The sequence below is a fragment of the Homalodisca vitripennis genome, chromosome 3 (genome assembly GCF_021130785.1).
Source record: "Homalodisca vitripennis isolate AUS2020 chromosome 3, UT_GWSS_2.1, whole genome shotgun sequence".
Classification (NCBI taxonomy): Eukaryota; Metazoa; Arthropoda; class Insecta; order Hemiptera; family Cicadellidae; genus Homalodisca; species Homalodisca vitripennis.
Genome location: NC_060209.1, coordinates 10951548 through 11023636, shown reverse-complemented (window position 1 = coordinate 11023636; position 72089 = coordinate 10951548). Strand labels below are relative to the sequence as shown.

Genomic DNA, 72089 nt, shown 5'->3' with positions numbered 1-72089 from the left:
GGAGAGGCAGTTAGATCGGAGTCGGCTTGGATTCAAAATCATGCCAAGCTTCATGGTCATTATTTGATTTAAGGTAGAGACATTTAGCAAAGGATATTTATACAAGTAGAATAATGTAGACGCCTAGTAGATAGCATACAGAGCTGTGTCTCAACGGAAATTGTCTGCAGCGCCACATTGCAGCCAGGATACAGTTGAGGTTGATTCAGGCGGAACACGGAAGTGATTGATACGGGCTTTTATTTTATTCCCTTGATACTTACTGTACGTTCTCCAGCTTAAACATTACTTTGTTTAAAATGTTTAAATAATCATGGCGTTTAGGTATGCTGCGTTCATGTTTGTCTTTATTTATTAATTATCTTCACTATTCTTTATTTTCAATTGTAAAAAATATTTTTCTATTGATATTGAAGGATTATTAAATTTTTATGACGCTTTACATAATTTCCTTGTCAGTTATTTGACTACCTTTGAATTTAATTCAAGAATTAAAGTTATATTTACGTACTCATTTTACACGCTATATTCGCCAAGATATGTTAGAATGTGCACCTGCTAAAACACGGATACGCAGGAATATCGTATGAATACGTATCGAATACGTATGAAGATGGAGGTATATTTATAAAAATAATTCAAAGCAATTATGAAACATTTTATTAAGTGTCCTACTCATTTCCTTAAAAAAGAAAAAAGTTTTATAACAATGTCCAAGTTACGGTTGTACTATGTCCCTCACAGTAAAAAGCTATGGACAAACACGTATAACACAATAACTTAAATGCAGTGTTTAGAAGACTAATATCTACTGTTTTCTGAGTTTACAGAAAACATAATAGAGAGTTAAATTTGTATAAGGGCTAAAAAATTCAATTAAAAAAGATAATTTATATATCTAACCATCACCTTATATTAAATATCTTCACTTAAGTCGTACATGACTTGCAAATGAGGGTGCACGCGCTTATTTATGAAGATGGAGGTCACTATGAAAACCCACTTGTAGTTAGTCATCATAAATAATTACTTTTAACAGTAATGTAAGTAGATTTCTTGTTTAAAACAAAATGTTTCTGAAATCGCAACACGTTTCTAACATTAAGTTGAAAAAATATTGCACTCGAGATAAAATCTTTTATTTTTAAATTTTAAAACGTCTTATAGAATTATTACAAACTTTTTTCTGACACTTCCAGAGCTCCTATTTTGATATTTACAATTTCACACAATTCAATTTAATTGAATGAACTAAAAACTTGCTGTTTCACGTGAAAACTTACGCAATTTTACAACACGTGGTTTTTAGCAGTCAGGGCCAGCTGTGGATTATTGATGGCCTGGCCAGCTGCAATTGCTAACTTTGATCATTTGTGAATTACATGTTTCGGCACAAAAATCTCTTGATAAGAAATGGGTATTTCTTTTATGATACAATCTTAAATATTATACTTGTTCTAATACAATGAAGTCAAGAATGTACATTAAGGCTTTTACCAAACACGTATGTTAGTACAAAAATATCTTAAAAGGAAATAGAGTACTGATGTTCTTATAATAGTCGTTACAATAAAATACGACTAAAAATAATCAAACGTAAAACTATTTCTTCCTAGTTACCCTAGTAATATATATTCTTATCAATTTGAAAATATGTCAAATAATAGCTCTTAGTAGATTTCCTATTTAAGATTATATTTTCATTTGCAAAGTAAAAAAATATAATTGAAACAGTTAAAACCTTTGACTGATTATGAATTTTGAAATATAATATGTGATGGAGAGCGAATGTCTAGTGTTAATGGTGGAGCATAGTGCCAATTTAAATGTATAAATGCACAATTAGATTTTTTTATCGAAACATTTTACACGAAGAACAAAGTTAAAAGATTAAACAGAGAAACGAATTGCTAACCGAATCAGTTTTGGTGGGGTTTCTAGTGGGAGGGTAATGGAAAATGGTAATTTAGAAACATAAGTGTCTTCAGCTCACATGCATATTTTTGTAATAACAACATAACGTTGGAGAGAAAATCGTTTTTAGACATGAAACATGAAAATCTGACAAGAAATACTGACATGTTGATGCAAGTACTAAACAAAGTTTACGTTTATGGTACCATTAACCACATCATACCTTTTTATATTATGTGAATAACATATTATATGAAAAATGTCAAAATATTTGGAATTAGACTTAAAAATATATATTTTTTACATATTTATATTTACATCAGTTTATCATTTTAGTTTATAATAATACTAATCAATAGCCTTTATAAACTTCTACCGTCAAAATTTTTTTAGTGTAATATTATAATATAATGTGAGTTTTGTCTTGATTTTAGAGTTGTTTTTCCGATTGTGACTTTTATCTTAAATGGTTTTTTTTAAATAAAAATAAAAATAAACACAACACATATATACAGAAAGATAGTAAACAAAGCATGTGAATTTTAAAATGTTTTTTGATCCGAATAAAAAATACTTCGATAGAGTTTGTTAACATATTTTATACAGGGTTTCTTCTAAGGTTGTAAAATAAAATAAAAACTAATATCTGTTTTTTAACTGTCTAGCTTTGTCAATAACTTGGAGAGAAGAACAAAAGAGACGTAATTTATTTCATAATTTAAATAACTACCTGTACCACATGTTTTGTCTATAAAAACAGCACTGTTTTAAGTTGTAAGAACTGTTCAATTTGTAAATTTAATTATGACTTTCTACTATACTATATATTAACGCTATCAATATATTGTTCTGTGCACATATTCCTCTACATTTATTGTAATTCTTACGAACCGACATATTATGGCTTTCTTAATGTTAGTTGATTATAACAAAAAGTTCAAAAGTTTCACGCTTGAAGATTATTACATGGTTGGTTTTATATATGTTACGTGTTTTGTATCAATTCATCTTATGTAACTAATTTAGCAATAGCTGTACATAAAGGAACTCTCACAATTCGCCGAATTATTTCGATTTATTTTAGGAGCAACGCGTTCTTTGTCTTTTAGAATAAAAAGCACTGCTGTTGTCTAGAGCATTTTTTATTACTGAAGTAAGAATAGCGATTTAGTCTATAAATATTACAATCTACTGCAGGAACTTACTCTAACCCATTACACGGCATCTGTTATTCAGTGCAAGGTAATTATGTAAGTGGAGTTTGCAATCGACAAAGTACCTAAATATTTATCTACAAATGTTTACAAAAAATTATGTACATACTATGGAAGTTTAAAATACTTGTTATTGTGAAAATCTAGTAATTTTTCACACAAGTTTAAGTATTATTAAAATAGCTAATATAGCGATGAAAACTTTTTAATACGGTGTCATTTTAGCCTTTTTTTAACTATATTGGGAAGTGAGCCCACTCTTTGTAAGACAATGATGGAGAGAAAGTGTCCAAACCACAGCTAAAAGAGGATATTGCGGGCAGTTTGTTACAATTTTTCCGAGCTTGTCTCCCACTGTTGTAGTGTTGCGTGTAAGACAACATTAACAGGAAGTAAAGACCATATGAAATAAATTTTATTAAAATACTATCTTATTTTAATAAAAAAAAATTAAATTTTTTCTTTAAGGTTCTAACCAAATTATTCAATATTTTCGGTGTAACACGGAGCGTATTAAACAATAAACATGTACTTCTGAAAATAATTTAATCGTATAGCAAAAAACTTATTATTAATTGTTTTATTAAATTATTTTAAGATACTACACATTTAGACAGTTTTATATTAATAAAATAAAAATGTATAGGTATTCGTTCTTGGTAATGTGAGAAGAATGTTTTGTTGAGGAAATCGAGTTAAAACTCGCCAGTGGCTGCCTTGTGGAGATAAGAAGTTCCCGAGTCCGGTTGCTGATACAACCTCGATAAACTCGCTACAAACTGTGCTCCAGTTTGTTACTAACCTGCAGTTTAAATTACAGTTTTAAAACACATGGTAATATTCAAAATAACCACTGAACTTCAATTATAGTTACATAAGCACAGAGTGTAGCAAAATATGTAACTTTTGGTTGTGGAAGAATGCCTGGTGTGTTAAACATGTAAAGTTATTATCAATAGGGTTGAAAATAAACGAAAGTCTAAAAGTTTTCCGGCACAAATTAAAAAACTGCTATTCAGCAGATGATAAACGACATAATACCCTACTAATATGTATCACCACACTTTATAATTTGGCAAAAAATATTTATTTAAAATTAGGTACATGATTATAAAATCTTTATCTGAATATTACAATTTAATAATGCAATGCAATACTTCTGTACCCGTACTTAAATCCTCTGAACATTCAACTTAATGAGATATACAAATTGAGATATAAAAATCTATGTGGTTACTCTCACCTCTGGCTAATGTGTAAGGCAAAATATATTTTTCATTTATATTTGGATATCCATGAATATAACATCACCAACCACAAGTACGTAGGATGACTGTTGCAGTTGGTGGAGCTATTATTCGGCTAACTTAGACAGGAAAACGTGTAGCTCCCTGTCCACTTTGACTGGAGAGTCTGGAACAAAACTGGCCTTCCTTATTCAAATGTGACATGACAGATTGGCTGCTAATTTTTTAAATAATTAGATCATTGTTGCTATCTGATCATCTAACTGTTTATGCGTTTAAGAATCTTAAAATGTACGCGTTTTATGAGAAACACGTGTAACATCTCTTCTGATAATACCAAAGACTATTTCCTGGAAATGCACACTGGAGGTTTTTGTGAGTTGGGTTTGCACCGCCCTGCTCCAGTTCTTCCACAAGAACAGTTAACGATGTTTACACTATGTCTCCAATGTTCAGTGTGTCTACACTCCTCACCATCTTCCCACCATTCTTTTGTTGTCTCACAATCACATCCTGTTGATAGGTGCTGGTATATCGTCACGAACTGATAGCCCCATAGGTAAATATCTGCAACCTTAGTCTATACGAGCTGTTGGCCTTTGGAGCATCAAGGGTTTCTCGTGATTCTTTTTTAGTAGAGTGTTATAAAAAATGTAAATTTCTAATAATAAGAGAATTCACAGTATTTTACTTTGTAAAATTGTCCATGATATTAAAAAAAATGTCTTCACAAAATAATACATTGAATTAGTAAAGTAAAAGATCTCTGCTGGTATCAAATTACACAGCATACATATCCATAACATAATGATGGCTCAGCAGGTATAAATTATCTGTATTCACAGTGGAAGACTGGGTGGTTCTCCTCAGAGCAGCTTCTAAAATAAATGCTGCAATGGCTGCTGGAGAACAAAGAAATATATACAAATAGACAATAAACTAATTAAATATCAGCAAAGCTTTCAATGGTACTAACGTGTATTAACTTTTGTTTAACGTGTGTTTATTGTTTTTTTACTGGAAAGCTAAATTTCGCAATTTAAAACCTATAAATAGGTAAGAAGATTTTTACTTGACGAATTTGTTTAAAATGTTTGCAGACTAATGTATGAGAGCTAGATGTATTAGTGCAGATTACAATGTGGGCTGCAGATAAATCTTTTGTGAAGGATACATATTATTTGTTGGCATTAGCCATCCACAAACCTGAGCTGGATATTGCCATTGTTGCCGGACCCTAGATTTGGTAAATATAATGACATAAAAGTTCAGATTGTAGGTCTACTAATGGCATATTCCTAGAAGATTAAGTAGTACATTAAAACTTAATCACACACCGTTTGAGACCTATAACCTTGCATGATGGATTAGCTATAAGAAGCTTCTTTCATCTCTGTAAGAGCTTCTGAATCTTTCTTTTCCCTATCATTCACTATAAAAGATAAATTAAATATACCATTCCACCTAAAATAGCGAAAGAAGATTTGTTTCAACTTTCAGTAGAGATTACAAGAATTTATATTGCTCATAATCTATCGTTATACTAGGCTATTTAACCATTACCTTATAGATTTTCCGTATCCTTGAGTCCCAGAAAATTAGGCGATTCTCCTGAAATATGTGTACTAGCATTTTTTCCGTTATTATGTGCTTTATAACAAAAATAAAACTTAAAAAGTTCAAATAAATTGATTCTAAGTTTGAGATGTTGATATTTAATAAAAAAGTAAAGAGCCAGTAGACTTTACCCACTCAGTTTGAAGGGCTTGTGACCATCAGCACGAGCAGAATCTCAGTGCAGGTATGCGCTGACAAATGTTATCGTTCTCATCAGATGATTGCAATAATTTAAGAACGTGTTTGATTCTTAGCAAAGCGACCTGTCAAAATGTAAGTGTTTTTCAGGATGAACAGTTATTTGTAGATAGTGAGGTTCTAATAACTTCTAACAGGATTTAGTTAGCGCCCTGGATCAGATTCAACAATGTGAAAATACGCAGAACGGTTAAGATGTTCTATGTTGGGAAACCCATCGAAAATCTTAGCTTTTTTGATAGGAACACTCAGAAAAATGTGTTGACAATAAGAAACAGGATTACTGCTGCACTTTTGAAAGCCAAGTTCAGGAATGAAAAATATTCAATGCCTAGACGTGTTTAAATGGTAATAAGCAATAATGCTATCCTAGATATTTGTGACGGTAAAGAGAAACGTTCACTAGCTAACAAACTTGACAAGTGGTTTCCAACGAGTGAGTTTGTAGCAATGACATCTTATATTAATGTGTGGTTATTATCTAACATTCTGAGGAAGTTTAATACAAATGTATAGTATGTTAAGCATGCGATGTATATCACATTTAACGTAAATACAGCGAAACGTTAGTTTTATATTAGAAGCACTTTGAACGTAACTAAGCAATAATGTTTTAGTTACAAAGTAACTTACTTAAAAAAATAATAATACACTACTATATAATCAAATAAAAGGTTACTGATAACATCCCCATGGGATATCGCGCCTACTTTTTTCATTATATTCGTCTAAAGGTAAATGTATAATTATCAGAAATTAATAAATACCAATGAAAAATTATTCTATTTCTTTGTATAGCATTACACAACGGCGGTAACTATATTTACATTGCATTACAACTCAGGCACAGAAGAGCGGTTTACTGAGTGTACATCTGTTCTCTAAGTGTTATATTTCACTCAGAAAGTCCACAAGTTTCAGTTTAACTTGGTGAAGGAGTTAGAATTATTTATTATATCATGAACTTTAATGCATATCAAATCGCCAAGCTCTATGTTCTGGTAATTTGAAATTGATTTAAAACACTATGATATTCTTAATTGTTTTTTTTTTATTTATTTTGTTGCCAATAAATCTTATAATTCATTGATATACTCGGAAAGATGGGTATTGACAAATAAAACTTATTTTAAGCATTAGGATATGGAATTATTTCAGTCAGTCACTGTCATTGATCCAAGGGAAATTATAATACGAGATCATTCAGCTAGGAATTCGTTTGATCTAAGCAGTAGACTTGACCTGTTCAAGCTCAAGAGTCGCCGGTCTTGTGTATCGAGAGGGATTTGAGCGCGCCTCTCGTGATATTTACAGTACGGTCTCAATTGTACTTCATGAATATCCATCGTTTAGAGTTGTTTGATGAAACATATGCCTCTAAACTTCAAGGTCAAGAGTCACCGGTCTTGTGTATCGAGAGGGATTTGAGGGCGCCTCTCGTGATATTTACTGTGCGGTCTCAATTGTACTTCATGAATATCCATCGTTTAGAGTTGTTTGATGAAACATATGCCTCTAAACTTCAAGGTCAAGAGTCACCGGTCTTGTGTATCGAGAGGGATTTGAGGGCGCCTCTCGTAATATTTACTGTACGGTCTCAATGGTACTTCATGAATATCCTATGTTTAGGGTTGTTTGATGAAACATATGCCTCTAAACTTCAAGGTCAAGAGTCACCGGTCTTGTGTATCGAGAGGGATTTGAGAGCGACTCTCGTGATATTTACTGTACGGTCTCAATGGTACTTCATGAATATTCACCGTTTAAAACTTGTTTGATGAAACATATGATTATAAAGTTCAAGGTCAAGAATCACCGGTCTTGCGTATCGAGAGGAGTTTGAGCGCGCCTCTCGTAATATTTACTGTACGTTCTCAATGGTACTTCATGAATATCCATCGTTTAGAGTTGTTTAATGAAATATATACCTCAAGTTCAAGGTCAAGGGTCACCGGTCTTGTGTATCGAGAGGGATTTGAGCGCGCCTCCCGTGATATTTACTGTACGGTCTCAATGGTACTTCATGAATATTCAACGTTTAGAGTTGTTTGATGAAACATATGCCTCTAAACTTCAAGGTCAAGAGTCACCGGTCTTGTGTATCGAGAGGGATTGGAGGGCGCCTCTCGTAATATTTACTGTACGGTCTCAATGGTACTTCATGAATATCCTACGTTTAGAGTTGTTTGATGAAACATATGCCTCTAAACTTCAAGGTCAAGAGTCACCGGTCTTGTGTATCGAGAGAGATTTAAGGGCGCCTCTCGTAATATTTACTGTACGGTCTCAATGGTACTTCATGAATATTCACCGTTTAGACTTGTTTGATTAAATATATGCCTCTAAAGTCAAAGTTGTATGAATGGATTTTAATGATGAACACTTACACAAAAATCAATGATCATATTATTACATTCCAATTTGTTTTCCGCACAACCCGTACATTCCGTAAAATGTACATTGAAATATACTTACTACGGACTTAACAGATGTTGTCTTTGAAACGGTATATCAGATTTTTCAACGGTATAGCTTAGCGATATTGAATATTTTATGTGGGCCATACTGACGTTCCATCATACACGACAGGTAACGCAACCAAAGCCGGGGATAACCTATAATTTTTAACTAGGAAATTTAGTTTTAACTTAAAAAGCTAAATGAGGTTCATTAATGTAAACTATGTTCCCTAAACCCTATGGTTGACCCATTCTAAGCGAGAAATCCAATCCACTTTCCATTAAAAACTTAAAAGCTTGAAAGAAGTTGAATTTCCCAAGGGATAGCAACAGTGCTCACTCAAACAATCGTTGCTACTCAGTGAGTGTCGTCAAATATTTAACATCATTCATAATTTCTTGTCTTTAAAACTGTGACTAAAGATTGCATCAAAATTGTTTAAAAGCATATATTTATGTTTGTACACTAACTTTTCTTTAATTATATATAAATAAATATGAATGAATATAACTATGATCAAACTTTAAGAATCTATGCTTATTTTAAAATTGATTAAATACTATCTATTGTATTATTTTAACGCTAAGCAATGTCCAGAAGCTTAAGTACGCATATAGCATGCTTAAACAAAGTTTAGAGATGAAGACAGACTACTGTTCTAAACAATCACAGTTTGTTCAGTAAAACAATCTGTTATTTTTCATATTTTAGAATATGCAATAGTGAATATTCATAATAATTTGCACTGTATTTTAAGTTATGATATAGTTTATTACATAATATAGCTTATTGCATAGAAAACCCGTTACGTTAACACAGAATTTGCCTGCTAACAAACTATTATGTGTAATTCAACAATATTTATAATTTAACTTTAGTATTAAAGATATAAGTTTATGGCAGCCACGTTAACCTATCTTTATACACTATACACTGAGAAAAGGTAGCGTAATAACTGCCTGGGAAATAGCTCGTGACAGAAGGAATAACAACAGCTACTGGTGGACACCGATGAAATAACACTGTTATTAATCTTCATCTATGGTGGAATATATTAAGAGCCACTTTCTTTCTACTATTACGAGTGTATGTGTCAATAAAAAATAAAGATAATAAAGAGTCTTATTTTTAAATTTTTCGGATTTATATAAAAAAATATAAAAATCAGAGGACAAGAAGAAAAAAACGAAAAGAAAATATGTAAGAGAGCTAGAGAAATTCCTAGCCCTAAATAGAAATGACACTCAGATATGCTTTGTAATTATGTAAGTGACAACTGGACTGTGTGATACCTATGTGACACAGATATTGAGATTTATATATATCAGATATTGAATTAAGATGGTCTTTAAAGTCAATTGTGAGACAAACTAAACTTTAACATCATCATATCATGTAACTATTGAATAGTCTTAGAATAAGATTTGATAGGTAAAGTTGAAAGTTGAAAAGAAAGAAACGAGTTGTTAAATAGATCATTAAGGATGACTATTATGAAAAATATATAATTTGAACCCTGATCCTTGATATAATCATTTAATAATAATAATAAAAATACAATACTTATCTTATATGGTTAAGATAAACATTTGATATATTTGTTTAGGTTAAAAAATTTGACATTTTAATTGCAAAAGTGTAATTGGTGTAAAACATTATGTTTTCTTGTAAAAAATAACTATCGGATCACTGATCTTTATAATGAATACTGAAAAAACGTTTTTGTACCTGCTGTTTAAGTACCTGAATATATTATCAGAAATATGTTTTGCGCTATATGCTTTTTTATGAATGTTTTCATGTAAATTTTATCTTATTACTCATGTTGTAAATCAAGTTTTGATTTCTTATAGGTTAAAATTAAAAATCAATCTAAATCATCTCTGTTTCAACAGACATTGTCTGGCAGCACGTCATTGAAGCTATAACACACAGTCGACGATGTTTCCGGCGGAAATGTGAATTGATTAATAGGTGCTCCCATTCTATTTCCCTTTATATTAACTTTACCCTTCTTAAACAATGGGTATTTTATAGTCCTGATCAAAGAAAAATGTTGATTTAGAGAAATTTTTTCCTATTCAAAATAGATAAATTTCATATTTTTACTAGTTTTCAAATGCTAACATTGTTTTTAGATAAATCGCATTCATAAAATTATAAATTTCATACAACTATTCCAAGCGGGTTATGCTACCATTTACCTAGTTCCGGCATTAGTAAGTAAACTCAATTTTGAATTATCTAGCGTTAGGTTTTGCGCTAGAAGCTATAAAACCTGTGGAAGCTATAAAAGATATGTTCAAGTTGTCAGAAAAATAAACCCGTCTGTATGGCTGCTGAGATACATTGAAAAAGAAATATTGTTTCTGGTTGGTACCCAGCCTAAAACCCACCTATTTCCTTTCAGAAATAATAACAGCATTCCAATCTGAAATTAAAATAAGTATATCCAAAAAACGAGGCCAGAGTTACAATTACGATTTAAAAAAATGTATAAAAAATTCACAACGATCTTTGAGACTTCTGAAGTTCAATGCAGAAATTACTTTATGGATTTTTTCAGATATTTGTGGCTGAAAAACATTTAATCTAGGAGTCTCTCATTGATATCGCGTCGAAACGTCGTTTTTATTTTGTGTATAAAACCAGTTATCGGATGGCTGACATACTTATTTCTATGAGACAGCAACTGTTGCCGAAGTAAAACAATACGGACTGTAAATTGTGGAAGTGGTCGCCGTTTAACGATAAACTACCGAGCGTTTCTTCAGACGGAGCGATGTATTATAAGACTCCAGCTGGTGATACCGGATCTCTCTATATCTCTAACTTCTTTCTCACTCTCTTAATTAGTCAATATGTTATAAGGTTATTTTTGACGATGGAAGGGTTGTGAAGGAAACAGGATTTTCCCGGACATTTGCCATCGTTCAGTGAAACAATAAATCAGTAACACTACGTTTCAAGATCTGCAATCTGATCTCTTCTTCAGGTAAATAACTAACCTAATACATAATATTACAAACTGGGTTAAAATAAACAAATCTTACCAAAGCGTTGTGGCACGCCTAAGTCAGGAATCACAACCTACATGTTGTTTGTCAACTTCACTAACTCTACATATAAACATGCACTTAATAAAAAACTACACAAAACACTAATCATTAAAACTGAACTATGGAATACAGGTCACAATACGTCTTCATTCGTCTACTAACCACCTACGACTGAGTTCAGTTTCCCCCACCTGACGAATAGTGTAGATTCCAATTCTCGAATCGTTGTGTTATTCCTTTTATAACCACAATGATGGCAAATTCCATCGTTTCTTATCCTGTCAAACTTTCCATTGTTAACAAGAAACTTTAAACAAAGAGATTCATATCGTAAAATTAATTTTAATGGTAAATTGAATGTACCGAAGTTAAACAGTAGTTTTCCTTATGTCCAATAACAGTAAACTTATTTGATTTAATTTTAGTGTATTAAACATATTTTATACCAAAAATAATATGTACAAATGAGTAGAAATTTGTTTAACATAATAAAAATGTTACCTACAAAAAAAAAAAATTATACAACACTCATTCTTGTTTTTTAATTATATTTCTCTCTAATATTACCTTTTAAAATACAAGATATTTGACATATGAAGGCAATTACTCACGTATTGTTCACGTATAGAATGGAAAGTGTTCACATAAGGGAATAATATTTTATAGGGCGACTCCGTGTTATTCTCATATATACTGTGTAATAGATTATCCAACTCTGGGGTATAAGTGCCGACTAAGGAATTTAATAAAACATCTAATCTGGCAACTCCAGTGACAAGATATTCTGGGATGAGAAGCGTCAAGGGATATAGTTCTCCATAATATTACATAATTGCCCGAACTAAAACTGCATAACGATTGGGAATATTTACTTAAATAAATTTGATTAAACTGGACATTTTGATTTAATTTAGAAAAATTACTGTGATTTATAAATTACACCATGAAGATAAAATAAACATATTAATATTAAAATATTTACTTTATTAACTTAGTTATTGGAATCGTTTCTTTTTTAAAAGTTACGTAAACATGGTGCATCCTATCGTAGGTCAATAAATATTTTGAGCAGACCACTAAGGTCTGTGAGTATTTTACCAAGTAGACACCGTAGTAAACCAATTTATTCATGTGACGACCATATATGATTACATATACGAGTTTTGTAACCTGTGAAGCACAAGTTTGGTGACATAACACATAATCAAGATTTGGCATGAGACAATCTAATAGCTATATTTCGCCAGCCTGAAGTAAGTAGATGTTTACTTATCTGAATTTATCTGATGATTCTTTACCAAACGTAAAACTATGATAAATCCAATAAAGTAATAGAGATTGCCAATATATTAACCATTGTAGATACTTCATTTAAACTTTCGTTATCGGAACAAAATACAAGTAAATGTTCCCACACACTTTCACCATCTAGAACTGTACCTTGAGGTTAAACTAAAGTAATTTATTCCTCATAAGGCATATCTGAGGACGAAAAGCATCTTCTATTAAGAAATAGCCTACATATGTGCATTGACTTACTTTTGATTTCTAAATTTAGCAAACCGGAATAAGCCTGGGCGGATTAAGAGCAAAGTCATGCACCAAATACGCTACACACTCAATTTAGAGCTGTCGAAAGCCATTATAATATTGGGAAAAAGAAATAATTGTCAGCAATGGCCAACGAGTTAACCACACTGATCGTAAAGATAACGGGACCGACACTGCTTTACTCCTGAAACGCATTTGGCACTCCTTATTCCGCAGAAATATTAAACTTATTAACGAGTTGAAGGAATATATTGAATTTAATCATTGTTTTTACTTTCCAAACAAATGTGTAGTTGAGTAAATAATTTATACTCATGCAAAAGTATATTAGGTATAGTTATACCCTTATTATTCAGATGCAAAGAATGCATCACTGGAGTAGACGCTCTTCAGGATATGAATGACCATAACTCAACCTGATTGTAAATTCCTCTTAGTTTTAGCAGACTTTAAAAAACTTGATTTCTCTGTGGTCTTTTCACTGAATACAACTACTTTGGATTCAAAACATAATCTGAGCAAAGACTAACCAATGGATGTTAATTAATCCTCATGTGCCTCAGAGTTCTTAAAATTGGTATATTTAAAAGTTATACTAAGTTAAGTTATACTCAGAGTTCTTAAAATTGGTACATCTAAAATTACACATAATACATAACATTAAACATAATCTATATTTTACATAATATAGGTACACATAATATTTATTTCTATCTCGTATGTAGTTAACGGGGGTTTCTTATCTTTAAAAGACGGTTTTATCAATGCTCATGTTTATTTAAAACAATAATTGCTTTAAGTGGTTTGTTTCAATATCACAACCGAATATTAATTGAATATTCAATCTTTACATTACAAATAATAAAAGTCTTCGCCGAAAGTTTCATTGAAATGATATTGGTGAATGTTACCATTACCGTATCTAAATAAAAAAACCTGATATTTCTTTAAAGTTATCCAAATATAATATTTCAATGGAATCTTACATAATTAATCCTAATTTATTTTATTTCATTAGGATTGATAACTGCAGATTGAAATATAAGAATTAAACTGGGAGGTGGTTCGTAAATCGTTATATTTAGATATCAGGTTTGACATGAAGTAATCCGTTCAGTAAAGTTGTACTTTTAATCTGCGAATTATAGACATTAATTTCAGGAACCGTTTCTTTATATAAAGTTGTTTTAATATAAGTAATCAAATTTTAACACGTAAACTACTTTTATTATTTAATCCCTTTTAACAGTCTAGATAACTAATATTAACCGCCAATATAATGAAATATACCTAATACACTACCGTAAATCACTATGTTGAATTTGGGGGGAGGGTTGAATATTTTGCAGCTTTGCATAGTTCTTACAAATACAGTATGATACCAAACCATTACCAAAAGTAAAATATGACGTATATTATACGAATGATACAGTTTTGACATGTTAAAGTTCGCTGTATAAAGTAACCTGAAAACTTGCAATGTTCTCCTGTAATATATCAAATATTCATAGCAAGTCACGGAGATGAAGTTGTCAAAGTGACTTTTAAAAGTTGATAGGAATTGAGTTTAAAACATCTTGAGGCGACTTGATTTGGTTTTGAACTTCAAAAAATACATATTTTCAGGGAACATTATTGATTCAAACAATGATGAGAGAGGTAAGCAAGTAAAGTTAATAATCCTTGTAATTTAGTAAAATAAATTTTTATTGGAATGGATTGCAGCAATTAAAGGTTTTATATTTATAGGTTTATTTAATTTTAAATAATCTCTTAGGAACAACAGCACAGCTTACACAAAATGAATATTTATTTTGTGGTGGTGCTTTTGTGTTTAGGCGACCACGATTGGCGAAAATGTAAAAAATTGGCGAATGGTCTTCTAAAAATCCACCATTATTGAGATTGCATATTCTTTCCAAATCTATCTTAAAGTAGAAAGAGGATGTTAAATCTCATTGTTTACATGTATACATACTGGTCTAATGTATATTAAATTCACTTATTCTTATATTACAATGACTTCTGGAGTTTTTGCGGTTTACTCCCTAAGAGTCAAAGGTACTTGCCAGCCTAGATATAAAGTTTGCTACCCCCTCCTTCTTCCTAGGAGACATGATTGTGATTAGAGCGCTTCCTCATGAATCTCGACAGGAGGGTACCCATAATTCCATGCTTAATCATCCAAAATATTCTGTCACTCCTGAAGCAGCGCAAAGGTCCTTATAGGACTAGGTGCAATTTTCTAAGAGAACAAAAAACTTTAAGTAAGTAAATGCTACTTTATTGAGAAAATTAACACACGTTGATTATTAAATTCCAGTCACTATAATGAAATAATACCGAGAAAACATTAAAAGTAATTTTATAAATAACGAACGACACGTTAAGTGACTTAATTCACTGTGATATTTATTCCAAGGTTATGATTAAAATTGTATTTCTATAAAGTTAATCTATTATCAGTACAGTGAAGATGATGTTTGCTACCTAATAACAATTTAAAAATTCTACAATTTGTACGCCCTTATTTGTCTTCACATAATTAAGGGAGATTATTATTTTAAAGGTATGTTAAATGAACATAAACAATATGTTCGTATACTTAATGATCGCTAATGAAATGCAAAACCTCTCGATATTTTGCTTATATAAAACCAGCAAAATTAAAAAAAATGTAATAAAATATTTTTAAATGTGTTTTAATTATATCATTAATATGATACTTTGTCCTTTGATTCTACGATATACAACAGGCATTGCTGCTGGAATAGGCTCTTTATAAACTACGTTTTGTATATTATACCGTCGATGAAACGGTAATAGACATACAGATAATGGTTTAACAAATATATGTAGATCAAAATAGTATAAAAAGAATTAAAATTTTCAAGGTACTTTTTAATGGGAATATTAGTATATCCCATGCAATAGATTTTCATGTTCCAGGGCATAAGTATCGAGTAAGGAATTTAATAAGACATTTAATCTGGTAACTAAAGGGACAAGATATTCTTGTATGAGAAACGTTAAATATTTTTTCCCAACTTTACGTGATTCACTATAAGGATATTGCGTAAATGTCTTTAAACATTAATCGTTTTTATCTCCGGCTTTTGTAATAATAACATCTTTTACACAATAACCAAAGGCAATAGAATCTAACAATAATTTATTATTGGAACGAAATATTTGAAGTCATAATAGTCAAATCACAGATCGGTATACCGATTATAAAAACCGTCAAAGAAATGTACACTAACAATACTGCACAATTGAAAATCGGTAATAGTCTAACTTCCACTTTTGCAGTCAGCAAAGGACTCCGACAAGGTTGCTGCATGTCACCAATACTGTTCAACATATACGTCGATGCTGCATTAGCACAATGGAGACGGAAATGCAGTGGAATGGGAATTTCCGTGGGTGATCGAACGCTATATACACTGCATTATGCCGACGACCAGGTGGTACTCGCTCAAGACCCTGAAGATTTAGAGTATATGACGAGGAAGTTGCTGGAGGAATATAAAAAGTGGGGAATAGCAGTAAATATAAAGAAAACCAAATACTTATGTATAGGAGGACAAATACAAGACCTACAACTGAACTCTGGAGAAAAAATTAGTGGGTGTGAAGATTACATATACTTGGGCACGAGAATCACTCAAGATGGCAAGTGTGAAAAAATGATCAATGACAGGATAGTCGGAGCACGAAGAATTACGGAAACACTTAACTCCATCCTATGGCAGAAAGATGTAAGAAACAGAACGAAAATGCATATTTACGACACGATTGTCAAAAGCACTTTGACCTACGGTAGTGAAACATGGCAAATCTCCAGAAAAACGGAAAATAAATTATTGTCCACCGAAATGGATTTCCTGAGAAGAGCTGCGCGTAAATCGAAATTAAACAGAGTGCGAAATGAGGAGATAAGAAGAACGATGAAACGAGAAGAAACTATTGTTGAAGCAATTAGACAGAAACAGTTAGTATGGTTCGGCCACGTAAACCGAATGGATGAGGAACGTCTGCCAAAAATTCTTATGGAATGGCTACCAACAGAACGACGAAAGAGGGGGCGCCCTAGAGAAACATGGAAGCAGGGGATATCGAAGGTAATGTCGGAACGGAACTTAGGACCTGGTGATTGGAATAATAGGGAAGAGTAGAAGTTGGGAATCGGAAGGCGACCACATACGCTGTGAAACCGATTATATATATATATATATATATATAATATTTGAAGTATGATATTATTTGTTCTATTACAGTCACAAACCATGGATTACTTTGCAATAAAATAAGCTTTGTTTTAATCATTGAATATAACAGACATTTCCTGTTGGCTTAGTATTAGTGAATCCTATTATTTAATGGGGTTGAAAGATTCATTTCTGTTGACAACCCGAAGAAACTGTACACATCAAATTATACATGAAGCTTAATTTCTGAACGAAAAAAATGAAAATATATCTGTCTGAGATCATTTCAAAGATATGTTTATTGCAGACCTTACTAACACCCTTTTCAATCTAAATTGGATTTAAAATATTTAGCTGTGCTTAACCCTCCAACTGTTGTTCATCAAAATTTTGATGAACAAACATTCCCTTGCATAATCACTCATTACAGTATATTCCGGCAACGTATCGATTCGATTCATGCACCATTGGATTCGGGAAAAAAAAAGTTTTAGTAGGTTTATTTGTGTTTTAGTGTTGTGTTTAGTGTGTGGTGAATTGTTAAATATTGCAGTAGTGCAAATAAATATATTTTAGAATAAATACATTTTTCGAAAATTTTTCGCAAAAGTTTTGAGTAATGACAAAATGAAACTTTTTTCGACTCTTCAAAAAAAAGTTATGGAATTTATTTTACTACTGCTGTATAGTTGACTTCATTCTGAGTAATAAAATATGCAATATAACATGTATTGAAGTAAAACTGTATTAGTAAAACTTTTATTAGCAAACTCTTACATATACACCCTATTTTCACAATTTATGCGCATCGCTACTTTTTGTTATATAGTGTTATTATAGTTTCATAAATTTGTAAAATGCTTATGTGTTTCTGAAACTAGAATAAATTTGACATAAAATGGATATCTCACTTTTATAGTTTTCTTACTATAACTTGGTTTGCTAGGTATGGTCCCCCGCAAATTAAAAAAAAAATGTAAATTTTGAATTTCATGGAAAAAAATTTTTAGTCAACATTTTTTTAAGGCCAAATTTAAATACTAATATTATTATATGTTTAATTCTGAACACAAAAATATATACTTCTATATATATTACTTTTAATTTATATTTTTAATAAATTTTTTAAAAAACCCTTGCACGAGGCTCGAAAACATGCTGCCACTACAGGAAAAAATGACTGCCAGTTGGAGGGTTAAATATGCAGAGTGACACCAAAATTCCAACTGTACCAGTGCCACTAATATAAAAAAATATAACCATAATGATTTTGCTAATACTGATGATTCTAATACTTCCAGATTTTTTTTAATTACCTGAAATCGTTAGGTGAGACAATAAATTCAAAGAAAAACGATAAGAACGCTACGTGCATAGACAAAATATTTTGATTGTAGTGTATCTCTTTATCCCTTTTTGAAGACAGATTATTTAATTATATAGTGGTAACCCATACACAACGTAGTAAGGATTGTAAGCTTAGGCTTTTACCTAAATTACTGTCTTATCGAAATAAAAATGTCATAATGCAGTATACTACACGTTGTTCAAATTAAATCAGTTTCTCTACGTCTGCAAACAATGTCTCCGTGTAACTATTCATCAATAACATCTTGGTCTATATTATTTATGTTGGTTTGCAGTATTTATGAAGAATGAAGACTCTTATGTCAGCACTATTAAATATACGTATTAATTGAAAATATAAAACATATTTGCTGTTGTTAAATTTGGGATTTAGATATCATACATTGCTGGCCCCCAATAGCCTTATTAATATTTTATATATCATTTCATTCACAAGTATATTTTTGTATCCTTATTTGTTTTTTTCCTGAATTTGATTTTATTCATGTGACCAATAAGAAGTAAGAGTTAAGGAAGGTGAACTGGAGCCAAATCTAACATTCAAATTAATTCAATCCTTCCTACTATGGTAGGAAGGAAAAGTTACTAAGTTACGTTATGTGTGGAAAACTCGGTTTCTTTTCTGTGCTTAGGGATCGTGTCATAAACGTCGTAGTGCACTCAGTTGTGCACCTGATGAGACAATGAGACTATGACTTCACCTAGTTATTCGTGTTTCTTTGTCAAGTCGATATAGAGGTTTGTTTTGAGTTTCTTTGCTGGCGACTTACTTTGGGTCTATTCATTCAAAAATGACTCCTAAATCCAGGAGTCAAGTACCATACGCTGCCAATAAAGTTACATTGGAGCTTAATTCAACATTAAATGCAGTAAAATTAAGGCAAATAAAATAAAAAAACATGCATTGACTTGGTAGATCTATTAACAGCTAAAGGGTATGTACAGATAAAATATACTGACAAGCTATTAAGTACAAATCCTCATCTTTTACATGACGAAACTTTCGGCTTATCCAAGCATTCACGATATAATTTTGTGATAGCTTCATGATGGTCAACGCAGAGTTAGGTTTGAATCAAATCTTTTCATATACATATTCTTTTCACTGCGTAGAGATGTATTAAGTGTATGTAAAGATTTATGTATAAGTCTTCTTTAAACTCCATTTATCAATATGCTAACGTGTTTAACTTCTTTTCACTAAATTGATATGGATTGGATTAAAATATAAAGTTGTATAACTCTTCAGAAGTTACAAAAACTGATTGTATATCTCTATACAAATAAGGTGGTCGAACTTTAAAATAAAAAGGGATATATAGTGTTGTTACTCCAGTAATTAAATAAAGTTCCCGAAAAATACTTGACTCAATCAGTTTATTATCTTTGGTTGTAGTAAATAACACACAGATACAATAAAGCCTCAACATTTTATTTGTATTATTTAAGATTTGAGAATGGATTTTCAGAATGTACCGTTAGGTAGTTAGGTATAAAATATAATTTTTAGTAGAGTTAATTTTGAGAGAGCTAAGTAATTAATAAATATGAAGTTACGGCAAATAAACGCGGGGAATCGTATGAACAGCGGCAGAGCAGTAGCTCGTGAGTGTGGTCGGTCAATGAATGTGAAATGTTTCCTTCAAAGCGACAACGCTGCATCATGCAGAGCCTCTGGTTAATTCCACTGCAGCTTAAACCTGTGTTTGGAAACGGCGTTACTCCAGGAGCCTGAGCGCTGTTTGCTTAGTGAAATTATTTTCAGTTTACGAATCTCCTGTTGTCGAACTCCCTTAGTTAATTATTATACTTTTTATACAAATCAGTTAATTTTATAGAATACTTAGAAAGACTTACCGATAAATTCAGCCTACACTTATGCTTAGTTATACAATGTTATTTATACTATTAATAAATTGGCAATTAAAAAAACTGTTTACCCCAAAGTAAAAAATATACTGATTTTGAAAAAAAAACTGAAATAGATGTTATTGTTCAAAAGTAAGATAGATCAGATAAAAGTAAGTTTTTCAGTAATTTGTATTTATATCCACTTCATTCTAGATTTAATTCAACTGGATTTAAAGAAACAAATCTGTGAAATATTTATAGTAATGTTTGATGTCTTTTCTCTATCAGTAGTATTTTAAACGACATTAGGCGTTGTTTATTCCTACGATATATGGACACAATAATGTGCGATGTATCTTTATTTGAAAGCTTAACAGATTTAGTGCGATTTGGCTATTTCAATCTTGCTCATGGTAGAGTGTTTTACTCAGTCACTTAACTTCTTTTATTTAAAACACCACTGGGAGAGACCGATGAGCATGGGCGTCAATTTCAAATTAAATGTTCGAAATGCAGGGAAATTTGGAGAGGGCTTTCGTCTAGCAGGGGATTGAGACGACAGAATATATTATAACAAGTGTCGTAGTGGGGATTTTCAAATGCGGTGGATCACGCAAAAAGAGATGATTGTTACAAAAACTTAAGAGGGTTGCGAAATAACCAAGACCGATATAATCTGAATCTTATGGTCTCTTCTACAGATTAGTTTGTCCATACAGCTACGCTAGGCTGTTACGGATCGATTAAGATAGAAAAAAGCAAAATATAATTATAATTTTTATTAAATATATAGGGGGAAATTCATGACAGTTCATCACGATTATTTATTAGGAAACTAGTAACTGAATTTAACGAAGAACAGTTTGTTGGATCCATCACAAGAAATGAAATGTTTTTTATATTTGTTCCCTTTTTAATATCGAAAATGTAAATGGAATAGAAAGTTTAATTAACCTCGTGGTTCCAGTTCCACGCTTGGAAAAAGTAAAGTACCTGTTAGTTGGGATACAGATAGATGTAGTAAGTGATTCACCCTTATTAATAGCCGTAACGAAATCGAGTTATATTTTCCATAGTTAATTTTGTAATTCAGGAAAAATCGGGAACTCATGGAAGACGTGAGTTAATTAAACAACATTGAGTTTACGAGAAGTACAATAACTGGAGAGCATTGGAAAAGGTCCTTTAACCGCACGATCACTCAAAAACGAACTGACCTGATTAAAGTATTTACATTTCATAAATTAATTTACAATCAGACGTATTTTTTTAACATGAGACATATTAACACTTGTTTGTTTAGTACATACTACAGTGTATTTAAAAAATGCAGTTTCGTGGTTTCAGTTAATTAAATAAATTTACTTTTCAAGTAGTGCCAATAAAACACGACAACTGCTGACACCCACGTAAGCGCTAATGTGGGTTGTCACAGCGAGTGTAATTGAGTGTAAACCTGTTCACACAACAAACACATTGACGTTCACTAACAGTTGCTGATACCTCACATCTCTTCTACTGAGGATTAGTTGATTGTTTCAATCATGAATCATCAATTATACATCCATCAGGAGTAAAGGGTAGAATTACACTAATCCCTCTCCAGTCTCCTGGGAATACTGGGAGATGAAGAGTTTTTGCATAAATTCATCATCGACAATTTACATTAAATGAAAACAAAAACGCAACAAAAAGAACATGTTAGATTAAAGAAAGGTTTTTTTGTAATATTGTTCATGTATCTTCAGAGATAAAACAAAATTCTTCAATTATTCATTTAGGTCATCATTTCTTAGCCTAACTGTATATTCCGTTCTAAAATGAGTAAATGTAGTGCAAAGTCGAGGTTTGTTCCAATGCTCGTTATATAGATTAGGGATGTTAAGAAAAATATTACCTTTTATGATAATAGCCCTGATTACTTCCTGTATTTGGTGACAAAACACAGTCGTGCTGAAGTAGGGGGACAGAATGGAATGTTGAATATGCGTTTTTATTTAACTTACTTGGTAGAATTTGAACAAAATAATTTGTATTTGTGTTAATGGTCACCTATTATACGATGTCCTCGTAAGTCCTACAGTGGCTGATTTATACTCTAATATACAGCATATATAACATTAGATTTTTCTTCATAAGGCTATCATTTATCTCATAAATGCTAAGGAATACTTGAATGTTTGTGGTATTTATCTGTCTGGCATGATAGAAGAAATGTGTAAATCATCTTGATGTTGACATACATTGTCATGTATAGCAAGGGATTTTGTCAAAATTTATCACTTGATGATGGTAAAGTATAATTCTTTGTTTTATTTGCTTTCAATAAAATCATGACACTTTATTAAAGCAACTGTGAATACAAGTTAAATATTAAATTTTTAGAACTGCATTATACCTAGGATTTACTTATTCTTAAATCATACTTTGGTTGTTACCATGTGCACACTCAACATTTTATAAAAAACGGCAGTAATTGTAATGTATCTTATAACACTTAAAATACTGAGTTGTATGTTTAGCTCCAGTTCACCTTTCTTTTATTGCAGCGTCTGTATTTCACGGAAGGTGAACTAGAACTAAACTCAAAATTCAATTGAATCAAACCTTCCTACTATAGTTACTGATAATACTATTCGTTGTTATTGATTTACTTTAGTAAAATAATTCTACCTTTATTATTTAAACCAATAACATTAATTTTTCAGAACAAATAATATTTATCGTTGACACTAATAAACCTACGTATTTAAAGAAATGTAAAAATGTTGAAGAGTAAATGGCAGTGAAGGAATAATTAGAGATGAAGTGGACACCAGAGAAGCCAGACGAGAGTCTAAAGCCTCTTGAAAGTTCTCTCACCGGCAAACCTCCACTGGTATTGCCGTCATCTACTGTTTATAAACATAAACCATGCCGTCCATTTGGATACTTAATTATTTCTTACTCCCATTAAGTTTAATCCATTAGATTATGTTCTAAGTTAAACAAAGGGACAATAAAACACATAATGCTTATTATCACTTTCTATTTGAAAATGGTGGCACTTAAAAATTGTCAAACTGTAATATAGCAAAAACTGTACATCCTACGAACATATTGCAAGAATTGTATGTTTCAATTTGAATTAAATATTAATGATACTAAATTTATTTTAATCAGTAAAGAAATAAAATAATAACCTTATTTTAATTTGTTGACTGTATATGTGTTTATAAATATGGAAAGTAGATTCCGATATATAAGTCCTAACATTTACAATGTATGTCCTGTCCTAGGTGGTTTAATATTCTTGCCTTGGCTCAGGTTATCACAGTTAAACTTAGTAAATAAATACTAGACTTAAGAAATAGTGTTTTTTATAATTCGCATCCAAAGGAGGGTACTCTACTACGAGTTCGGCAAAATTGTTATAGCCATTACTATAATTTAAATTTTTAGATCTATGCTCGAATTTCAGATTTTCTTCTGATTCCTTACGGGGCATTCCCTGACAAAATTAGATTCCAAAGGTTTTTTTATTTATTGGTTTTCCCTTCATTAACATCTATTTTCTAATTTATAATCTAAAAATATCTATTATTACCTCAAGAAACTGGATTATTTTCACAAATTACACACTCAGATTTCTAACTCAGACTGCCGCACCGACGTGCCTTTCACACTGAGCAAGTTTTTACTGGGAAACAAGCTACAAGAAACTCGAGTAAGTGTCTAAACAGCTGACGGCTTCCCCCTCGCCAGCAATCAAACAAAACTACGCCCCACCATTACTTTAACTCTATAGACGATATACTAGTTCATAAATCAGCTTACAAGATTTCGTTGTAATATCGATTCTCATTTGGTACGAAGGACAGGCTACGCTATTCTATACAGCTTCCGCCAACTTTGCAACTAGAATAATTGGCTGCCCTGAATAGACATTTCCCTATTTAGTCCGATGTAATTATCTCGGGTTGCATCACTCAAGCAGTCGATGGTAACTATTACTTCACAATCACAAATCAATGCTATATTTATCCGCCACGACCTAACACCTCCATGTATATTCGCCTCCAGCGCTTGCATACTTAAAAATTGTCATATTGTAACACAAATTTAAGTTAATGTTTAGTAAATTTTATTTATTTTCACGTCTCATCCTTTAATCTCCAGGATTAAATTAGACAATATTTGATCAATATTTCCCTGATTGCTTACCTCCAAAATTATGGACCTTAAGCATGTGAGTGTTGTGTAAACTAATGACTTTTTTAGAAATAGAAATAGAATATCCTAACTTGCATATGTTTTAGATAATTACTATGAAAAATTAACAAGAGGCAGTCAAAATGTTTGGATTCTCTACGTTGGAACTTTTACAAATGCCTGTCCTCGTTTTTTTGAGCTTGAAGCTGGTATAATTAGCTAGAACATATTACCAGTATTTAATTCATGTTAATAAAGTTAATATAAATCATTTATGTTTTTAATGGTATTATACAGAGTGTAAAAAAGGTCCCTCACGGGTTTGATAACTACCGAAAGAGTACTGGTAAATCGATAAAACATAATTATTTCGCCTCTAAATCTACTTTTTTAACTAAATACCAATTTTTGTCATTTCAGGGGGATAGCCCGTAAGGAGTCGGAAGAAAAACTTTAATTAAAGCATATTTCGAGTAGTATTACAAAATAAAGGTCTGTATTAATCGAGTAAAATGCCACAAATCCGATCTGAAAAAGTTCACTATTTAAAGAATTACGCTAGTGTAAGTTTGAAATATTTAAAATGTATGTTCTTTTCTAGGTAGTTTAATAATCTTGTCTTGGCTAAAGTTGTGAAAGTTTAACTTTAGTTCGCAGGGTAGTTATTAACACTTCAAATCAAATGGTCTAAAATTTAAAAATAATGATCAATTTGGTCTATACTCACGTTAAAAGTTTTTGACGAACTCCTATTATTCCATCTATCCTCCATTGGGTGGGAACAATCAAGAACTATCTTAAAAACTGTTTCTTAAATTCAGTATTCATTTACTAAGTTTAACTTTTACAACTTGAGGCAAGTAAAGAAAATTAAACCACCTAGGACAGGACCTACATTTTAAATGTTTGTTAATGGTTAAACAATTTTACTATAAAATCAGTTACCAAATAAAAAAATACTAATTGTTAATTTATCTTCTGCAACCTACAGTAATACCATTAAACAATCCTTTGAATGTAACCAAAATTAAATAAATTGTTACAAAATGGTGTTTTGTATGTTTATTATAATTAATAATATAGTTTATAATGATTATGCAAACAGAGCACTTTATTAGAGTGATAAAATTATATAGCTTACTTTATAAACCACGTTGCTGGTGGAACGTGCAACAATTACTTAAAAAAACCATAATATTATGCTGTTTTCCTTATTATTATGATATTAATGTTATGCCCTCTACATTGGGGATTTCCAATATGCATTCACTCTACTTTTTTATATATTTTAAAATATCTTCCTGATGTATACTAATTATACTATAAGCTAGTAATTTTGTAGTTCTTGTTATTTATATTAAAATAAAATTAATAATAATGAAATACATTTTTATCTAAAATATGATTCAATCCTAGTTAATAGAACATGTAGCAGTTTTTAGTTAGCTCCATTTCAGGGTTCCATATTTTGCTTACGTATTTCTGTGATTGAAAATAACTTTATAATTTACTAAAACAATCATTGATAGTTCTATAGACAGGAAATGTTAAACATATAAATTGTAAGTGACCTTTTCAACAAGGTAACAAACTACATCATTAGGTGAATTCATGTTATATCTTTCAAGTACACTGTCGTAAGGGCTGGTGTATTTTATCCTAATAATTAATGAATCAAGTTTTAATTCACAGTAATTCTCCTTTAAAATAAGTGCCACTATTTTTATTGTTTATCTTAAAAACAAAGCGGAGCTTAAAACTGGCTTTGTATGGATGGGTTCAATCCTACAAAAATATAACTTCTTTAGTTATTAAGATTTTATAAGAGGACAATTAATTGTAAAGATTGTGTTTTCAATGATTATTTACCTAAAATAGTTTTACCAATGCAGCTTATTTAATTTCTTATTTAATATATAGGGGTGAGTTTTTTCTGTACAAATCTATACGAGCATCCGTTTACATGAGTATATTAAGCATAGGTCGATTTTGTATAAAAAAACTGACCTATTTCAAATGACCAGATGGTAAAACTATGGGTAATTCCTACATTAATTCCCCAACATAAGCATCAGAGCAAAATATCATCCACAGTTACAAAGTTTTATACAGATTATAGCAGTTACCCGCTGCTGTTACCTGGACAAACTTTAATTTTGAAAAACAAGGACAAAATAAAAGCACTCTTTTTTAATAGCATTAAAAAAAATCCTGGGAAAAGTGATAGATACGTAAATATATCCAAATCTCTTGATAAAATTTAGATTTAAGTTTAAAGATAGGGCCATGAAGTCATAGAGGGAAACTGCTTTCGTGTCTCTTATATATTTTAAGATATTTTATTGAATAGCCGCAACGTTTTCAGTAACATTAAAAGTATTTTAGACCAGTGTGGAGTCTAAAGTATTCAAGGTCTAAAGGGAAACTACAATCGAAGTCCTTTCCTTTTAAAATTTAAAATTTATTTTTGAAAAAAGATCAGGTCTATATTTTACCTAAGAACCCTAAGAATTTGTATGTGAAATTTCAATACAATAAATTTAGCAGAGAAATCATTAGATTTTTATATTATATTGTAGATATATCTGTGGAATATAAAGCATATTGCGGATAAAATTATTATCCAACAAGACGCTCCGAAAATAATTTGAAACTTGTTATAAAAAGTGATCTTATAAATATTTTAGCTAAAGTTTATGGTGTAAGCAAGGTTCTATTACTGTGTGAATCAGGAACTTATATGATAATTAAATTCGTCTCAATGAAATCACGTTGTAACAGGTTTTCTGGTATTAAGCTAAATTATTATTGGGTCAATTTATTTTGAAAAATATATTACTACTGCATGGTGCTTTTGTATTGTTCTATTATCCAAAATAATAGTCGTCCAACCATTTCCTCGGTAAGTTCATCCACCTCATAACTGTAATATAAGACATATTTATACATTTTGTATTGCATTTATCTACGAAAATTGGACGTTCAGTATAGTCATAAAAAACGTGTATAACCTTTTTACTAACCCTATATTGATCTCATTTAGAAATAAACGATTAGACGTAACTAACCAGGAATAAATAACACTAATAAACTTACCTTTTTGTCTTGATTGGAAGAAAGGTAGAATTCACTTGTGTGTTATCTTGAAATTTTCAAATTTAATATGCATTTATTTTTTAATATTTATAAACTGCATCATTACGAAAACAAAAGTTGTTTGAAGGATATACATGTATGTAAAAACGTGCATAGAAACTCCGTAATAAAAATTATTGCAATGGTCAGATTTTAATGACATTTACGTAATAAGGTTTTGAGAAGTAAATTTACCTAATTAATATACGCCACAACTTAATCCCATAGTGTGTGTAAGAAAGATGAAATAGCTTTAATATATTGCATGTATTGAACCGCGAAGCATCTACATTTGGCTAACATTAATTTTCATCATTTCTAATACATTCATTTAATAAATAATCAGTGTAAACAATTTCACACTCCTTTGTTTGAAGGTTATTTTTGACGATGGAAGGATTGTGAAGGAAACAGGATTTTTCTGGACATTTGCCATCGTTCAGTGAAACAAGAAATCAGTAACACTAGGTTTCGAGATCTGCAATCTGATCTCTTCTTCAGGTAAAGAACTAACCTTCTTGTTTCACTGAACAACGGCAAATGTCCGGAAAAATCCAATTTAACACTATTTCACGAAATAAATACTGCATACATGTGTGTTTATGTGAGTGTATATTTGAGTATGTAGGTATGACTTTGAAGTTTACACTCTTATTATTATGTGACAATAAAATATTTCTTTTATCGCTTAACTAACTCTTTATATTTACTTAACTGTTATATGATTTAGGTATTTTATACACCCTAATTCGAAAGGTGGAAAACTGAGTAGGATATTAAATCACAGACTCGCTGCATATACACAAAACACAGCATAACATTTATTGTTTTTACTGATTTATCATTGTTAAGTGTTGGGGTAGCTCTAGATCTGTGCGGCAATTTATTCCTTGCTTGCTGAGGAGTAAAACTGAACATGAATGCCACTCCACGTTCGGAAGAGTCCATTTTTATAAAGAACGTTTTACTAAACCATTTAGCCGGAACGCTATTCATTATCGTTGTTATAGCGCCATCCTGAACTGCGGTATCCCCGTCAATACTGCTCGTTAGCCGGGAAACTTCAAGTGACTTCCCTCGGTACTTTTCTGTAAACTTGCATACAAAGTGTTCTGTTTATGTCCCAACCTTTACATTCAGATGTATAATATTTTACCAAAAGTCGTTTCTCTTGGGTCGGTGCCGTATCGTTCGTGTTAAGTGTCCAAATCCAAAGAAATTTGATATAACAGCATTTTGTAAGCTTTGCAGTTACATTTTAAAATTAAAACCACCAACACCAATTTCAAAAGTTTTTCCAGAGATGAGTTTGTCTCTCCGTCATAAACAACCCATCAAACGGCACAACATTTAAGTTGTGTTGTGTTTTCGTCAGGATATACCCTAATTAAAAACCTACATAGGCTATGGAAAAGTTGGAATGGAAGTTAAACCCTAAATTGTGGATCATCAGGAGATTGATATAAAAAGAATCTTTTTACTTTATTTAGGTTCAGCAGGATTGACACACAGAAATCAATTTTCTTTTATACTTAAGGGATACAGATTCAAGTGGTACCAGCGTTACAACAAAGAAAATATACTATTTATATTTTCAGACACAGTTCTTGTTATTTTATATTCGTAGGTACATTTCAGTGATTTTCATCACAGTGAAAATGACTTTTGTAGATTGTCAGTCAAATAATCGTACCGGCTCGGTTTTAAATACCCGGTCTTTTAAAAGCAAACAACTTGAAATGCTTTAAATATAGTAATATTTTTATCCTACAAATACATGTGGAATATAGTTTGCCAATAAATTATAAGAAAGTTTAACTCATTGTCAGGCAAAAAAATCATACACACAAACTATTTTTCAGCTTTCCCAAACCTTTTGAATATACAATGGCCTAATGTGTATATTTTATCAACTAGACCACTACAGTTAATATCAGTTTAGCCTACATTTTGTTTCAACCAATTTAACTTCTATTTTAAATTTTACTTTTTATGTCTGCGAAGTACATGATCTAACACATGGTTTAGTTCAGCCTTTGACTTTGATGAGAGAATAGAGACCGTATCCGTGTGAGGATTCTGTGGCACAATAAGCCGTACACACAAAGCAGTGGATTGTTTAGATATAGTGCTATGATCAAGTCACGTGCTCTCTCGTCTACCCACTGTTATATGGCCGCGTCTGACATACGTACCACCAACATTGTGGGGGAATGGGTTGGGTTACTAACCAAAGTATATATTCGTTGCTTAAAGTTATTAATTCTTAGTAATCCTTCATATAAGTGTTCTTATTTACCAAGATTATATTATAGTGCAAATACTGCTTGGTTCTAATACATATTTTATAAATAATTTTAAAATGTTTAGTATTTATCACATGTAGTCCAACACAAATAGTGTATAGAATAAAATTAAAATATGAGTATATCTGTAATAGAGGTTGTTTTGTACGGTCAATAAACCTATTTTTTGTTACTGACATATTTAAATATTTATGTTGAAATAAATTACAAAAAACTTGTTAAGGTTTACTATAGTGCAGAGTGTCTGAACATTTAGGAAAGGTCCTGAATTCTTTGAACAATTTATGAGGAAACCGAAAAGGAGAATTCGTTTGACCCAAAGGTGTTTCATTCCTTGCGTATGCTTGTGATTTTTAATAATTTATGTGGTATTAAACAAATTTAGAAAAACCTATTCATCCTCAATAAATACATTAGAAATATTCAGTTTGAGATCACTATAATTAGATGACTGTTAAAATTATTTGGTGTGCGAATGCTGGATTGTGTACGTAGAATTTGACACAACACACTATATGCGTTACTGTTAGGTTGTAACAAATTATAGCAAATGATATAATTCCGTTGGTATAACGTCCCCATTTTAAGTACAACCTATTATGTTGTGTATCAGTCTCGGTTTAACTAATACTTTTGACATAGCGCATTGTTTTTTTTGTAATCTTCAAATGAATTTTTAGAAATCCACTTGATCATTTGATGGATTATAAATCTTTTTACAGTTGCTAGCGTTCAGTGATAGCAAACATATTGTGTTTAGAGATACTGTATGGAAAGCATTGAGTTACAATTACTGAGTAGTTACAACTGAACTAAATTATAAAAGTTACGATAGGTCTCAACTTAATCGTTATCAGTGTCTGGTAGAAGTATAACTATAGGTAATGAGGTTAAAATTGACAATGAAACGTATGTCTGTAATACAGATTTCATGGATTCCAAGGCTTAATTAATTACAGTATGCTACTTACATCAATAACCATTTCGGCCATTGACAAAAATTCAGCTATTTTCTATAGTAATTTTAAATTTTTTTATTATAGTACTTCCATAAGTAGAAACTTACCTAAGTATAAATTAAATAAGGGAAGTAATTTAAAAAGTATTTCTGTAGTGTATTCAATACCATTAATTAGTCAAGACAAATATTGGAAACGTTATATATAAACCTGGTGCAATCCAATCCGAAACTTTCCGTTGTGGATTTCTTTCGGTAAACAGGGTCCACTAAATCTAAAGTATTGTTATTCAAGTGTTGCCCAATCACGGAGTCCGATGTAAGCAAACAACCCCTACCCCGACCTCCGTATATTACAGGTTCTCTGTTTACGTCCCTCTCTGACTCTCAGATTTTAATTAAGTTTTCGTAGATTGTGACAAATTTAAACCCGTATTGTTCCGTTGAAATATTCTCTTAATTTTTCTCTCGTTTTATTATTTTTAGTTACTTCTAAATAGACTCCCTTATAACTCGCTGCTATTTAAAATTTTTAATATTAATAAACTTTATTGTATTTAATACAATGTAATATGATTAAATTATAATTTGTTAAATATTCAAATATACTTGGATATTATTAACCCTTAAAAACTAATAAAGGTACGTGTAGGTATTGGTTGTACTCATAGAATTTGTACATATAAAAGAAATAAGATATAACTTTACGTATTTTGTCTTAAAACTGACGAGATTTTCATTTTGTGCTGGTCAATATTACTACTCTGGCAAAACCATGCACTTCCTTAAATTTTTAGAATGATGGGGAAATGTTAGATAAGCTATTATCGATTTCACGACATTCTTATATTGGGATCTCATTAAAAAAGGAGTTACTGTGAGATGACTCATTCAAAATGATGTAAGTGTCTGAGTGCTGGATGCGACATAACCCTTAATGGACTATGAATTAGGTACTGATGATAGATAGATAAGAATATTGACTCACTTCCTGATATAAAGTAAACTGCTATGAAATAGAAACTCTTTTAGACCAAAGATATCATGAAAACTCAAAGACTTACGTCTTGTAACAGACTTCACGGAGGTGCCATAAAAGTTTCAAATCTAGATCTCATATATACTCTCGGTAATCGGCGGACAGATAGACAGATAATAAGTAAAAAAGATTTGATACGAAAATCACGATTTATAGAACTCAATCTCTTGGAAATAAAGTTTCATGCAAAATTTAAGTCCATATATGACATCTATCTCGACGTATTTTGTCAGGTATTAGATTCAAAATTTACTCATAAATTGGTTATCAGTTTTAAATTCACTATTAAGTTATTTACATGTTGAGATGGTTAAGGTAAATGTGTGTTTTGAGTTTGTGTAAAAATATATTTACTCTGATATTTTCTTGTTGCCATCATGCTTACCCATAAAAAGAGCAATATGAATATATGCAATATTCCCAAACGCTGAGCAGAATCCCGTGGAGTGACATACACCATTATCTGCTCAGATTAATCATCATGCAAAATTTCAAGTCTATAGATAAGTTTTTCGAGGTATCGTGCAGAAAGATAGACATACAGATAGATAGATTCGAACGAACCTTTTTTACTCCACGAGTTATAGCCTTTGCTTGAGCTTAACTAATAATGTTACAAGCAGTTCCCGCGTATTCGTACGCAATTTTCTAAATTTGAATACGAAGCGTTCTTAGTGAATGCACTTAAGATGTAATATGATGGAGTATATTGACTTTTCAAACGGAATTAGATATATGTATCGTTCGTATTATTTTAGTGTTCATGGTTAAGAAGATTACAGGTTAAGTGAAGTTGAGTGAAGTTGTGTTTTTCTCTTGCATTTTATTGGCATTTTACTGCTCTATAGTACTATTGTATATTATATTTGTTTGTGTTTGAGAAATCATTGTTTGTCTTATATACATTTATGACGCCGCATTTGAGTTTGCCTTGTTGATCCGATCAAGAAAATATAAGTACAGAAATACATAAACATGTCTCGGAAAACCTACTTGGTCAAAGAGCGCCTACTTCCAGCCTTTTGTAATTTACTTCTAGTTTAATATATTTAAATGGGATATTTGAGTGTGCCATGATATCCCGACGAAAAACCTAAACGTACGTTAGAATAAAACAGTACACGTAAAACAGTTTTTATTTCGTCCGGTATAATGTACTAGATACCACAATTTAGTTTTCCTTGCTGTCACGACCAATAAATAAAATGTCATTTCAGATGTATAGGTCTCAAAACCAATTTTGGCAAAAAGCGTCTACTTCTTGCATTTTAAGTCACCTCCGGTATAAGGTGCTAAATGTTTACTTTGTTGCCCAGATCAAGAAAACATATCCATATGTAGCTTTGACAAGACCACTTTGATCAAGAAGTATCTACTTCCGGGGCTTATAATCCAATTTTGGTATAAAGGAAAGGGTTGGAATCCCTTAGTATTTTCACGAAAAATGACAATAATTATTCATGATAGCTTTTGCATGATGGAGTTCTAACTGTTCTTTGACTGAAGGAATGGCTCTTTGAGGCATGTTGAAGTCCATTCTTTTGTTTTTATATATAATTTGTTATATAAATATTCAATTAAAATGTTCAGGAAGTCATCCAGTTTGAGTACCTTAAGCTCACAAGTAAGAGTAAGCTTAAGAGTACCTTAATCTCACAAATGTATCATTACGGTGGGTTTTGTATTTGTATTGAGCGTTTAAATAGTATTTCCATTGATGTTTTTAAATCGTCACTGGCGCAATCTGTAGTTAAATTTTTAAAGTAAATTTGTCTTCTCAATGTATATTAGTGAAATAATGGTGTTGTATACAACTTTCTAAATTTAAAATACAGACAGCTGTTTTAAGGTGTTTGGCGTACTTCACCTGAAACTGTAGGATTAAGTTTTATTGTGTTTAGTAAATATTATTATTACTATTTTCATTCTAAAATATTCCGGGAAACTCTAAAAATGTTTCATTATAAAAACCTTCCTCATATTTTAAATAAATATTTTACTATAAGAAAAACTTTTCTTCCAGCAGTTCTCGGGATTAGCTCTTAGCAACACATTAAGCGATTTTTTGTTGTTTTATACCCTAGATAAATATTTACAGTTACTTGATCTATATCCGTGCCACGTAGAAACTATACCAAAAGTTACATTGGGAAGGAAACAGAATTTTTCCGGACACTTGTCATTGTTCGGTGAAACAAAAAATCAGTAACACTACGTTTCGAGATCTGTAATCTAATTTCTTCTCCAGGTAAATAACTAATATAATACATAAATACAAACTGGGTTAAAATAAGCACATCATACCAAAGCGTTGTGACAGCAAGTCTACCAGTCGTAGGTGGTTGGTAGACGAATGCAGACGTATTGTGACCTGTATTCTGTAGTTCAGTTTTAATGATTAGTGTTGTTTACAGATTTTTTATTAAGTGCGTGTTTTAGAGTTAGTGAAGTTGACACACAACATGGCGGTTGTGATTCTTGACTTAGCCGTGTCACAACGCTTTGGTATGATTTTTATATTTTAACTTAGTTTTTAACCTTATTATCGGATGCCTTCATTTATCCTTTTTTCAGTTTGGTTTCATTGAAACTACACGGGCATTTAGATAATGTTGTCACTCGTAGTATATTCATAACATTATAACAGTGATAAGACAAAATAACTTAAATCCAAATAGCACCAGACAATAAACTTATTTTCTTCACTTATTTTTGAAAATTGTATTTCAGGTAAGTAGAAAAATATATCGCTGTAACGTCAAAAGTTTAGCTTACTGAAGTTGTAAAAGTATTATGTTCCCTTTCATCTGGATAAAGATACCATAAAATATTCAACGCATGTCAAAGAGATAAAGTTGTTGAACTAACTTTGTAAGTTGATCGGGTATTGAGTTTTAAAACATCCTGAAGCACTTTGGTTTTATTCTTTCGGGAATGAACGAACATATATTCCAGAACGTTCAGACATTTTCCTTTCAATTGATGGAAATAAAACTGATGTTTAACACAACATTCTTATCATTGATAGTGAACAATGAGTACAGTAGACGAGTTTCTTATTACGGAAAATTATGGTAAATCACGTATGAATTACGGCTGTGTAGTGGTGCGGTATAATGTAAGGATATAACATTTGTGGGGCTAATCTATAAAGTGTCTAAAAAAATATGAAATGTGCAAAGTTATAATCCGAGACCTAAGAGCGAATTTAAATTTAAGTTTAGAAAATTTTAAGGTAGAAAATTTTCCCTTAAGAAAGAGATCAATCTTCACCCGTGCCAGAATTGTTCGGTGTCTAAATTGAAGTGTATCAAAATGGTTAAACATATGAAACAATAATTATTTTGTCTGAATGTAGATATTCTAGTTCAATACTCTTAAAAACTAGCAGTTAGACACTTAAACAAATATTATATCATTGTCATCATATACATACCCTTAAAGTGGCTGATATAATTCTCTTTATCTACTTGCCTGCCGGTAAGCCAAAGTATTGGCTGAGCGTCAGCGAAGCCACTCAAGAGTTTTATTTCTGTCTGTCTGTCTACCCACACAATATCTTGAACACTAATTCACGTATAGACTCTCCATTAAGCTTAATTTAAATGAGTGCAAGATGAAGATGGTACATGTCGCTCCGTGAATTTGATTGAGTCTTAACGAATATTTTTACTTTGGTCTTATAGGTTGCCATGAGAGCAACGTGAATACATGAATTCATAAACAAGCAGCGTAAAATCATTTTAGATTGAAATATTTGACACATATACGAAACAGAGAAAGTAATAGATTGAAAATTCAACGCTTTTAATTGGGGACAAGATTTTATTTCGGCGCACTTTGGGCTAAACTCTCCCTAGCCCACCAAAACCTTCATTATGTAAACACTGCTATGAAACCTAACAAAGTGGACAAAAATTTGAATGTGTCATATGGCATGGTATCTCTATAAAAGTCCAAATGTAATTATACACAGACTAGCTTGAGTTATATGATTGTACATGTATAACCATGCATACTGGCTGAACATTGTTGTAGCCTCAGGAGTCTGTCACAATTTCCCTTATATATGACAGGGGAAGGCAACTTTTCCTTTGTGTTTCATTGTCTTTATGTTTAAAAATAGTATAACCTCAGGTTATATCAAGAATTAAAATGAGTCATATATCCTGTTAGACGATACGTGGTGTGACGTAATCCTACTATATATGTGTGTGCGTGCGTGCGTGCGCGCGCGCGCGTGTGTGTGAGATCATCGGTTTTAAGAGTGTCGAGCATAATAACTTAAATGCAGTGTTTAGAAGACTAATATCTACTGTTTTCTGAGTTTACAGAAAACATAATAGAGAGTTAAATTTGTATAAGGGCTAAAAAATTCAATTAAAAAAGATAATTTATATATCTAACCATCACCTTATAGTAAATATCTTCACTTAAGTCGTACATGACTTGCAAATGAGGGTGCACGCGCTTATTTATGAAGATGGAGGTCACTATGCAAACCCACTTGTAGTTAGTCATCATAAATAATTACTTTTAACAGTAATGTAAGTAGATTTCTTGTTTAAAACAAAATGTTTCTGAAATCGCAACACGTTTCTAACATTAAGTTGAAAAAATATTGCACTCGAAATAAAATCTGTTATTATTAAATTTTAAAACGTCTTATATAATATTAAAAACCTTTTTCTGACACTTCCAGAGCTCCTATTTTGATATTTACAATTTCACACCATTCGTTTAATTGAATGAACTGAAAACTTGCTGTTTCACGTGACATCGTACGTAATTTCACAACACGTGGTTTTTAGCAGTCAGGGCCAGCTGTGGATTATTGATGGCCTGGCCAGCTGCAATTGCTAACTTTGATCATTTGTGAATTACATGTTTCGGCACAAAAATGTCTTGATAGGAAATGGTTATTTCTTTTATGATACAATCTTAAATATTATACCTGTTCTAATACAAGGAAAGCCTTAGAACGTACAATAGGGCTTTTACCAAACACGTATGTTTGTAAACAGTATCTTAAAAGGGAATAGGGTACTGATGTTCATATAATAGTCGTTACAATAAAATGCGATAAAAAATAATCAAAGGAAAAACTATTTCTTCCTAGTTACCCTAGTAATACATATTCATATCAATTTCAAAATTTGACAAAAATAGCTCTTAGTATGTTTCCTATTTAAGATTAGATTTTCAATTGCAAAATAAAAAAATATAATTGAAACAGTTGTTAAAACCTTTGACTGATTATGAGTTTTGAAATATAAAACAACATGTGATGGAGAGCGACTGTCTAGTGTTAAGGCTGGAACATAGTGCCAATTTAAATGTATAAATGCAAAATTAGATTTTTTTAATCGAAACATTTTACACAAATTTAACAGAGTAAACAGAGAAACGAATTGCCAACCGAACCTGTTTTAATGGGAGTTCTAGTGGGAGGGTAATGGGTGGTATTGTAGAAACGTGCAGTGTCTTCAGCTCACATTCATATTTTTGTAATAACTACATAACGTTGGAGAGAAAATCGCTTTCAGACATAAAAGATGAAAATCGGACAAGACATACTGACAAGTTGATGCAAGTACTAAAAAAGATTTACGTTTTTAAGGTACCATTACCCACTGCATAACTTTTTATATTATATGAATAACATATTATATGAATAAATGTCAAAATATTTGGAATTAGACTTAGAAATATATATTTTTTACATATTTATATTTACATCAGTTTATCATTTTAGTTTATAATAATACTAATCAATAGTCTTTATAAACTACTACCGTCAATAATTTTATAGTGTAATATTATAATATAATGTGAGTTTTGTCTTGATTTTAGAGTTGTTTTTCAAAATGTGACTTTTATCTTAAATGTTTTTTTTTTAATATAAATAAAAACTAACAAGACACATATATACAAAAAGATCGTAAACAAAGCATGTGAATTAAAATTTTTTTTTACCCAAATAAAAAATACTTCGATGAAGTTTGTTAACATATTTTATACAGTGTTTCTTCTAAGGTTTTAAAATAAAATAAAATAAAATATCTGTTTTTTAACTGTCTAGCTTTGTTAGTAACTTGGAGAGAAGAACAAAAGAGACGTAATTCATTTAATAATTTAAATAACTACCTGTACCACATGTTTCGTCTATAAAACACAGCACTGTTTTTAGTTGTAAGCACAGTTAAAATGTGTAAATTTAATTATGATATTCTACTATAGTATTAACGATATCAATATATTGTTATGTGCACATATTTCTCTAAATTTATTGCAATTCTTACGAACCGACATATTATGGCTTTCTTCATGTTAGTTGATTATAATCTATATTTTAAAAGTTCACGCTTGAAGATTATTACATGGTTGGTTTTATATACGTTACGTGTTTTATTTCAATTCATCGTACGTAACTAATTTAGCAATAACTGTACTTTAAGGATCTTTCAAATTTTGCAGAATTATTTCGATTTATTTTAGGAGCAATGCGTTCTTTGTCTTTTAGAATAAAAAGCACTGCTGTTGTCAAGAGCATTGTTTTATGACTGAAGTAAGAATAACGACTTATATATATATTACAATCTACTGCAGAAAACTTTCTTTAACCCATTACACAGCATCTGTTATTCAGTTCAAGGTAATTACGTAAGTGGAGTTTGCAATGGACAAAGTACCATAATATTTATTTACAAATGTTTACAAAACATTATGTACATATTATGGAAGTTTAAAATACTTTTTATTGTGAAATCTAGAAATTTTAATAAAAGTTTAAATATTATTAAAATAGCTAATATAGCGATGAGAACTTTTTAATACGGTGGCATTTTAGCCTTTTTGTAACTATATTGGGATGTGAGCCCACTCTATGTAATACAACAATGGGGAGAAAGAAAGCGTCCAAAACCCAGCTACAAGAGGATATTGCGGGCAGTTTGTTACAATTTCCAAGCTTGTCTCAAACTGTTTTAGTGTTGCGTGTAAGACAACATTAACAGGAAGTAAAGACAATATGAAATAAATTTTATTAGAATATTGTCTTTTTTTATATAAAACGAATTTAATTTTTCTTTAAGGTTCTAACCTAATTATTCGATATTTTCAGTGTAACAGCGTATTAAACAATAAACTGTACATAAACTTCTGAAAATAATTTAAGCGTATAGCAAAAAACTTATTATTAATTGTTTATTAAATTATTTTAAGATACTACACATTTAGACAGTTTTATATTAATAAAATAAAAATGTATATTCGTTCTTTGTAATGTGAGAAGAATGTTTTGTTGAGGAAATCGAGTTAAAAACTCGCAAGTGGCTGCCTTGTGGAGATAAGAAGTTCCCGAGTCCGGTTGCTGATACAACCTCGATAAACTCGCTACAAACTGTGCTCCAGTTTGTTACTAACCTGCAGTTTAAATAACAGTTTTAAAACACTTCGTAATATTCAAAATAACCACTGAACTTCATTTATAGTTACATAAGCACAGAGTGTAGCAAAATATTGTACTTTTGGTTGTGGAAGAATGCCTGGTGTGTTAAACATATAACATTTTTATCAATAGGGTTTCAAATAAACTTTACTAAAGTGTTAAAATTTTCTGGGACAATTTAAAAAAATGTTACTCAGCAGATGATAAAGGACATGATACACTACTAACATGTATCACCACATTTTATAATTTTGGCAAACAAATTTATTTATAATTAGGAACATAATTATAAAAACTTTATCTGAATATTACAATTTAATAATGTAATGCAATACAGGAACCTGTAGTTAAATCCTTTGAACATTCAAACTTAATGAGATATACAAATTGAGATATAAAAATCTATGTGGTTACTCTCACCCCTGGCTAACGTGTAAGGCAAAACCCATTTTTCATTTATATTTGGATATCCATGAATATAAAATTACTAACCACAAGTACGTAGGGTGACTGTTGGAGTTTGTGGAGCTATTATTCGGCTAACTTAGACCTTGAAAACGTTTAACTCCCTGTCCACTTTGACTGGAGAGTCTGGAACAAAACTGACCTGTCTTATTCAAATGTGAAATGAGAGATTGGCTGCTAATTTCTTAAATAATTAGATAATTGTTGCTATCTGATCATCTAACTGTTTATGCGTTTAAGAATATTAAAATGTACGCGTTTTATGAGAAACACGTGTAACATTTCTTCTGATAATACCAAAGACTATATCCTGGAAATGTACACTGGAGGTTTTTGTGAGTTGGGTTTGTACCGCCCTGCTCCAGTTCTTCCACAAGAACAGTTAACGATGTTTACACTATGTCTCCAATGTTCAGTGTGTCTATACTCTTCACCATCTTTACACCATTCTTTTGTTGTCTCACAATCACATCCTGTTGATAGGGGCTGGTATATCGTCACGTACTGATAGCCCCATAGGTAAATATCTGCAACGTTAGTCTGTACCAGCTGTCAGCCTTTGCAGTATCAAGGGTTTCTCGTGATTATTTTTTAGTAGAATGTTATAAAAATGTAAAATTCTAATAATAAGAGAATTCACAGTATTTTACTTTATAAAATTTTCCATGATATTAAAATAAAAAGAAATTAATGTCTTCACAAAATAATACATTGAATTAGTAAAGTAAAAGATCTCTGCTGGTCTAAAATTGCACAGCATACATATCCATAACATAATGATGGCTCAGCAGGTATAAATTGTCTGTATTCACAGTGGAAGACCCCTCAGAGCAGCTTTAAAATAAATGTTGCTGGAGAGCAAAGCAAACAGAAATATATACAAATAGACAACAAATAGAGGACTCAGGAAAATGTATTTACAATAAAAAAACAGAATTACTGCAGCACTTTTGAAAACCAAGTTCAGGAATGAAAAGTTTCAGGTAAAATATTTAATGCCTGGACGTGTTTAATGGTAACAATCAATAATGCTATCCTAGAGAGTTTTGACGGTAAATTAACTAAGAAACGTGACAAGTGGTTTTCAACAAGTGAGTTTGTAGGAATGAAATCTTATATTAATGTGTGATTATTATCAAACATTCTGAGGAAGTTTAATACAAATGTACGAGTATAGTATGTTAAGCATGCGATATATATCATATTCAACGTAAATACAGGGAAACATTAGTTTTATATTAGAAGCACTTTAAACGTAACCAAGCAATAAAGTTTTAGTTGCAAAGTAACGTAATAATACACTAATATATAATCAAATAAAATTTTACTGATAACACTATGGGATATCGCGCCTTTACTTACTTGTATTCCCATTTTACTTACTTTATCTCATTATATTATTCGTCTAAATGTAAATGTTTCCACGCTTTTTAGTTTTAAAACATGAATGAATAACAGTAGCAAACTAGTAGAAATAATTATTAAACTCCATATAATTTGTAAACTATTATAACGATAGTAATTTAAAATAGTATTACTGTACTATACTATTAAATTATGTATAATTATCAGAAATTAATAAATGCCAATGAAAAATCGTTCTATTTCTTTGTATAGCATTACACAACGGCGGTAATTATATTTACAGTGGATTACAACTCAGGCACAGAAGAGCGGTTTACTGAGTATACATCCGTTCTCTAAGTGTTGTATTTCACTCAGAAAGTCCACAAGTTTCAGTTTAACATGGTGGAGGAGTTAGTGATATCTATATTTACATTGCATTACAACTCAGGCACAGAAGAGCGGTTTACTGAGTATACATCCGTTCTCTAAGTGTTGTATTTCACTCAGAAAGTCCACAAGTTTCAGTTTAACATGGTGGAGGAGTTAGTGATATCTATATTTACATTGCATTACAACTCAGGCACGGAAGAGCGGTTTACTGAGTATACATCCGTTCTCTAAGTGTTGTATTTCACTCAGAAAGTCCACAAGTTTCGGTTTAACATGGTGAAGGAGTTAGTGATATCTATATTTACATTGCATTACAACTCAGGCACGGAAGAGCGGTTTACTGAGTATACATCCGTTCTCTAAGTGTTGTATTTCACTCAGAAAGTCCACAAGTTTCAGTTTAACATGGTGGAGGAGTTAGTGATATCTATATTTACATTGCATTACAACTCAGGCACGGAAGAGCGGTTTACTGAGTATACATCCGTTCTCTAAGTGTTGTATTTCACTCAGAAAGTTCTCAAGTTTCGGTTTAACATGGTGAAGGAGTTAGTGATATCTATATTTACATTGCATTACAACTCAGGCACAGAAGAGCGGTTTACTGAGTATACATCCGTTCTCTAAGTGTTGTATTTCACTCAGAAAGTCCACAAGTTTCGGTTTAACATGGTGAAGGAGTTAGACTTATTTATGGGCTTTAATTCAGGTCAAATCACCAAGCTTTATGTTCTGGTAATTTAAAAATTGATATAAAATACTATGATATTTTTAATGGTTTTTTACTTTTGTTACCAATAAATCTTAGAATTCATTGATATACTCGGAAAGAGGGGTATTGAAAATTAAACTTATTTTAAGCATTAGGATATGGAATTATTTCAGTCAGTCACTGTTATTGATCCAAGGGAGATTATAAGACGAGATCATTCAGCTAGGAAATCGTTTGATCTAAGCAGTAGACTTGACCTGTTCAAGCTCTAAAGTTGCCGGTCTTGTGTATCGAGAGGGATTTAAGCGCGCCTCTCGTGATATTTACTGTACGGTCTCAATGGTTATTTATGAAGATACACCGTTTAGAGTTGTTTTATAAAACATATGCCTCTAAAGTTCAAGGTCAAGAGTCACCGGTCTTGTGTACCGAGAGGGATTTGAGCGCGCCTCTCGTGGTATTTACTGTACGGCCTTAATGGTACTTCATGAATATCCTTCTTTTAGAGTTGTTTGATGAAAGATATGCCTCTAAAGTTCAAGGTCAAGAGTCACCGGTCTTGTGTACCGAGAGGGATTTGAGCGCGCCTCTCGTGTTATTTATTGTACGGCCTTAATGGTACTTCATGAATATCCTTCTTTTAGAGTTGTTTGATGAAAGATATGCCAATAAAGTTCAAGGTCAAGACTCATCGGTCTTGTGTACCGAGAGGGATTTGAGCGCGCCTCTCGTGGTATTTACTGTACGGCCTTAATGGTACTTCATGAATATCCTTCTTTTAGAGTTGTTTGATGAAAGATATGCCAATAAAGTTCAAGGTCAAGAGTCACCGGTCTTGTGTACCGACAGGGATTTGAGCGCGTCTCTCGTGGTATTTACTGTACGGCCTTAATGGTACTTCATGAATATCTTTCTTTTAGAGTTGTTTGATGAAAGATATGCCTCTAAAGTTCAAGGTCAAGACTCATCGGTCTTGTGTACCGAGAGGGATTTGAGCGCGCCTCTCGTGGTATTTACTGTACGGCCTTAATGGTACTTCATGAATATCCTTCTTTTAGAGTTGTTTGATGAAAGATATGCCTCTAAAGTTCAAGGTCAAGAGTCACCGGTCTTGTGTACCGAGAGGGATTTGAGCGCGCCTCTCGTGGTATTTACTGTACGGCCTTAATGGTACTTCATGAATATCCTTCTTTTAGAGTTGTTTGATGAAAGATATGCCAATAAAGTTCAAGGTCAAGACTCATCGGTTTTGTGTACCGAGAGGGATTTGAGCGCGCCTCTCGTGGTATTTACTGTACGGCCTTAATGGTACTTCATGAATATCCTTCTTTTAGAGTTGTTTGATGAAAGATATGCCAATAAAGTTCAAGGTCAAGAGTCACCGGTCTTGTGTACCGAGAGGGATTTGAGCGCGCCTCTCGTGGTATTTACTGTACGGCCTTAATGGTACTTCATGAATATCCTTTTTTTAGAGTTGTTTGATGAAAGATATGCCTCTAAAGTTCAAGGTCAAGAGTCACCGGTCTTGTGTACCTAAGGGGTTTGAGCGCGCCTCTCGTGGTATTTACTGTACGGCCTTAATGGTACTTCATGAATATCCTTCTTTTAGAGTTGTTTGATGAAAGATATGCCAATAAAGTTCAAGGTCAAGACTCACCGGTCTTGTGTACCGAGAGGGATTTGAGCGCGCCTCTCGTGGTATTTACTGTACGGCCTTAATGGTACTTCATGAATATCCTTCTTTTAGAGTTGTTTGATGAAAGATATGCCAATAAAGTTCAAGGTCAAGACTCATCGGTCTTGTGTATCGGGAGGGATTTGAGCGCGCCTCTCGTGGTATTTACTGTACGGTCTCAATGGTACTTCATGAATATTCACCGTTTAGAGTTGTTTTATAAAACATATGCCTCTAAAGTTCAAGGTCAAGAGTCACCGGTCTTGTGTACCGAGAGGGATTTGAGCGCGCCTCTCGTGGTATTTACTGTACGGCCTTAATGGTACTTCATGAATATCCTTCTTTTAGAGTTGTTTGATGAAAGATATGCCAATAAAGTTCAAGGTCAAGAGTCACCGGTCTTGTGTACCGAGAGGGATTTGAGCGCGCCTCTCGTGGTATTTACTGTACGGCCTTAATGGTACTTCATGAATATCCTTTTTTTAGAGTTGTTTGATGAAAGATATGCCTCTAAAGTTCAAGGTCAAGAGTCACCGGTCTTGTGTACCGAGAGGGATTTGAGCGCGCCTCTCGTGGTATTTACTGTACGGCCTTAATGGTACTTCATGAATATCCTTCTTTTAGAGTTGTTTGATGAAAGATATGCCAATAAAGTTCAAGGTCAAGACTCACCGGTCTTGTGTACCGAGAGGGATTTGAGCGCGCCTCTCGTGGTATTTACTGTACGGCCTTAATGGTACTTCATGAATATCCTTCTTTTAGAGTTGTTTGATGAAAGATATGCCAATAAAGTTCAAGGTCAAGACTCATCGGTCTTGTGTATCGGGAGGGATTTGAGCGCGCCTCTCGTGGTATTTACTGTACGGTCTCAATGGTACTTCATGAATATTCACCGTTTAGAGTTGTTTTATAAAACATATGCCTCTAAAGTTCAAGGTCAAGAGTCACCGGTCTTGTGTACCGAGAGGGATTTGAGCGCGCCTCTCGTGGTATTTTCTGTACGGCCTTAATGGTACTTCATGAATATCCTTCTTTTAGAGTTGTTTGATGAAAGATATGCCTCTAAAGTTCAAGGTCAATAGTCACCGGTCTTGTGTACCGAGAGGGATTTGAGCGCGCCTCTCGTGGTATTTACTGTACGGCCTTAATGGTACTTCATGAATATCCTGTTTTTAGAGTTGTTTGATAAAAGATATGCCTCTAAAGTTCAAGGTCAAGAGTCACCGGTCTTGTGTACCGAGAGGGATTTGAGCGCGCCTCTCGTGGTATTTACTGTACGGCCTTAATGGTACTTCATGAATATCCTTCTTTTAGAGTTGTTTGATGAAAGATATGCCAATAAAGTTCAAGGTCAAGACTCACCGGTCTTGTGTATCGGGAGGGATTTAAGCGCGCCTCTCGTGATATTTACTGTACGGTCTCAATGGTTCTTTATGAAGATACACCGTTTAGAGTTGTTTTATAAAACATATGCCTCTAAAGTTCAAGGTCAAGAGTCACCGGTCTTGTGTATCGGGAGGGATTTGAGCGCGCCTCTCGTGGTATTTACTTACGGTCTCAATGGTACTTCATGAATATTCACCGTTTAGACTTGTTTGATTAAATATATGCCTCTAAAGTCAAAGTTGTATGAATGGATTTTAATGATGAACACTTACACAAAAATCAATGATCATATTATTACATTCCAATTTGTTTTCCGCACAACCCGTACATTCCGTAAAATGTACATTGAAATATACTTACTACGGACTTAACAGATGTTGTCATTGAAACGGTATATCAGATTTTTCAAAGGTATAGCTAAGCGATATTGAATATTTTATGTGGGCCATACTGACGTTCCATCATACACGACAGGTAACGCAACCAAAGCCGGGGATAACCTATAATTTTTAACTAGGAAATTTAGTTTTAACTTAAAAAGCTAAATGAGGTTCATTAATGTAAAATATGTTCCCTAAACCCTATGGTTGACCCATTCTAAGCGAGAAATCCAATCCACTTTCCATTAAAAACTTAAAAGCTTGAAAGAAGTTGAATTTCCCAAGGGATAGCAACAGTGCTCACTCAAACAATCGTTGCTACTCAGTGAGTGTCGTCAAATATTTAACATCATTCATAATTTCTTGTCTTTAAAACTGTGACTAAAGATTGCATCAAAATTGTTTTAAAAGCATATATTTATGTTTGTACACTAACTTTTCTTTAATTATATATAAATAAATAAATAAATATGAATGAATATAACTATGATCAAACTTTAAGAATCTATGCTTATTTTAAAATTGATTAAATACTATCTATTGTATTATTTTAACGCTAAGCAATGTCCAGAAGCTTAAGTACGCATATAGCATGCTTAAACAAAGTTTAGAGATGAAAACAGACTACTGTTCAAAACAATCACAGTTTGTTCAGTACAACAATCTGTTATTTTTCATATTTTAGAATATGCAATAGTGAATATTCATAATAATTTGCACTGTATTATAAGTTATGATATAATTTATTTCATAATATAGCTTATTGCATAGAAAACCCGTTACGTTAACACAGAATTTGCCTGCTAACAAACTATTATGTCTAATTCAACAATAATTATAATTTAACTTTAGTATTAAGATATACGTTCATGGCAGCCACGTTAACCTATCTTTATACACTATACACTGAGAAAAGGTAGCGTAATAACTGCCTGGGAAATAGCTCGTGACAGAAGGAATAACAACAGCTACTGGTGGACACGGATGAAATAACACTGTTATTAATCTTCATCTATGGTGGAATATATTAAGAGCCACTTTCTTCCTACTATTACGAGTATATGAGTGAATCAAAAATAAAGATAATAAAGAGTCTTATTTTTAAATCTTTTATAAGATTTATATAAAGAAAGGTAAAATCAAACGATAAGAAGAAAAACAAACGAAAAGAAAATATGTAAGAGCACTAGAGAAATTTCTAGCCCTAAATAAAAATGAAACTCAGATACGCTTTGTAATTATGTTAGTGACAACTGGACTGTTTGATACATATGTGACACAGATATTGAGATTTTGATATATTAGATATTGAATTAAGACGGTCTCTACAGTCAATTGTGAGACAAACTAAACTTTTAATCGTATATCATGTAACTTTTTAATAGTCTTATAATAAGATTTGATAGGTAAAGTTGAAAAGAAAGAAACGAATTGTTAAAGTGATCATTAAGGATGACTATTTTGAAAAATATATAATTTGAACCCTGATCCTTAATGAATTAATTTAATAATAATAATAAAAATACAATACTTATCTTATTTGGTTAAGATAAACATTTGATCTATTTGTTTAGGTTAACAAATTTGACATTTTAATTGCAAAAGTGTAATTGGTGTAAAACATTATGTTTTTAGTAAAAAATAACTATCGGATCACTGATCTGTATAATGAATATTGAAAAAACGTTTTTGTACCTGCTGTTTAAGTTTGACCTGAATATATTATTAGAAATATGTTTTGCGTTATATGCTTTTTAGGAATGTTTCATGTGAATTTTATCTTATTACTCACGTTGTAAATCAAGTTTTGATTTCGTATAGGTTAAAATCAAAAAGCAATCTAAATCATCTCTGTTTCAACAGACATTGTCTGGCAGCGCGTCATTGAAGCCAGAACACACAGTCGAAGATGTTTCCGGCGGAAATGTGAATTGATTAATACGACCTCCCATTCTATTTCCCTTCATATTAACTTTACCCTTCTTAAACACTGGGTATTTTATAGTCCTAATCAAAGAGTTGATTTAGAGAAATTTTTTCCTATTCAAAATAGATAAATTTCATATTTATACTAGTTTTCAAATGCTAACATTGCTTTTAGATAAATCGCATTCATAAAATTATAAATTTCATACAACTATTCCAAGCGGGTCATGCTATCATTTACCTACTCCTAGCATTGGTAAGTAAACTCAATTTTGAACTATCTAGCGTTAGGTCACTAACCTGTGGAAGCTAAAAAAGATACGTTCAAGTTGTCAGAAAAATAAACCCGTCTGTATGGCTGATAAGATACATTTAAAAAGAAATATTGTTTCTGTTTGGTTCCCAGCCTATAAGCCACATATTTCAGAAATTACAGTAAGTATATGAAAAGAATAAAGCCAGAGTTACAATTACGATAAAAAAATCAATAAACAATCGCTATGATCTTTGAGACTTCTGAAGTTTAATTCAGAAATTACTTTATAGGGGAGACCGGGGCAAGTTGACGACGTTAAGGAATAAATATTTTTAATAAAATATTGTGATAAAAATAAAAGTCTTACGATACATAAGAGTTAAGTATAAGTCTTTACCTACATTTAATTTTTTTTTAATTATCATAATATCAATTTTTTGTTTGTAAATTTTAGTTCTTATGAAACAATGCAAAAATGTCATCTTGCCCCACCCCCGGGGCAAGATGACTTTTGCATAGGGGCAAGATGACGAATGTTATGGAGGTTTAAATAAACACGCTACTTTGTAAAAGAAAAGGCTGCTAGTCATTTTTATTTATGTACAAAAACTGACAAACTAGCAGTAGTCACAAACAAATTCCCCACCTTCGTAGCTTGTACAATTCTCGTGCCACCATTCACTGCACTTGGAACACTGGATCCACTCTTCAACTGGAGGATCGGAGTATTTTTCTTCACACCCAGGACATCTAACTTCACTGCCTTTTGAAGTAGAAGCTGTGTTCATACACCTAGGACGTTTTTTTGTAGGGTCCAAACTTGAGTTTCTTTGAAACCTTTGAAGCTCGAAGCTCTTCTCTTTTCTTTTTTAAGCGCTCTTTTTCATCCTTCATTTCTTGCTTTACTTCCAAACACATTTTTTACTGGCGTGCTTGTTATAATACTAGAACTTAACTTCTGAACTTTTCTTTTCTTATCCTTTGGTTTACCTTTAGGTAAAGGCTTAAAGTCGAAGACACTTGTATTCTTCTTTACCGGGATTGGGGCACAGTCTACTAGGCCTACTGTTTCTTGGCGTTCACTCAGCTCAATGGTTTCTTCTTCAGGTTCACCTGGAGTTTCTGTTGTATTTGATGTTGTTGATTGGATAGTAGGATTTTCATCTTCATTATAGCTAGGGTCTAGGCCTACATCCAGGTTCTGATCAGTTGTTTGTGATGCAGCAAAGTCATGTTCGTCGAATACAAGTGGATTATAAGGTTCTATTCCTGTGGACCTGAACCCACTAACGGCATTGCCAACAGTTGCAGCCTTGAAATAAGCAATGGTCAAAAGCTCACCAATTTTAAAGTCACTGATGGTCTGTCCTGGATTATTGACCATGAAGTTGTCACAAGCTTGACTGTAAAAGGTTTTCAGCGAACCAAAGAATGAAACGTCCAAGGGCTGAAGACGGTGTGTTGTATGAGGAGGAAATCCAACCATAACAATATGGTTATCTCTGCATAAGTTGATTGCCTCTAGGGTTATGTGGGTTCTGTGATTATCGACAAGTAGCAGGATAGGAGAATCAACTGTGGGTTTTGCATTGAGGATAAAGTGGTTCAAAAACTTTACGAACAACTCTCCGTTGCTCCAGCCATTATCGCTGCAGTGGCCCACACTACCTGGTGGAGCTCTTTCCATGAGTTCAGGTCGCATTCGCTTTCTGGCAAATACCAAAAAAGGGGGTAGGTAAGTTCCCGTAGCATTGATGCAACAAATAATAGTGACGTTCCTGCCTCTCTCCCCAGACACAACTTTAGAAACTCTTCTACTTCCTTTTGGTGAAATTACCTTAGGTAATTTATTGGGCACAGTAGATAGTCCTGATTCATCTGCATTGTAGATATTAGCAGCGGGAAAATTGTGTTTTTCTCGCACTTCCTTCAAAATGGAGAAAAATTTATCAACACTAGGTTTGTTGAAACCCATTGCTCTTGCAACAGATGTTGCTTCTGGCTTACGCATACTAAAGTTGTGTTTTTTCATAAAGGTAGCCAGCCAATCCTCACCAGCCATTTTAGTTTCTTTATTAAACGGATGAGAAATCCCTAAGTGTTCTGCGTATTCAAAAACGAGTTTTCTGCACTGCAACTTGGTCATTCCAAAAAACATTTGGTCCATTACCGTCAAATAGTTGTGTAAATCTTGGAGCTGCTCTTCATTGAATACTTCTCTATATCTTCCTCCATGGACAGGCATATCCTAAAAAAAAAACTTGTTTAAGGGGAGCAGGAAAGGTAAAAAATTTATATTTATTTTATTTCATTATTTTAAAGTTTGGTACTTTTTAAGGTTTGGAAAATGTAAATAATAATCGTTGTAGGTTGCTTAGAAATGTTGTGATGAAGTAAATGAAAATGTTATGTGTATTTGCGTAAAAAGCTGGGGTACGGATTATAGTCTTGTCTTTGTAACGTGAGAAGTTGTTATACCAAAGTAAATTTTGTTTTAATATCAAAAACAAGGTGGTAAATAATTTAACTTAAAACAAGTTGTAAATATAAACGTGGTGCAAGGTGTAGGTGAAAATAGTTACCGAAACGTTCTTTTTCAGTCGGCGTCGAAGTGTTGCCTCTGGAACATTGTAAGTTCTCGCTGCTCCCAAGCAAGTCATTCTTCCCTCCTTGACCTCTGTGAAAGCAGTATCCATGTTGGTTTTTTCCCACTCTCCTCTAGAGGAAGTCTTTTTGTAGTTTCTCACCATCTCTGGAACCAAAGTAAAACTAAAAATCTGTACCCGCATATTAAATTAATAAAAATTCAATTCTAAAGTAAAATTGTTAAACAAAAGTGTAGATTAAATTTTTTTTAAATAAGTGGTTAAGTCTCACAGTGTCGTCAGTTATTAGTTTACTTAAATCAAAATTGTATGCATAACCATACTTCTTAAAAGTTTCAGCTTTGCACCAGTAAAATTAACCGGGGCAAGATGACGAACACGCTATCTTGCCCCACGTCATCTTGCCCCGAGCGGCCGTAATAGAGTAGGTAAATTTTATTGGCATTAAGTTTAAGATAAATATAAACAAACATGGTATTTATGAGTAGCCTAATACATAAGGTAAATATAGGTAATATTGAAAATTAACATATCTTACCTGCGTATTCAATAAACCTTACGATGCAAAGGCCGAAAGTTACAAAAACGCACTCCAAAAACAACAAGCCGCTGTAACAACACACACAATGGCGAACTTGTCTTCACTGCCAGTTATTTCAGAGGCCATCCGTGTGGAGCGCTACTGACATTCGACCGGTGCTACTACCTAGCAACTAATTTGAGAAACTAACCATTCGTCGTCTTGCCCCGGTCGTCAACTTGCCCCGGTCTCCCCTAGATCGTTTCAGGTATTTGTGGCTGTAATACATTTTTAATCTAGGAGTCTCCTGTTTATATCGTGTCAAAAAATCGCATTTTGAATATAAAACTAGTTATCGGATGGCTGACATACTTATTTCTATGAGACAGCAACTGTTGCCAAAGTAAAACTATATGGACTGTAAACTGTGGAAGTGGTCGCCGTTTAACGATAAACTACCGAGCGGTTCTTCAGACGGAGCGATGTATTATAAGACTCCAGCTAGTGATACCGGATCTCTCTCTATCTCTAACTTCTTTCTCTCTTTCTTAATTAGTTAATACGTTATAATTGTGTGTACAATTAACTAAATCGGGTTTGAACGGTCAGTGGTAATAAAATTACTCTAAACTATAGCTGCAAAAATATGTACTTGACCTTAGGCCATTGTGTTACAAGAACTTCTTTCGAATATTAATAGAACACATAGGAAGGGATTGTTTGTTTTTCTTCGGATTCGATAGTAAATACATATCCCATTGTTTTAGATGACACGATGCGATGCCGAAGAATGAGCCGACAACGACTTTCACGTTAGTATCCCACTTTCATCCGTGCTAGTGTGATGTGTGATTGTGTTTTCTCGTACTTGTGACTTGTGTTCGGGACTTGCATTATCTGCAGTAACAACGTCTGGAGTAGACTCCAAGCAGCTTTTAGGTATGTTTGAACCCCTTTCTTCTTTCTATTCTTTATTTTTGTAAGTAACTTCCCTACCTGACGAATAGGGTAGATTGAAATTCTCAAAACGTTGTGTTATTCCATTTATAACCACAAGATGGCAAATTCTATCGTTCCTATTATCCTGTAAAACCTTCCATCTCAACAAGAAACTTAAAAAAAAGAAATACATATGGTAAAAATAATTTGAATGGTAAATTGAATATACCGAAGTTAAAGAGTAGTATTCCTTATGTCCAATAACAGTAAACTTATTGGATTTAATTTTAGTTTATTAAAAATGTTTTATACCAAAAATAATATGTACAAATGAGTAGAAATTTGGTTAATATAATAAAAATGTTACCTACAATAAAAAAAATTATACAACACTCATTCTTGTTTTTTAATTATATTTCTCTCTAATATTACCTTTTAAAATACACGTTATTTCACATATGAACGCAATTACTCGTTCACGTATAGAACGGAAAGTGTGTACGTAAGGGAATAGTATTTTATAGGCCGAATCCGTGTTATTCTCATATCTACTCTGTAATAGATTATCCAACTCTGGGGTATAAGTGCCGACTAATGAATTTAATAAAACATCTAATCTGGCAACTCCAGTGACAATATATTCTTGGATGAGAAGCGTCAAGTGATATACTTCTCCATAATATTACACAATTGCCCGAACTAAAACTGCATAACGATTGGGAATATTTACTTAAATACATTTGACTAACTGTACGATTGGATTTAATTTAGAAAGAATCATTGTAATTTATAAATTACTCCATGAAGATAAGATAAACATATTAATATTAAAATATTTACTTTATTAATTTAGTTATTGGAAACGTTTTTATTTTAAAAGTTACGTAGACACATGATGCATCCTATCGTAGGTCAATAAATATTTTGAGCAGACCACTAAGGTCTGTGAGTATTTTACCAAGTAGACACCATAGTAAACCAATTTATTCATGTGACGACCATATATGATTACATATACGAGTTTTGTAACCTGTGAAGCATAATTTTGGTGACAGATCAACATTTAGCATGAGACAATCTAATAGCTATATTTCGCCAGCCTGAAGTAAGAAGGTATTTACTTATCTGAATGTATCTGATGGTTCTTTACCAAACGTAAAACTATGATAAATCCAATGAAAGTAATAGAGATTGCCAATATATTAACCATTGTAGATGCTTCATTTAAACTTTAGTTATCGGAACAAAATACAAGTAAATGTTCCCACACACTTTCACCATCTAGAACTGTACCTTGAGGTTAAACTAAAGTAATGTATTCCTCACAAGGCATATCTGAGGACGAAAAGCATCTTCTATTAAGAAGTAGCCTACATATGTGCATTGACTTACTTTTGATTTCTAAATTTAGCAAACCGGAATACGCCTGGGCGGATTAAGAGCAAAGTCATGCACCAAATACGCTACACACTCAATTTAGAGCTGTCGAAAGCCACTATAATATTGGGAAAAAGAAATACGATATTTGTCAGCAATAGCCAAAGAGTTAACCACACTGATCGTAAAGATAACGGGACCGACACTGCTTTACTCCTGAAACGTATTTGGCACTCCTTATTCCACAGAAATATTAAATTCATTAACGAGTTGAAGGAATATTTTGAATTTAATCATTGTTTTTACTTTCCAAAGAAATGTGTAGTTGAGTAAATAATTTATCCTCATGCAAAAGTATATTAGGTATAGTAAGTTACACCCTTATTATTCAGATGCAAAGAAGACGCTCTTCACGATATGAATGACCATAACTCAACCTGATTGTAAATACCTCTCAGTTTGTGTAGACTTTTAAAAACTTGATTTCTCTGAGGTCATTTCACTGAATGCAATTACTTTGGATTTAAAAGACCATAAGGTGAGCAAATATTAACCAATGGATATTAATTAATCCTCATATGCCCCAGAGTTCTTAAAATTTGAATATATAAAATTACACATAATAAATAATAATATTTAACATAACCTATAATTTTACATAATATAGGTACACATAATATTTATTTCTATCTCGTATGTAGTTAACGGGGTTTCTCATCTTTAAATGGCGGTTTTATCAATTTTCATGTATTATTTTTAATACAATAATTACTTTAAGTGGTTTGTTCTAATATCACAACCGAATATTATTTGAATATTCAAATTTTACTTTAAAAATAATAAAAGTCTCGCAGAAAGTTTCATTGAAATGTTAATATTGGTGAAAGTTACCATTACCGTAACTAAATTTAAAACCCTGATATTTAGTTAAAGTTAACCAAATATAATATTTCAGTGGAACCTTACATAATTTATCCTAATTTATTTTATTTCATTAGGATTGATAACTGCAGATTCAAATATAAGAATTAAACTGGGAGGTGGGTCGTAAATCGTTCTTTTTAGATATCAGGTTTGACATGAAGTAATCCGTTCAGTAAAGTTGTACTTTTAATCTGCGAATTATAGACATTAATTTCAGGAACCGTTTCTTTATATAAAGTTGTTTTAATATAAGTAATCAAATTTTAACACATAAACTACTTTTATTATTTAATCCCTTTTAACAGTCTAGATAACTAATATTAACCGCCAATATAATGAAATATACCTAATACACTACCGTAAATCACTATGTTGAATTTGGGGGGAGGGTTGAATATTTTGCAGCTTTGCATAGTTCTTATAAATACAGTATGATACCAAACCATTACCAAAAGTAAAATATGACGTATATTATACGAATGATACAGTTTTGACATGTTAAAGTTTGCTGTATAAAGTAACCTGAAAACTTGCAATGTTCTCCTGTAATATATCAAATATTCATAGCAAGTCACGGAGATGAAGTTGTCAAAGTGACTTTTAAAAGTTGATAGGAATTTGATAGGAGTTTAAAACATCTTGAGGCGCCTTGATTTGCTTTTGAACTTCAAAAAAATACATATTTTCGGGGAACATTATTAATTCAAACAATGATGAGAGAGGTAAGCAAGTAAAGTTAATAAACCTTGTAATTGAGTAAAATAAATTGTTATTGGAATGCCTTGCAGCAATAAAAGGTTTTATATTTATAGGTTTATTTAATTTTAAATAATCTCTTAACTTAGGAATAACAACACAGCTTACACAAAATGAATATTTATTTTGTGGTGGTGCTTTTTTGTTTAGGCGACCACGATTGGCGAAAATGTAAAAAATTGGCGAATGGTCTTCTAAAAATCCACCATTATTGAGATTGCATAATCTTTCCAAATCTATCTTAAGTAGAAAGAGGATGTTAAATCTCATTGTTTACATGTATACATACTGGTCTAATGTATATTAAATTCACTTATTCTTATATTACGGGAATGACTTCTGGAGTTTTTGCGGTTTACTCCCTAAGAGTCAAAGGTACTTGCCAGCCTAGATATAAAGTTTGCTACCCCCTCCTTCTTCCTAGGAGACATGATTGTGATTAGAGCGCTTCCTCATGAATCTCGACAGGAGGGTACCCATACTTCCATGCTCAACCATCCAAAATATTCTGTCACTCCTGAAGCAGCGCAAAGGTCCTTATAGGAATAGGTGCAATTTTCTAAGAGAAAAAAACACTTTAAGTAAGTAAATGCTACTTTATTGAGAAAATTATCACACGTTGATTATTAAATTCCAATCACAATAATGAAATAATACTGAGAAACCAATAAAAGTAATTTTATAAATAACGAACAACACGTTAAGTGACTTAATTCACTGTGATATTTATTCCAAGGTTATGATTAAAATTGTATTTCTATAAAGTTAATCTATTATCAGTACAGTGAAGATGATGTTTGCTACCTAATAACAATTTAAAAATTCTACAATTTGTACGCCCTTATTTGTCTTCACATAATTAAGGGAGATTATTATTTTAAAGGTATGTTAAATGAACATAAACAATATGTTCGTATACTTAATGATCGTTAATGAAATGCAAAACCTCTCGATATTTTGCTTATATAAAACCAGCAAAATTAAAAAAATGTAATAAAATATTTTTAGATGTGTTTTAATTATATCATTAATATGATACTTTGTCCTTTGATTCTACGATATACAACAGGCATTGCTGCTGGAATAGGATCTTTATAAAACTATGTTTTGTATATTATACCGTCGATGAAACGGTAATAGACATACAGATAATGGTTTAAACAAATATATGTAGATCAAAATAAGTATAAAAAGAATTTAAAATTTTCAAGGTACTACATAATGATCTAAGAATATTAGTATATCCCATGCAATAGATTTTTATGTTCCAGGGCATAAGTATCGAGTAAGGAATTTAATAAGACATTTAATCTGGTAACTAAAGGGACAAGATATTCTTGGATGAGAAACGTTAGATATTTTTTCCCAATTTTTCGTGATTCACTATAATGAAATTGCATAAATTTCTTTAAACATTAATCGTTTTTATCGCTGGCTTTCGTAATATATAAAATCTTTTACACAACAACCAAAGGCAATAAAATCTAATAATAATTATTGGAACGAAATATTTGAAGCATGATATTTGTTCTATTACACTCACAAACCTTGGATTACTTTGCAATAAAATAAGCTTTGTTTTAATCATTGAATATAACAGACATTTCCTGTTGGCTGAGTATTAGTGAAGCCTATTATTTAATGGGGTTGAAAGATTCATTTCTGTTCACAATCCAACCAAACTTTACACATGAAATTATACATGAAGCTTAATTTCTGTATAAGTAACTAAGAGTTCTATGATGGTGCATACTACTCTAATCGATTTGTCTACGCGTTAGTGAAAATACATTGGGTATACAGGTAACAGAGGTGGCAACGAGAAAAATCACAGAAGAAACAAACTTGTAAACAGGCTTGGACGAATGAAAATTATATTTTAACTTGTTTTATTTTGTTAATTTTTTAAGACTTTCGTATATACAGTTATTTAATACTCAATATTATCAGCTTATTTCTATATAAATAGGCATAAATGAAATGAGGTGTAGACTTGAGTGAAGCCTTATTACATGATACCTTGCTAATAAATGCTATGAAACACTGCACAAAGTACATTAAGAACGAAAAAACTGAAAATTTAACTGCCTGAGATTATTTCAAAGCTAGCTATTTTTAATCTAGATCTTACTAACACCCTATTCAATCTAAATTGGATTTAAAATATTTAGCTGTGCTCAAATATGCAGAGTGACACCAAATTTCCAATTGTAAATATGCCACTAATATCAAAAGAATATAACCATAATGTCAGCTAACATCGTAGTGCACTTCCAGATTGTGCACCTTGGTGAGACAATAAATTCAAATTAAAACGCTAACAACGCTACCTGCATAAACAAAATATGTAGATTACACGTTGTAGTGTATCTCTTGATCCCTTTTTGAAGGCAGATTATTTAATTGTATGGTGGTCACCCATACACATTAGTGAGGATGTAAGCTTAGGCTTTTACCTAAATTTCTGTCTTATCGAAATAAAAGGGCATCATCTGATAATGTTGTATACTACGCGTCAAATTAAAATCAGTTTTCTACGCCTGCAAACAATGTCTCATGTAACTATTCATCAATAAAATCTTGGTCTATATTATTTATGTTGGTTTACAGTATTTATGAAGAATGAAGGCTCTTATGTCAGCACTATTAAATATATAAATTGAAAATATCAAACATATTTGCTGTAAATTTGGGAATCAGATTTCATACATTGCTGGCTCCCATAGCCTTATTAACATTTTATACATAATTTCATTCAAAAGCATATTTTTGTATCCTCATTTTTTTTTTCCTAAAGAATTTGATTTCATTCATGCGAACAATAAGAAGTAAGACTTAAGGAAGGTGAACTGGAGCTAAATCCAACATTCAAATTAAATCAATCCTTCCTACCACAGTTACGTTATCTGTGGAAAACTCGGTTTCTTTTATGTGCTTAGGGATTGTGTTAAGAAACCTCGTAGTGCACTCAGTTGTGCACCTGATGAGACATATAGACACCACTTCACCTAGTTATTGGTGTTTCTATTGTCGATTCGATATAGAGGTTTGTTTTGAGCTTCTTTGTTGCCGACCTTCTTTGGGTCTATTTAGTCAAAAATGACTCCTAAATCCAGGAGTCAAGTACCATACGCTGCCAATAAAGGAAGTTAAATTGGAGCTTAATTTAACATTAAATGCAGTAAAGTTTAGGCAAATAAAATAAAAAACATGAATTGACTTGGTATATCTATTAACAGCTAATAAGTATTTACAGGTAAAATATACTGCAGTGAAGCTAAATTAAGTACAAATCCTATCCCTTATCTTTTACATGTGGTAATGTTCGGTTTATCCAAGCATTCATGATATAATTTTTTGATAGCTTCATGATAGTCAACGCAGAGTTTGCTTTGAATCAAATCTTTTCATATACATGTTCTTGCCACTGAGTATAGATGTATCAAATATATGTAAAGATTTATGTAGAAGTCTCAATTAAACCCTATTTATTAGTCTAACGTGTTTAACTTCTTTTCACTAAATTGATAGGGATTGGATTTAAAATATAAAGTTATATAACTCTTCAGAAGTTACAAAAACTGATTGTATGTATCCATCCAAATAAGGTGATCGAACTTTAAAATAAAACGGATATATAGTTGTTACTCCAGTAATTAAATTAAGTTCCCGAAAAATACTTGACTCAATCGGTTTATTATCTTTGGTTGTAGTAAATAACACACAGATACAATGAAGTTTCCACATTTTACCTGTATTATTTATTATTTGAGAATGGAATTTTTGAATGTACCGGTAGGTAGTTAGGTATAACATATAATTTTTAGTAGAGTTAATTTTGAGAGAGCTAAGTAATTAATAAATATGAAGTTACGGCAAATAAACGCGGGGAATCGTATGAACAGCAGCAGAGCAGTAGCTCGTGAGTGTGGTCGGTCAATGAATGTGAAATGTTTCCTTCAAAGCGATAACGCTGCATCATGCAGAACCTCTGGTTAATTCCACTGCAGCTTAAACCTGTGTTTGGAAACGGCGTTACTCCAGAGGGCCTGAGCGCTGTTTGCTGAGTGAAATTATTTTCAGTTTACGAATCTCCTGTTGTCGAACTCCCTTAGTTTAATTATTAATTATTACACTTTTTATACAAATCAGTTAATTTTATAGAATACTTAGAAAGACTTACCGATAAATTCAGCCTACACTTATGCTTAGTTATACAATGTTATTTATACTATTAATAAATTGCCAATTAAAATAAAATGTTTACCCAAAATTATAGAAAATACTGATTTTGAAAAAAAACTAAAATGAGATGTTATTTTTCAAAAGTAAGATAGATAAGATATAACTAAGTTTTTCAATAATTTTTATTTAAGCCCACTTCATTCTAGATTTAATTCAACAGGATTTAAAGGAAAACATCTCTGAAATATCTATAGCAATATTTGAGGTCTTTTCTCTAGCAGTAGTATTTTAAACGACATTAGGCGTTGTTTATTCCTACGATATATGGACACAATAATGTGCGACGTATCGTTATTTTCAAGCTTAACAGATTTAATGCGATTCGGCTATTTCAATCTTGCTCATGGTAGAGTGTTTTACTCAGTCACTTAACTTTTTTTTATTTAAAACACCACTGGGAGAGACCGATGAGCATGGGCGTCAATTTCAAATTAAATGTTCGAAATGCAGGGAAATTTGGAGAGGGCTTTCGTCTAGCAGGGGATTGAGACGACATAATATATTATAAAAAGTGTCGTAGTGGGGATTTTCAAATGCGGTGGATCACGCAAAAAGAGATGATTGTTACAAAAACTTAAGAGGGTTGCGAAATAACCAAGACCGATATAATCTGAATCTTATGGTCTCTTCTACAGATTAGTTTGTCTATACAGCTACGCTAGGCTGTTACGGATCGATTAAGATAGAAAAAAGCAAAATATAATTATAATTTTTATTAAATAGATAGGGGGAAATTCATGACAGTTCATCACGATTATTTATTAGGAAACTAGTAACTAAATTTAACGAAGAACAGTTTGTTGGATCCATCACAAGAAATGAAATGTTTTTTATATTTGTTTCCTTTTTAATATCGAAAATGTAAATGGAATAGAAAGTTTAATTAACCTCGTGGTTCCAGTTCCACGCTTAGAAAAATTAAAGTAACTGTTAGTTGGGATACAGATAGATGTAGTAAGTGATTCACTCTTATTAATAGCCGTAACGAAATCGAGTTATATTTTTCATAGGTAAATTTTGTAATTCAGGAAAAAATCGGGAACTCATGGAAGACGTGAGTTAATTAAACAACATTGAGTTTACGAGAAGTACAATAACTGGAGAGCATTGGAAAAGGTCCTTTAACCGCACGATCACTCAAAAACGAACTGACCTGATTAAAGTATTTACATTTACAATCAGTGAATTAATTTACAATCAGACGTATTTTTTAACATGAGACATATTAACACTTGTTTGTTTAGTACATACTACAGTGTATTTAAAAAATGCAGTTTCGTGGTTTCAGTTAATTAAATAAATGAACTTTTCAAGTAGTGCCAATAAAACACGACAACTGCTGACACCCACGTAAGCGCTAACGTGGGTTGTCACAGCGAGTGTAATTGAGTGTAAACCTGTTCACACAACAAACACATTGACGTTCACTAACAGTTGCTGATGCCTCACATCTCTTCTACTGAGGATTAGTTGATTGTTGCAATCATGAATCATCAATTATACATCCATCAGGAGTAAAGGGAAGAATTACACTAATCCCTCTCCAGTCTCCTGGGAATACTGGGAGATGAAGAGTTTTTGCATAAATTCATCATCGAAAATTTACATTAAATGAAAACAAAAACGCAACAAAAAGAACATGTTAGATTACAGAAAGGTTTCTTTGTAATATTGTTCATGTATCTTCAGAGATAAAACAAAATTCTTCAATTATTCATTTAGGTCATCATTTTTTAGCCTAACTGTATATGCCGTTCTAAAATGAGTAAATGGAGTGCAAAGTCGAGGGTTTGTTCCAATGCTCATTATATAGATTAGGTATGTTAAGAAAAATATTACCTTTTATGATAATAGCCCTGATTAATTCCTGTATTTGGTGACAAAACACAGTCGTGCTGAAGTAGGGGGACAGAATGGAATGTTGAATATGCGTTTTTATTTAACTTACTTGGTAGAATTTGAACAAAATAATTTGTATTTGTGTTAATGGTCACCTATTATACGATGTCCTCGTAAGTACTACAGTGACTGATTTATACTCTAATATACAGCATACATAACATTAGATGTATCTTCATAAGGCTATCATTTGTCTCATATATGCTAAGGAATACTTGAATTTTTATGGTATTTATCTGTCTGGCATTATAGAAGAAATGTGCAAATCATCTTGATGGTGACATACAATGGCATGTATAACTATAGTTTTTGTCAAAATTTTTGACTTGATGATGGTAAAGTATAATTCTCTGTTTTATTTGCTTTCAATAAAATCATGACACTTTATTAAAGCAACTGTGAATACAAGTTAAATATTAAATTTGTAGAACATTATACCTAGGATTTACTTATTCTTAAATCATACTTTGTTCGTTACCATGTGCACACTCAACATTTTATAAAAATGCAGTAATTGCAATGTATCTTATAACACTTAAAATATTGAGTTGTGAGTTTAGCTCCAGTTCACCTTCCTTTTATTGCAGCGTCTGGTATTTTACGGAAGGTGAACTAGAGCTAAACTCAAAATTGAATTGAATCAAACCTTCCTACTATAGTTACGTTATGCGTACTGATAATACTATTCGTTGTTCTTGATTGGTTTTAGTAAAATAATTCTACGTTTATTATTTAAATCAATAATATTAATTTTTCAGAACAAATAATATTTATCGTTAAGACACTAATAAACCTACGTATTTAAAGAAATGTAAAAATGTTGAAGAGTAAATGGAAGTGAAGGAATAATTAGAGATGAAGTGGACACCAGAGAAGCCAGACGAGAGTCTAAAGCCTCTTGAACGTCCTCTCACCGGCAAACCTCCACTGGTATTGCCGTCATCTACTGTTTATGAAACATAAACCATGCCGTCCATTTGGATACTGAATTATTTCTTACTCCCATTAAGTTTAATCCATTAGATTATGTTCTAAGTTAAACAAAGGGACAATAAAACACGTAATGCTTATTATCACTTTCTATTTGAAAATGGTGGCACTTAAAAATTGTCAAACTGTAATATAGCAAAAGCTGTACATTCTACGAGCATATTGCAAGAATTGTATGTTTCAATTTTAATGAAATATAAATGATACTAAATTTATTTTAATCAGTAGAGAAATAAAATAATAACATTATTTTAATTTGTTGATTGCATATGTGTTCCTAAATATGGAAAGTAGATTCCTATATATAAGTCCTTACATTTACAATGTATGTCCTGTCCTAGGTGGTTTAATATTCTTGTCTTGGCTCAGGTTATCACAGTTAAACTTAGTAAATAAATACTAGACTTAAGAAATAGTGTTTTTTGTAATTCGCATCCAAAGGAGGGTACTCTACTACGAGTTCGGCAAAATTGTTATAGCCATTACTCTAATTTACATTTTTAGATCTATGCACTAATTTCAGATTTTCTTCTGATTCCTTACGGGCTATACCCTGACAAAAGTAGATTCCAAAGTTTTTTTTTATTTATTGGTTTTTTCCCTTCATTACCATCTATTTTCTAATTTATAATCTAAAAATATCTATTATTACCTCAAGAAACTGGATTTTTTCACAAACTACACACTCAGATTTCTAACTCAGACTGACGCACCGACGTACCTTCCACACTGAGCAAGTTTTTACTGGGAAACAAGCTACAAGAAACTCGAGTAAGTGTGTAAACAGCTGACGGCTTCCCCCTCGCCAGCAATCAAACAAAACTACGCCCCACCATTACTTTAACTCTATAGACGATATACTAGTTCATAAATCAGCTTACAAGATTTCGTTCGTAATATCGATTCTCATTTGGTACGAAGGACAAGCTACGCAATCCTATAGAGCTTCCGCCAACTTTGCAACTAGAATAATTGGCTGCCCTGAATAGACACTTCCCTATTTAGTCCGATGTAATTATCTCTGGTTGCATCACTCAAGCAGCCGATGGTAACTATTACTTCACAATCACAATCACAAATCAATGCTATATTTATCCGCTATGACCTAACACCTCCATATATATTCGCCTCCAACGCTTGCATACGTCAAAAATCTCACATTTTAACACAAATTCGAGTTAATGTTTAGTAAATTTTATTTATTTTCACGTCTCATCCTTTAATCTCTAGGATTAAATTAAACAATATTTTATCTATATTTCCTTGATTGCTTACCTCAAAAATCATGGACCTTAAGCATTTGAATGTTGTGTAAACTAATGACTTTTGTATAAATAGAAATTGAATAGCCTAACTTGCATATGTTTTAGATAATTACTATAAAAACGAGCAAGAGACTGTCAACATGTTTAGATTCTCTCGGTTGGAACTTTTACCAATGCCTTTCCTCGTTTTTTTAGCTTGAAGCTGGTATAATTAGCTAGAACATATTACCAGTATTTAATTCATGTTAATCAAGTTAATATAAATCATTTATATGTTTTTAATGGTATTATACAGAGTGTCAAAAAGGTCCCTCACGGGCTTGATAACTACCGAAAGAGTACTGGTAAATCGATAAAACACAATTATTTCGCCTCTAAATCTACTTTTTTTAACTAAATACAAATTTTTGTCATTTCAGGGGGATAGCCCGTAAGGAGTCGGAAGAAAAACTTAAATTAAAGCATATTTCGAGTAGTACCTATTACAAAATAAAGGTCTGTATTAATCGAGTAAAATGCCACAAATCCGATCCTGAAAAAGTTCACTATTTAAAGAATTACGCTAGTTTAAAGTTTGAAATATTTAAAATGTAGGTTTTTTTCGAGGTAGTTTAATAATCTTTTCTTGGCTAAAGTTGTGAAAGTTAAACTTTAGTTCGCAGGGTAGTTATTAACACTTCAAATCAAATGGTCTAAAATATAAAAATAATGAACCTTTTGGTCTATGCTCACGTTAAAAGTTTTTGACGAACTTTTATCCTTCCTATTATCCTTCCATCTATCCTCCATTGGGTGTGAAAATCATCAAGTATCTTAAAAACTATTTATAAAGTTCAGTATTGATTTACTAAGTTTAACTTTCACAACTTGAGGCAAGTAAAGAAATTTAAACCACCTAGTACAGGACCTACATTTTAAATGTGTTTGTTAATGGTGAAACAATTTTGTTTTTTTTTTTTAATAAGTTAACAAATAAAAAGATACTCATTGTTAATTTATCTCCTGCAACCTACAGCCATTACCATTAAACAATCCTTTGAATGTAACCAAAATTAAATAAATTGTTATAAAGTGGTGTTTTGTATGTTTATTACAATCAATAATATAGTTTATAATGATTTTGCAAACAGAACACTGTATTGGAGTGATAAAATTATATAGCTTACTTTATAAACCACATTGCTGGTGGAAATTTCAACATTTAGTTTAAAAAAAAACCATAATATTATGCTGTTTTCCTTATTATTATGATATTAATGTTATGCCCTCTACATTGGGGATTTCAATATGCATTCACTCTGCTGTTCCATACATTTTAAAATATCTTCCTAATGCATACTAATTATACTATAAGCTAGTAATTTTGTAGTTCTTGTTATTTATAATAAAATAAAATTAATATTTATGAAATAAATTTGTTATTTAAAAAATGATTAAATCCTAGTTTTTAGAACATGTAGCAGTTTTTAGTTAGCTCCATTTCAGCGTTTCATACTTTGCTTACCATTTTATATATATGTTTGTGATTGTAGATAACTTTATAATTTACTAAAACAAACATTGATAGTTCTATAAACAAGAAATGTTAAACATATAAATTGTAAGTGACCTTTTCAACAAGGTAACAAACTACATCGTTAGGTGAATTCATGTTATATCTCTCGAATACACTGTCGTAAGTCCTGATGTATTTTATCATTATAATTAATGAATCAAGTTTTAATTCTCAGTAATTCTCCTTTAAATTAAGTGCCACTATTTTTATTGTTTATCTTAAAAACAAAGCGGAGCCTAAAACTGGCTTTGTAGGGATGAGTTCAATCCTAAAAAATATGACTCCTTTAGTTATTATGATTTTATAAGAGAAAAATTGTAAAGCTTGTGTTTTCAATGATTATGTACCTCAAATAGTTTTAGCAATCCAGGTTTTGTACTGTGTTATTTAATATATAGGTGTGATTTTTTTCTGTACACATCCATGCAAGCATCCGTTTAATTGAGTACATTAAGCATGATTTTGTATAAAAAACTGACCTATTTCAAATGACCAGATGGTAAAACTATGGGTAATTCCTACATTAATTCCCCAACATAAGCATCAGAGCAAAATACCATCCACAGTTACAAAGTTTTATACAGATTATAGCAGTTATCCGCTGCTGTTACCTGGACAAAATTTCGTTTTGAAAAATAAGGACAAATTAAAAGTACTCTTTTTTAATAGCATTAAAAACAATCCTGGGAAAAGTGATAGATGCGTAAATATATCCAAATCTCTTGATAAAATTTAGATTTAAGTTTAAAGATAGGGCCATGAAGTCATAGAGGGAAACTGCTTTCGTGTCTCTTATATATTTTAAGATATTTTTATTGAATAGCCCCAACGTTTTCAGCAACAGTAAAAGTATTTTAGACCAGTGTGGAGTCTAAAGTATTCAAGGTCTAAAGGGAAACTACAATCGAAGTCCTTTCCTGTTAAAATTTATTTTTGAAAAAAGATCAGGTCTATATGTTACCTAAGAACCCTAAGAATTTGTATGTGAAATTTCAATACAATAGATTCAGCAGTTTTTACGTTATTGAGTTACACAAAAAGGAGGGCCATCATTAGATTTTTATATTAAATTTTAGATATATCTGTGGAATATAAAGCATATTGCGGATAAAATTATTATCCAACAAGACGCTCCGAAAATAATTTGAAACTTAATACAAAAAGTTATCTTATAAATATCTTAGCTAAAGTTTATGGTAAGCAATGTCCTGATATAACTCTAATATAAGACATATTTATACATTTTGCATTGCATTTATCTACGAAATTGGACTTTCACTATAGTCATAAAAAACGTATGCAACTTTTTTACTAACCCTATATTGATCTAGTTAGAAATAAACGATTGGTAGTAACCAGGAATAAATAATATTAAAAAACTTACCTTTTTGTCTTGATTGGAAGAAAGGTAGAATTCACTTGTGTGCCATCTTGAAAACTTTTAAATTTAATATGCATTTATTTTTAAATTTTTATAAACTTCATCATCTCGAAAAATAAATTTGTTTGAAAGGATGTAATAAAAAACGTGCATAGAAACTCCGTTATGAAAACTATTGCAATGGGCGGATTTTAATAACATTTACGTAATAAGGTTTTGTGATGTAAATTTACCTAATTAATATACGCCACAACTTAATTCCATAGTGTGTATAAGTAAAGACGAAGTAGCTTTAAGATATTGCATGTATTGAACCACGAAGCATCTACATTTTGCTAACATTAATTTTCATCATTTCTAATACATTCATTTAATAAATAATCAGTGTAAACAATTTCACACTCCTTTGTTTGAAGGTTATTTTTGACGATGGAAGGATTGTGAAGGAAACAGGATTTTTCTGGACATTTGCCATCGTTCAGTGAAACAAGAAATCAGTAACACTAGGTTTCGAGATCCTGCAATCTGATCTCTTCTTCAAGTAAAGAACTAACCTTCTTGTTTCACTGAACGATGGCAAATGTCCGGAAAAAATCCAATTTCACATTATTTCACGAGATTAATACTGGCCTATATATGTGTTTATGTGACTGTATATTTGAGTATGTAGATATGACTTTGAAGTGTACACTCTTAGTATTATGTGCCAATCAAATATTTCTTGTATCGCTTAACTAACGCCTTATATTTACTAAACTGTTATATGATTTAGATATTTGATACACCCTAATTCGAGTGGTGGAAAACTGAATCGGATATGAAAACATAGGTTCGCTGTAAATACACAAAACACAGCATAACATTTATTGTTTTTACTGATTTATTATTGTTAAGTGTTTTGGGGTAGCTCTAGATCTGTGCGGCAATTCCTTGCTTGCTGAGGAGTAAAACTGAACATGAATGCCACTCCACGTTCGGAAGAGTCCATTTTTATAAAGAACGTTTTACTAAACCATTTAGCCGGAACGCTATTCATTATCGTCGTTATAGCGCCACCCTGAACTGCGGTATCCCCGTCAATACTGCTCGTTAGCCGGGAAACTTCAAGTGTCTTCCCTCGGTACTTTTCTGTAAACTTGCATACAAAGTGTTCTGTTTATGTCCCAACCTTTACATTCAGATGTATAATATTTTACCAAAAGTCGTTTCTCTTGGGTCGGTGCCGTATCGTTCGTGTTAAGTGTCCAAATCCAAAGAAATTTGATATAACAGCATTTTGTAAGCTTTTCAGTTATATTTTAAAACTAAAACCACCAAACACCAATTTCAAATGTTTTTCCAGAGATGAGTTTGTCTCTACGTCATAAGCAACCCATCAAACAGCACAAAATTTAAGTTGTGTTGTGTTTTCGTCAGGATATAATTAAAATCCTACATAGACTATGGAAAAGTTTGGAATGGAAAAGTTAATTTTGGATCATCAGGAGATTGATATAAAAAGAATCTTTTTACTTTATTTAGGTTCAGCAGGATTGACACACAGAAATCAATTTTCTTTTATACTTAAAGCATAAAGTTTCAAGTGGTACCAGCGTTACAACAAAGAAAATATACTATTTATATTTTCAGACACAGTTCTTGTTATTTTATATTCGTAGGTACATTTCAGTGATTTTCATCACTTTGAAAATGACTTTTGTAGATTGTCAGTCAAATAATCGTACCGGCTCGGTTTTAAATACTCGGTCGGTACTTTGGGATTATACCGACCACACCAGTATGAAGAACACAAAAATAGAAATTTATAGAAACAAACATGATAGAACGAAAAAACAACTCTTCAATTACAAAATTACAAACTTACAAGCATTTCCAGGTATTGTGATCGGTATTGTTGTCGCTGTTATCTTATCTTTCTCGAGAATCCTGATTACAGCAGGCCGCGCGGCATCACGTGATTTGCACGGTACATCATTGCCTTTCCATTACAATTCAATTTATATTTCTGATTAGCCCCTCTAGAATTTGATATTTTACTGATAGGTACTATCTCGAGGGATGTTTTTCTTTCGTCGACATCAGCGCGGGGCAGCACCGAAGGTGCTGTCAATGCCCGCGCTGATGGCCGGAGGCACTCGCATTTTGGGTGGCGGAATGTGATCAAGAATAAAAACAAGTTTTGAGTGTTTTTTTTAATAAAAAGTTTAGTTTGGTAAATGTTTGTTTTTGTTGAATTTTTGTGTTTGGAGAAATGTAGAGGTAAAACACGGAAGTACAACAAAGCGATGCACCAGCTGAACGGGCGGCGAGACTCTGCAATCACGTTATCTACTAGACGCTCGACTTTGACCTCTGTCTGAGGATGGGGAGGTGTTTGCGATAAGACAATTCCTGTTTTATATTGACGAAATATTGTTCTACGCTAATCTAGTAATCAGTAGAAACGAAATGTGAAATAACGATTCATGTCTGGGTGTGGTCGGTATAATCCCAAAGTACCACTCGGTCTTTTAAAAGCAAACAGCTTGAAATTCCTTAAATAGAGTAATATGTTTATCTCACAAATACATGTGGTATATAGTTTGCCAATAAATTATAAGAAAGCTTAACTCATTGTCAGGCAAAAATTACACACCCAAAACATTTTTCAGCTTTCCCAAAACTTCGTGATTATACAATGGATTAATGTGTATATTTTATCAACTAAACCACTACAGTTAAGATCAGTTTAGCCTACATTTTATTTCAACCAATCTAACTTTTATTTTAAATTGTACTTTTTATGTCTGCGAAGTACATGATCTAACACATGGTTTAGTTCAGCCTTTGACTTTGGTGAGAGAATAGAGACCGAATCCGTGTGAGGATTCTGTGGCACAATAAGCCGTACACACAAAGCAGTTCTCTGTGGATTGTTTAGATATAGTGCTATGATCAAGTCACGTGCTCTCTCATCTACCCACTGATATATGGCAGCGTCTGACATACGTATACCACCAAACATTGTGGGGGCATGGGTTGGGTTACTAACCAAAGTATATATTCTTTGCTTAAAGTTATTAATTCTTAATAACCCTTCATATAAGTGTTCTTATTTACCAAGATTTTATTATAGTGCAAATACAGCTTGGTTGTAATATATATTTTATAAATAATTTTAAAATGTTTAATATTTATCACATGTAGTACAACACAAATAGGGTATAGCATAAAATTAAAATATGAGTATGCCTGTAATGGTGGTTGTTTTGTACAGTCAAGAAACCTATTTTTTGTTACTGTAATATGTAAATATTTATGTTGAAATAAATTACAAAAAACTTGTTAAGGTTTACTATAGTGCAGAGTTTCTGAACTCTTTTCTGATACTGTAGGAAAGGTCCTGAGTTCTTGGAACAATTATGAGGAAACCAAAAAGAAGAATTCGTTTGACCCAAAGATGTTTTATTCCTCGCGTATGCTTCTTAAACATTTTTTAATATTTTATGTGATACTAAACAGTTATAGAAAAACCTATTCATCCGCAATAAATACATTAAAAGTATTCAGTTTGAAATCAATTTATTAATATAAAATACGCGACTGTTAAAATTATTTTCATTGTGAATGCTGGATTGTGTACGTAGAATTTTACACAACAAACTGTAGGCTTTACTGTTAGGTTATAACAAAATATAGCAAATGATATAATTCCAATGTTTTTATGTCCATATTTGAATTACCTAAATACTATTCTATTGGGTATTAGTTTCGGTTTAACTAATACTTTTTGACGTACCGTATTGTTTTTTGTAGTCTTCAAAAGAATTTTTAGAAATCCACTTGATCATTTAAGATCGCATTACTAAGATATTTTCCTGGTAGGACAATATTGATTTCTTTTTATTTTAATTATATATATTGTATAAATTGTAAAATCGATTTTTACAATGGATTATGAATCTTTTGACAGTTGCTATCGTTCAGTGATATCAAACATATTGAGATGTGTAGAGATATTGTATGGAAAACATTGTGTTACAATTACTGAGTAGTAACAATTGAAATAAATTATAAAAGTTACGATAGGTCTCCTCTTAATCGTTATCAGTGTCTGGTAGAAGTATAACTATAGATAATGAGGTTAAAAGTGACAATGAAACGTATATCTGTAGTATAGATTCCATGGACTCCAAGGCTTAATTAATTACAGTATGTTACTTACATCAATAACTAACCATTTCGGCCAGTGACAAAAATTCAGCTATTTTCTATAGTAATTTCAAATTTTTTTATTATAGTACTTTTTTAATATAAGTAGAAACTTACCTAAGTATAAATTAAATAAGGGAAGTAATTTAAAAAGTATTTCTGTAGTGTATTCAATACCATTAATTAGTCAAGACAAATATTGGAAACGTTATATATAAACCCGGTGCAATCCAATCCGAAACTTTCCGTTGTGGATTTCTTTCGGTAAACAGGGTCCGCTAAATCTAAAGTATTGTTATTCAAGTGTTGCCCAATCACGGAGTCCGATGTAAGCAAACAACCCCTACCCCGACCTCCGTATATTACAGGTTCTCTGTTTACGTCCCACTCTGACTCTCAGATTTTAATTAAGTTTTCGTAGATTGTGACAAATTTAAACCCGTATTGTTCCGTTGAAATATTCTCTTAATTTTTCTCTCGTTTTATTATTTTTAGTTACTTCTAAATAGACTCCCTTATAACTCGCTGCTATTTAACATTTTTAATATTAATAAACTTTATTGTATTTAAAACAATGTAATATGATTAAATTATAATTTGTTAAATATTCAAATATACTTGGATATTATTAACCCTTAAAAACTAATAAAGGTACGTGTAAGTATTGGTTTTACTCATAGAATTTGTACATATAAAAGAAAAAAGATATAATTTTACGTATTTTGTCTTAAAAATGACGAGATTTGCATTCTGTGCTGATCAATATTACTACTCTGGTAAAACCATGCACTTCCTTAAATTTTTAGAATGATGTGGAAATGTTAGATAAGCTATTATCGATTTCACGACATTCTTATATTGGGATCCCATTAAAAAAGGAGTTACTGTGAGATGACTCATTCAAAATGATGTAAGTGTCTGAGTGCTGGATGCGACATAACCCTTAATGGACTATGAATTAGGTACTGATGATAGATAGATAAGAATATTGACTCACTTCCTGATATAAAGTAAACCGCTATGAAATAGAAACTCTTTTAGACCAAAGATATCAAGAATACTCAAAGACTTACGTCTTGTAACAGACTTCACGGAGGTGCCATAAAAGTTTCAAATCTAGATCTCATATATACTC

The 72089-nt window shown here is 31.8% G+C and overlaps 1 protein-coding gene across 1 annotated transcript; it reads right to left on the bottom strand.

Annotated features, from left to right (window-relative positions):
* Positions 1 to 40537: 40537 nt before the first annotated feature.
* On the bottom strand, positions 40538 to 51680 carry LOC124356768. The gene is made up of 4 exons (XM_046807957.1): positions 50889 to 51680; positions 49232 to 50554; positions 48925 to 49084; positions 40538 to 40761 (listed from the first exon to the last, which is right to left on the bottom strand). The coding sequence occupies exons 1-4, from the start codon at positions 51093 to 51095 to the stop codon at positions 40538 to 40540; spliced, it is 1914 nt and encodes a 637-aa protein (XP_046663913.1). The 5' UTR covers positions 51096 to 51680.
* Between the last annotated feature and the right edge of the window lie 20409 nt (positions 51681 to 72089).

What these genes read in the sequence shown, in the direction of transcription:
- LOC124356768 (XM_046807957.1), bottom strand. Translation starts at nt 51,095, where the DNA reads ATGCGGGTACAGATTTTTAGTTTTACTTTGGTTCCAGAGATGGTGAGA. An exon ending in GTATTATAACAAGCACGCCA is followed by an intron (nt 49,085 to 49,231) that starts GTAAAAAATGTG and finishes GTATGAACACAG; the next exon opens with CTTCTACTTCAAAAGGCAGT. An exon ending in TTTGTTTGTGACTACTGCTA is followed by an intron (nt 40,762 to 48,924) that starts GTTTGTCAGTTT and finishes CTAACGTTGCAG; the next exon opens with ATATTTACCTATGGGGCTAT.